This window comes from Amia ocellicauda, chromosome 8 (assembly GCF_036373705.1).
Source record: "Amia ocellicauda isolate fAmiCal2 chromosome 8, fAmiCal2.hap1, whole genome shotgun sequence".
NCBI lineage: Eukaryota > Metazoa > Chordata > Actinopteri > Amiiformes > Amiidae > Amia > Amia ocellicauda.
In genome coordinates, this window is record NC_089857.1 from 1,189,092 (window position 1) to 1,251,770 (window position 62,679).

At 40.2% G+C, this 62,679-nt stretch overlaps 1 protein-coding gene and 1 non-coding gene across 2 annotated transcripts; both read right to left on the reverse strand.

Annotated features, from left to right (window-relative positions):
• Window positions 1-1,451: 1,451 nt before the first annotated feature.
• On the reverse strand, window positions 1,452-1,566 carry LOC136757799 (U5 spliceosomal RNA). Its single transcript, XR_010819619.1, has one exon. It is a non-coding gene; the product is annotated as a U5 spliceosomal RNA (small nuclear RNA).
• Window positions 1,567-8,435: 6,869 nt separating this feature from the next.
• On the reverse strand, window positions 8,436-53,056 carry hmgcra (3-hydroxy-3-methylglutaryl-CoA reductase a). Its single transcript, XM_066711773.1, has 20 exons — window positions 52,782-53,056; window positions 50,789-50,978; window positions 44,012-44,123; window positions 43,832-43,919; window positions 40,359-40,443; window positions 40,089-40,194; window positions 36,230-36,336; window positions 33,612-33,731; window positions 33,217-33,377; window positions 32,886-33,127; window positions 29,797-29,933; window positions 29,166-29,360; window positions 26,140-26,298; window positions 24,600-24,757; window positions 16,117-16,222; window positions 15,267-15,437; window positions 13,205-13,345; window positions 12,562-12,720; window positions 11,250-11,404; window positions 8,436-9,522 (listed from the first exon to the last, which is right to left on the reverse strand). Exons 2-20 carry the CDS (start codon window positions 50,951-50,953, stop codon window positions 9,468-9,470), a joined length of 2,622 nt encoding a protein of 873 aa, XP_066567870.1. The 5' UTR covers window positions 50,954-50,978; window positions 52,782-53,056; the 3' UTR covers window positions 8,436-9,467.
• Between the last annotated feature and the right edge of the window lie 9,623 nt (window positions 53,057-62,679).

Here is a 62,679-nt window from a genome sequence, read left to right on the forward strand (position 1 = left end):
TGATGTTGGTTATTTCTGTAGAACTGATTGCTTTGTTAAATTCCTCTGTGCTGTTTGGAGCCCATCTGTATGTTTGATTAAGGTTGTACAGCTTACTGGGCTGTGTCTGTATGTTGCTGGCCTGACGTCTTCTTTTCAGGAACACCGTGATTTGGTTGTGGTCTGACAGGGGGGTTTGCTGCCTAACAGTGAATGCACTAATGAAGGAGGAGTCCATGTCAGTGAGGGCGTAGTCGACTACACTAGTCCCAAGAGCTGAGCAATACGTGAACCTCCCTCAAAAGTCACCTCTGATCCTGCCATTAAGGATGTACAGGCCCAAGGCTCTCCCGTTCTTGTTCACCGCCCCGTCGGGGTTGTTCCTCTGGGTTGTGGTGGGGGTGAGGTACAGAGGGGCCTGGCCGAACACATGGCTGTTTCCCTCTGTGCCGATGCAGTCGGGCTCGGTGCTTGTCCGGGTATTGAAGTCCCCACAGAGCAGCACATTCCCCTGGGCCTGGAAATGGCCGATCTCAGTGTGGAGGGCGTTAAAAAATTCCTCATTGTAATAGGTGGATTCAGAGGGGGGGGTATACGCTGCACACAGGTATATATGGTTCTCACACTGGGCTATTCCCTTCTTAATTTGAAGCCATATGTGCGTTGGGCCCTGTTTGACTGGGCTGATGTGGTTGGCCAGCTCCTCTTTGTACCACACTATGATCCCCCCCAGAGTCCCTGCTGCACCGCACTGTGCTCAGTTTAATTGAGGACACAATAACCTCCCTGTAGCCAAGGGGGCAGTGTGTGGGCACCTCTGCACGGCACCATGTCTCCAACAGAACTATGACATCTAATTCCTTAATGCTTTTAATGAATTCAGGGTCTGTGCTCTTCAGCCCGAAAGCCGAAAAGTTCAGGCCCTGAATGTTCCAGCAGCTAACTGTAAATTAGCTAATTTTAGCTACATTGTACTTAGTGGAATAAAATGCCTATCAACAATACAACTTTTTAATCTAAGGTTTTGTTTAAACTAGAATTTCAAATATAATAATTATTAGTTTTATGTAAAGTATGGTGACATTATATGTACACAGATACTTATTTTTAATTATTTACAAGTGGGGTTGTGTGTCCCTACCCGAGTGCTCTTATATCTCTCTCTCTCTCTCTCTCTCACACACACACACACACACACAGCCAGCAAGACACACAGAGCCAGCCAGCTCAGCGATGACATCACGAACCTCTCTCTGAGCTGACTGCTATGACATCACAGAGCACATACATTCCGTTGCTTGCCGTCTGTCAACCACTCAGTCACTGCCAGCCAGACTGGCTGGCTGGCTGGATGGGGGGGCTGCTTACTGCTGCTGCGTACCTTAGCAAGCTTATTTGCTTGACCGGCCTTCCTCCTCCTCCGCCCACATGCCCACCTATGCCCGATCTGCTGTTCACCTGGATCACAGCTCCGCCCCAACAAGGCTGAGCCTCCCAAGAATGGTACATAGTCGTCCACGTTCCCCTCAATGGAAAGCTTTAGCAAAAGGCAAATGCATTATACGTAATGAAGAGGAACCCGAGTCCAAGACGCTTCCGACCAGCCATACATATTTGTGTGTATTAAAGATCACATTTTATTACATATTGTTTAACTGTAGTATATTACATCTTATTGTGATTTATAATTGTATTGTTTCTTTTCCATAAATATGTATGTATGTATCTATGTATGTATGCATGTCCAATTGCTTTGACAATACACATGCACTGAATTGAGAGAGAGAGAGTGAGAGAGAGAGAGAGAGAGAGAGAGAGAGAGAGAGATACAGAAAAAAAAAAAATGTCGGGAAACAGGGATCGTGACCCCTCCTTGCACATCATGTGACATCACAAGGGTTATAGTTCAGAGCTAACCCATTAAAAAATATATGTTTGTATCTTAACTAACCTATCTAAATTCTCTGTGTGTAACTGAACCAGAGATTAATTTCTCTGTGTTTTGTAAGATATGTATCTTACCAGAAGGGGGTACGTATGATATTCCGATTTTAATAGTTGATTTCGCATATAGCCAGATTGTATTACATTGGTATTCATTGTTATCCAATTGCTTGTGTTTGTTGCCTTCAGCAATAGAAAAACACACAACATGAGTGTCCTGAGAAATACCGTTGGACATATGTGTGAGGGACATAATCTGATCTGATTTGCAACCGGAGTGGCAGGAATTCTTTAAGACTGGAATATCAAGGACAGTATTCACAATTTTTTTTACATTGTAATTAATAATTGGCATCGGTTGAACATCTTATAAAGGACGATGTAGAAAGGAGTGCACAGTAATGGACTCAGGAAGTGAAATGATTGAATTAACACTTGACCGCTGCTGCCCGGGTGGGAATCACTGAGAGTTGACAGCCGCGGGGCTGTCAGCCAGCAGTACACCTGACCTCACCACACTTAATATTGGTTATTGACTATAAGAACAGAAAAGAAAAGCACACAACATACCCGTTTCCTTCAGTATGCATTGCAGCCTGGCTCTTGTGCTCAGATGTTGTTGGTGTGTATTTGCGCACAGCATTTCAGTATGATCCTGAAGTGTAGACCCCCTGACTGCGGCTGCGCGGCATTTGCACCCACAATGCACCACGCCCGGAATGCCATCACTGCCTGCTGTGTAGAGCGCTCTCATTTCACGTCATTCACTGGATCAGGACACTACTAGAAGCTGCAGGCAAGTTGTGAGGCTTTCTGCTGTTTGCAGTCGAGAAATGTATGCTTTCAGAGTCGTACAAATATGTATCAGATGAAGGAATGTGTTGATAACATTTTTTGCTTAAAAGTTGTATGTTAAATCAGCTGTACGGTGTCCACTTTAGGACACCCTCACGCATCAGTCGTCCTCGAGTCAAGCATCACCTACTCAAGTCTCCGGTATCAGGATCGTTACTCACCCCTCCCTCAGTCAATTGTCTCTGCTCCTCCTCACGCCTCCTCCTCCTCAGCCTCATTCCGACATCACGCATCAGGTATCAGGTACTATAACAATAAATAGTTACAGATGTAGACGTGTGTGTATGCACACACACACTACATGATACACACACATACACTTATTGTGAAGATGGTGTTAATATTTGTTTCTTGTTAAAAGATCTGGTTGAAAGCTTCCATCCGAAGCAAGTCAAAAATATAAATCAGATAAAATTTGGATGTTACGTTATATGATAGCTAATTGCTGTTTATTTTTTGCAGGTTATTTTAAAGCAGTAATATATTCGATTAATAGTTTAATGAAGGATAATATAGATAGTGTACGTTGGTGTGTGTATATATATGTGTGTGTGTGTGGGAGTAATCATGCTAGTGATTGTAGCGTGATTACACATGTATACAATTAACTACTTTTGTCTAAAACGGCAGTTTATAATCTTGGTCTTACCCGCTAGCAGTCTAATGATGCAGCAGAGTGCGCCAAAACATTTCCAACAGAAGGTGATTCAAGCAGCCAATAGCAGGGCGGGAAAGAGAGCCAATTGCCATTCAGTTCCTCCTGGCGAGAGTGAGGTGATGTGTGAGTCCTGGCAGGGACACTTCATGGTACCTTTCACATGCGAGCAATCACAGAGTTGCGGTCAGTCCTCCAGTCCAGCAGCGGTCAGGTCAGTTAACTCGCTATCGCCACCAGTGTTAGTCAGTCGAGTGAACATTTTTAAATCGCAATCGAAGATCGATCCAAACGAGCTTTTCATTTCACCATTGGATTGAAAGACGGGTCGCGCTTTATTTATTGGGCTTCGCCAAACCAAAATTAATTCAAGTATCAGAGAAACAAATTGACAGCAGACAAATATCTCTGCGTGTGTGAATTCCTCCTGCTTATCTTTCTTCTGTCACTACATATTGAAATTTCACTTGTGTACTCCTCAAATGTGATAAGTTATATTATAAACAGTTTCTTAGTTCATGTGGTAGGATACTGAATACAATATAGCTGACAATCTGGGCTTTGTAATACAAAATTGTAATTGTGAAAGAGTTATAATCGTATTGATTCCTGAAGCGTGATTTTCTACAAGTCATATATTAATATATTATTTTCATTATGTATTGTATTAGCAGATCTGCAGCTGCTATAGCGCTCGTCTGCCTGCCTGTGATCATCATCTCAGCGAGTGTCTTTCCTGTGCAGTTCAGTCTGGATCTCGTTGCAAACCCAGGTCTCTGGATCAGTGCTTGATCATTACCTGTAGTGTTGAAAAGCACGTTTACTGCATTGATGTACAGCTGTAATACAGACGAGCCATTTCAAAGCGCTTTCACGATGCGTAATACTATAGCTATGTCATATTTCAGTTTCCTGCTCATTTTATAACCGGTTCTTTGTTTTACAATTGTACAGTGCATCCGGAAAGTATTCAGAGCGCTTCACTTTTTCCACATTTTGTTATGTTACAGCCTTATTCCAAAATTGATTAAATTCATAATTTTCCTCAAAATTCTACAAACAATACCCCATAATGACAATGTGAAAGAAGTTTGTTTGAAATCTTTGCAAATGTATTAAAAAAAAAAAAAAAAAAAAAAAAAAGCACATGAGCCTTTGCCATGACACTCAAAATTGAGCTCAGGTGCATCCTGTTTCCACTGATCATCCATGAGATGTTTCTACAACTTGATTGGAGTCCACCTGTGGTAAATTCAGTTGATTGGACATGATTTGGAAAGGCACACACCTGTCTATATAAGGTCCCACAGTTAACAGGAATTGTCTGGAGACCGCCGAGACAGGATTGTATCGAGGCACAGATCTGGGGAAGGGTACAGAAAAATGTCTGCAGCATTGAAGGTCCCAATGAGCACAGTGGCCTCCATCATCCGTAAATGGAAGAAGTTTGGAACTACCGGGACTCTTCCTAGAGCTGGCCGCCCGGCCAAACTGAGCCCTGGGGAGAAGGGCCTTAGTCAGGCAGGTGACCAAGAACCTGATGGTCACTGTGACAGAGCTCCAGCGTGTCTCTGTGGAGAGAGGAGAACCTTCCAGAAGAACAACCATCTCTGCAGCACTCCACCAATCAGGCCTGTATGGTAGTGGCCAGACGGAAGCCACTCCTCAGTAAAAGGCACATGACAGCCCACCTGAAGTTTGCCAAAAGGCACCTGAAGGACTCTCAGACCATGAGAAACAAAGATTGAACTCTTTGGCCTGAATGGCAAGCATCATGTCTGGAGGAAACCAGTCACCGCTCATCACCTGGCCAATACCATCCCTACAGTGAAGCATAGTGGTGGCAGCATCATGCTGTGGGGATGTTTTTCAGTGGCAGGAACTGGGAGACTAGTCAGGATCGAGGGAAAGATGAATGCAGCAATGTAGAGACATCCTTGATGAAAACCTGCTCCAGAGTGCTCTGGACCTCAGACTGGGGCAAAGCTTAATCTTCCAACAGGACAACGACCCTAAGCACACAGCCTGTGAATGTCCTTGAGTGGCCCAGCCAGAGCCCAGACTTGAACCCGATTGAACATCTCTAGAGAGATCTGAAAATGGCTGTGCACTGACACTCCCCATCCAACCTGATGGAGCTTGAGAGGTCCTGCAAAGAAGAATGGGAGAAACTGCCCAAAAATAGGTCTGCCAAGCTTGTAGCATCATACTGAAAAAGACTTGAGGCTGTAATTGGTGCCAAAGGTGCGTCAACAAAGTATTGAGCAAAGGCTGTGAATACTTACGTACATGTGCCTTTTTTTGTTTTTTATTTTTAATAAATTTGCAAAGATTACAAACAAACTTCTTTCACGTTGTCATTATGGGTTATTGTTTGTAGAATTTTGAGGAAAATAATAATTTAATCCATTTTGGAATAAGGCGGTAAGATAACAAAATGTGGAAAAAGTGAAGCGCTGTGAATACTTTCCGGATACACTGTACATGTCTGATAAGATATGTGCATACAGAGTTATACAATGTATTGTGTAAAGTTTATTATTATTGTTCTTGTATATGTGTATGTTTTGATACATAATTGAATAATGGCAGCTGATCCAGCTCCTGTCTGTCTGTCCGGACCGGCTCAGCGAGTTTCTAACGATCCTGGAAGTCAATCATGCAAATCTGGAACTACTTATGTCCACAAAAGTGCGTTTCAAAAGCCCTTACTGTTCATTTCCTGTCTGGCAGTGTTAACATAATTGCTCAATTTTTGTCAAGAAAGGTTATTAATTTGGAGACAAGTGTGTGTGAAGAAAAATAACTACAATCAAAAATTTAACCGAATGGAAAATGTGTGCAATTGTTACACCCCTATTAGTGAACAAACATTTGAAGAGCTTTGTGGCAAAACGTAATGAAGCCAATCCCACACATAATTCAGGTTCATGCTATGGATATACTCCTAGAGGGTCCCCTTTTCACGCAGTACACACAGTTTAATCTAAACCGAGTTATATGTCTTATCATCCCAATGTTAAAAAATGGTGACATTTGACTTTCCTGATTTATATCAAAACGCAATATATCAGTTTTAGCCAATCAGCATCACGCTCATTTTTGAAAATAGCACAGATCTCTGAAACGGCACACGATCATAATGAATACATCATTCAGTAATGTTGACAACATATCAGACAATATCAGAAATTACAAACCCATACTTAATAGAAATTTGCTTTTCGGAAAGAGTTGTTTCTGTAAAATACAGGGGACAGACTAAAACGCATGACAAAACGGAATGCCTAATGACAGAACGACAGTCTATATCTCCAAATCCCACACAGGAATCCTAAAATCCTGAATACACTTTCTTTAAAATAAGTTAATGTAAAAAAAAAGTGTAATGACAAAAGTGGTCTGCAGTGGCCAGTACCTATCAAAAGTGGTCCAAGGAAAAGCGGTGAACCGGCGACAGGGTCATGGGCGGCCAAGGCTCATTGATGCACGTGGGGAGCGAAGGCTGGCCCGTGTGGTGCGATCCAACAGACAAGCTACTGTAGCTCAAATTGCTGAAAAAGTTAATGCTGGTTCTCACAGAAAGGTGCACACAGTGCATCGCAGTTTGTTGTGCATGGGGCTGCGTAGCCGCAGACCAGTCAGGGTGCCCATGCTGACCCGTCCACTGCCGAAAGCGCCTATAACGGGCACGTAAGCATCAGAACTGGACCACGGAGCAATGGAAGAAGGTGGCCTGGTCTGATGAATCACGAGTTCAAAGTGTTGACTTGGCCTCCAAATTCCCCAGATCTCAATCCAATCGAGCATCTGTGGGATGTGCTGGCCAACCAAGTACGATCCATGGAGGCCCCACCTCGCAACTTACAGGACTTAAAGGATCTGCTGCTAACGTCTTGGTGCCAGATACCACAGCACACCTTCAGAGGTCTAGTGGAGTCCATGCCTCGACGGGTCAGAGCTGTTTTGGTGGCAAAAAGGGGACCTATACAATATTAGGCAGGTGGTCATAATGTTATGGCTGATCGGTGTATAAAATTCAAGACATGTTATGTTATGAGTATTTCTGTAATTGTAGAAATGATTACCATTGACTGTAGGTCATATTTATCCTGTTGCTTTGCAAAATGATTGTTATTAAAAGATAACTTAAGATGTCTTGAGACACGTTACATGGGTGTAGTTTGCGTTTGCGTTTACCCAGCGCTGCAATGGGCGCGTGTGCATAAGGCCCAAGGGGAGATTATTCGCGGCGGCCACCATCAGCCCTAACAGTTTTTGGAAGTTGACCAGCTGGAGAGTCGATGCCCTTCTGAATGACGCCAGGCATTTCTCCAACGACTCGATTTGGTCTCTGGCCAGGTAGGCAAGCATTTTTTGAGAGTCCAGCTTCATTCCCAAGAAGCCCACCATCTTTGCAGGTTTGAGGGAGCTTTTCTCTAGGTGAACTGTGAGACCCTGTGCAGTCAAGTGACACATGACCTCTGCTGTGTGTTCCTCCACCTGAAGCCTGGAGTCTGCGCACATCCAGAATCCAGGGGGCCAAGGCTATGTCCATGCACTTCGAGTGCGGGGAGCCAGGGAAAGGCCGAACGGCAGCACACTGAAATTATATGCCTGACCCTGGAAGGTATTTCCTGTGCTCTGGAGGATGGGGACATGGAAGAAGTGTCCCCGAGGTCATAGCTAGCTATGCATGTAGCCAACATAATATTAGGGTTTGTTATAGTCCCCTTTCCTTTTCTGTCATTGCTAAAGTTGCAGAAGGGAGTTCGGCTTTTAGGTGGGTTAACACACAATTTGTGGTAGTTTAATTGCACTGCACATTTTACAATTAACAGTGTTTTCATTCACTTTGTCAAAGTATTTCTATGCAGAACTTTTCAATGAGGAAGCCATCGTAAGCCGAGGCATGTTCTAGTTGAATGTTCGACTATTAGGTCTCACCCCTAGACTACAATCTGTGAAAAAGTTCCATTCAATTAAATACATTACAGACATGTAATTTAATTTATATTTATTGCAAATGTTGGATTTACAAAATATACACGATAATGTGATTAAAAACTATTAAATATCAAGACAATATTGATTCACAATGTTTTCCCACACTATCAGCATAGGTCCAACAGCAGCCATCATGCCATGCCATTTATAAATAAATACTATTTCTCAAAAATCTGCAACATGAACATTCAAGCCACAAACATTTCGTTAAACAATTCGTACCATTTGCAATAACCAGTCATTTGCATTACTAAAAAGTTGCATTCAAGTGACTAGACAGTTGCAGCCAAAAACTACAAAAGCAATTTAAAGATGAAAACAAAACATAACCAATGACCCTGTTATATGCACTAGTTGTAAAACATTATATAAGTTTCTGTACTGCCTAAACTATAATACAAGTATCAACAGGATACAAACTCAAACTAATAATTTTTCATACTGTTTGAAAGGTTACCAAAAACCAACTTCTTAAAATAAATTAATAATAAATGTACTAAAAATGACATGGACATATGTTCACTTAAAAACTTTTGTTATATAGCAATTAAAGTATGGGTCATATTTGGCAGACAGAAATATACCTTGATGATGACTAATTAAATCTCAAAAGCATATTACTGCACATTCTGTGTCTTTATAGAAAACAATTATGTATTAAAGGGAAAAAAAAAAACATTAGTGGTTTAAAGAAAACATTTTAAAGAAAACAGACAGCATTTAAAACAATGATGAATGATTCAAGTTTTATTTTACACAATTGCAACAATCAATCATTACTGTGTGGAAGGTTTGCCACTGTAGCTATACTTCCGATAACTATTAAATGATTGGGAAAGCCAAGAAGTTTTGATTTTAATTTTATTATTTCGAATAAATGTAATTTGTCAGCTGAACAGAATTGTAGGCTTTAGATTGAAATAATAAGCAGGACAGGATACCCAGTTTGTGCCTCTATGACTTCACCTCTCTGGATTCTGTGGATACATGTCCCTGTATAATTGGTTAAAATAGGTTTCCATCTTCTTCAGGCTGCCTTCTTGGTACATGTTCCTGGAGTTTCTTGCAAGTTAATTTTTGACCTTTAAAAACAGAAGAATTTAAATGCATACAACTATACAGTTTTTAGTTCGTTTCTTTCTAATTATGTTTCAGAATTTGGAAAAATAAGGTATTTATCTCAACAAAATTTCATACTAGTACATTACCAATGAAGGTTGCTACAAAAAACCTAGAAATTTAAATTTTAAAACTTCTTGCTGTAGACTTTTTAACTGCAAAAAAAAAAAAAAAAAAAAGATTAATTACACTGAAATACTAATGGGAACATAGAAAACTTACACATTTGCTATATCAATGCAAATCAATTAGCTTTCACCATATGCAAAGTAATGTAAATTAATTGAGTAAAAGTACTGTAAAAATATATAAAAATATAAACAGGAGTGTGACGTCCAATACATTTCCATCTAGGAGTATTTTACCGCTACTGCCATAACTTTAAAAATATACTGCTATTTTACATAATACATTAAACATAATGGGATGTACCCAGCTAACACACAATGTTGCTATAATGTTGTAGATAGTAATTTACTTTCATTGTATAACGCTGTGGCAATGTTATGTGTTAGCGGAGGTATTCCACAAGTTTGTTTTTATAGCAATTACTTATTTCTGATACTTATTTTCTCACGTTTCCTTGTTTGGAGGAGAATGATGCCAAAATGCCATATCCCAGAGCATAAAGGGTTAAGCTAGGTTCTTAGACATACAATTAGTTGTATGACTGTCACTGCTCAACTGTAAACTCTATTCTATGAATCATCTCATTCCTGTTGCTCAAATCTTCTAAGAGACCCTGTGATTCAAGCAAGCACTTCTTTACTAGTTCATCACTGAATGGCTGTTTTGCTAGTAGCCATGATGTGGCTAGCGTTACAGCCTGGGACACATGTAGACTTGTACACATGTACATGTAGACATATAGTTTACATGTTTTTTTTTGCTCAAGGTTACTTATCTTGAGAGACCGGTCACTTGGTTTTGCGAGATGAATTGAAATATCTTTTGACGTTGTACGTTTTGCAGACACTAATGATTTTACTTCAGAATAAACACAAAGGCTGCACATCACATTCGATAACTACAAACAGGCCGCTTCATTTCTACTGTACTTTCCTACTCTCGTTAGTGATGAAACAGCGCTTTTCTTTTGTCCACATGTTGTCCCTGTCCGTGTTTATTTTGTTATTTTCATCCTCTGCACCTGGTCCTTTTTCTTCTGAATACAAATTTGTCCATGTTATTTGAAGCAATTCAATGGTAAGCAGCATAGGACAATGTTTTTTCCCTTGGCACACGGATGATTGGCGGGATCACGAATCTTGTAAATTACACCCTTACTGTCCCAAAAATATTTGTGAACAAATACAAAAAAAATGTATAAAAAAAAATAAAAAATTAAGACCAATCACATAGATTCCAATCCCCGTTCTCATTGGACATGGCTTCGGTATCAAACTGCCTTGCCTATGCTAATTTTTGCGGGTAACCTTAAATAATTACGTAAGAGACAACCCCGTGGGCCGAGGCAGGTCGAGTGTCCAATATTTTAAAATATAGGACACTGTAATATAATGTTAACACCATGATACATGTAGAACACTTTTACACATGTGTGAGATCTTTAAATAAAACTAAATAAAATCACACTATCATCTGTTGAGCATTTTCTTTTATCTCCTCTTAGTTAATTTCATGGACATTAGCTCAAAGATATCAACAAGTTGAACTTTAATATTCTTACCTGTTATGAGTCATATGACTCTTGACCAAATGTCCTGCTGCCAAAGCTGCCATGAGAGACAGTTCTCCTGCCAGGACAGTGGCACACACCACCCTGGCCAGCTGCCGTGCATTTTCACCTGGTGTGTCTGGACTAGCTCCTTGAACTCCCAACATCTATAATAATAATAATAATAGTAATAATTTCACATTTCTTAGAAAATAAAATAAAAAAAAATATATTTTTTTTAATCATTCAAATCAGATCACTGGAATCATTACAACTGCTAATAGTACTCAGTACAAACATGTATTGGAGGACCTAGATTCATCAAAACCTGCAACAACTGGATTCCTGTTCAAAGGTTCTAGTTTGTTGTGTAGTAGCATTAGAAAATAAAATGACAGTATAATAGAAAGGATAATGGGTACAGTCAGTGTAGTCTACCAACATACTTAAAGGCATAATACATTTCGGTCCCTGCTTTAGTGAATATCTGTAGCTATACAAGATACCAATATATGCAATATCCAATACGTCAAAAAAAAAAAAAAAATACTTGTCAGTATGCATTCCAGCTACTGGTTGAATCATTTTGCACTTGTCTACTAATCATATTATGATGACTTGGCTGATCATGATGTGTCAACTTTTGAACCAGAGAACATGTAAATCAGATACTGCTAGTTTGAGAATATGTAGGGTTCTGGCAATTATTATGCCCTGAAGTTCTGTTATCTACAAGCAGGGAAACAACTTTTTAGGGAGGGTAAAAATACACATTTTCTATAACCAGTGTAAAATGATATCACCTTAAATATGTAGTTAATTTTAACACATTCGTGCATTACTTAAATGTATAAAATATACAAATGCGTAGTTACCATACTTATTCTGTCATTCTCCTTAAAAAAACAAAATTAGAACAGAGGTCATTAAAGGCAATTTTGTAAATCCGTTAATGTGGTTTAATTATAATTTTCCCCCTCTCTTGCTTTCAGGGCACACTGCAGGAAAGTTATGCTTGTAAGAACTAAATTAAATTTTTGGAACGCATCACGAAATTGTTATCACAAGACCCTTGGACCTTTGATAGATTTAAATTAACCTGTGTTTTGTTTTCAGATTTACAACAGTAAAAACTATTTACTCAACAGTTAAATTCCTTAAAAATGCAGCTCATAGAACTACTACAAATTTCAGGATTCTTCAGGACTGAAAACTCAAATCCAAGTACTGCTTAAACATAGTTCCATTACCTATTTAAGGATCAGACTGTGTTGAATTCACAGAAATAGATTCATTTGACAAATAATAAAAACAGTGTTCTAACCTGTAGACACGCCTGTTGTGGTGCTAAGTTAGTGCCTCCCCCGACAGTGCCAATCTCTATGGATGGCATTGTACAGCTGATATAGAGATCTTCATTGGTGACACCTGTTGCCTCCATGAGGGTGATGCAGTTTGAACTGCCAACATTCTGTGCAGGATCCTTTAAGGAAGCAAGAACATATTTTGGCATTATCCACAAAATATGTATTAATACGGGCAAGATAAAACAAAAATAAATGTATTATTGCCATATATTTATATTTACAAAGTAAACATCATTAGACGCCTTCCATAAATGTAGTATTTACTACATACATATTTATGAGACTAACAAAGAATACATTCTTATTCAAGTCAGGCAACATCTTGGATATGTTGTGGTTAAACTGTGTGGTTCCAGAGAAGACAGACATTAGACAGATGTTTAATTTTATACTACAGGAAGTGTCTTTTCAAAGTGTAGTGTAAAGAAAAATAATTGCAATTACATTTCCACTATCAAGTTTTTGTTTCAATTTTATTTAAATAAATGTGGTGGTGACTGTACATTCAGTATGTTATTACTCTATTCAGTGTATAATAATGTGTTTCCATTAACAAAAGCAATGTCTAATGCACACACAAATATAAATCACAGCACTAACCTGTCCACAGGCAATGTAAATGGCTGTTACGATATTAGCTGCATGGGCATTGTAGCCACCAATACTACCAGCCATCGCGGAGCCAACCAGATTCTTGTTAATGTTAACATCAACAAGGACTTCTGTGGAGGTCTTCAAAACCTTAAAAAGAATCAGAAGCAATGTCTGTTGAATGCACATTTTCTACGTGTCAATGATTGCTTAAGATAACCATTGATGATCAATAGCGGATGACTCTCTCTCCTCACTTTCCTATTCAACAAATATTGATATCATGACATTCCAATAAAACAAAGACCATGACAACATTTACTGTATTACAGCATTGACAATAATGATACTAAAATAGGTGGCTCAGCAGATCTTGGCAGCACAGGCTATTCAGAGGGACTTAGATAATATTCAGTTGTGGGCCGACACCTGGCAAATGAAATTCAATGTGGACAAGTGCAAGGTATTACATGCAGATAACAAAAATGTCTACTATAATTACACTATAGGAGGTAAAGATCTAGATGAAGTAATGCATGAGAAAGACCTAGGAGTCTATGTGGACTCCTCACTTTCTCCATCCAAGCAATGTGGGGAAGCAATGAAAAAGGCTAACAGAATGCTAGGGTATATTGTCAAAAGTGTAGAATTTAAAACAAGGGAAGTAATGTTAAGACTGTACAATGCGCTAGTTAGACCTCATCTGGAATACTGTGTGCAGTTCTGGGCACCACACTTCAAGAAGGGAAAGTCCTACTCAGAGAGACTGAGGGAACTGAACCTTTTCACCCTGGAACAGAGGAGACTACGTGGGGACTTGATCCAAGTCTTCAAAATCATGAAAGGCATCGACCACATCAAACCAGAGGAGCTTTTCCAGATCAGCAGGGACACGCACCCGGGGACACAAATGGAAATTGGGCTTCAAGGCATTCAAAACGGAAAACAGGAGACACTTCTTTACACAGAGATCACTTAGATATTAATGGACACCAAACGAGCACGATGGGTCGAATGGTCTCCTCTCGTTTGTAAACTTTCTTATGTTCTTAATGCCCCATTTCCACTGATGGACGTGTCCATAAATGCCATGATTGAAATGTGCACACTTTAATTAAATTATAACCTGCTATATTGTAGCTGCTGTTACTTTGATTAATCGTGAAACGTGTATTTTTGTTTCAACTGGCACAACAGCAAATTTACAGTGAAGTGCCATAACCATGATGACTATTACAGCACAGACAAAAACAGTACATGCATATTAGTGTCAACTATAATTAATGTGCAAGCAGCACCTGTCTCATCCAAGTTACAATAACTATTAAAACCCGATAACTATTTACTCTATTAAATAATACGAATACATTCCATTAATACATTTTTGTCATGTTAGATGCAGTTTGTTTTGTTTAATGTAGTTGCTTCTGACCTGCTTATCAAACTCTATAGCAGAGGGACATAGCTAGGAAAAAAATCACTGTCAAAAACTAGGATGGCTCAGTCAGAGCCAGTACAATAATATTACAAAAAAAGAGTAGTCCTAGTATGCGAGTAAACCTTAGGCCTAGTTATCTTTTTTTGGGAATCTTTTACATTCAGGGTTTCAATAAAGGACACTTCTGGCAAAATGATAGTTTATTGCTTTTTTTTTTTTATAAAAGACTATTAAATTTAATCATTAAGAGTTTTAAAGTAGCAAAGAACAAACAATTTGCCTGAAGTGCATTTTATTGAAACAAAGAATGGAAAAGATGCCTTTCCCAATAAGAGAAAATTAGGATTGTGTGAAATATGTAAAGTACATTTTTAAATACGTCTGCTATCCTAGTTTATTTATAATTATTATTAAATACATAGCAAATGCATGTTGGGTCTGTAAGTGGCATTCACAGTTATTGTCCACGCTGTAGAAGGATGTTGAAGACTTTATATTGTTGTAATGTCATGTATCCAAGACGTATAGAAGAGTCTTTGTCAAGAAAGTACAACTCCATAAGCTTGTGTCTGTTGAGATTTCTGACTTCATATCAATACAGAAAATAAGGAAGCAATCCGATAAGTGACCTACTTCTCTGACAACTTTGGCTGGTATAATTGCTTCACAAACAACAGATTTTCCTCTTCCCTCAATCCAGTTGATAGCTGAAGGCTTTTTGTCTGTGCAGTAGTTTCCACTGAGAGCCAGGACTTGCAGCTCTGGGAACTTCAGTTGTAACCTTCCAAGTGCCTGCTCCGTACCCTGTGAAACACAATACATCAGAACCAAGTGTATATGGTGTTTATCATAATCATATTTTACTTCTAAGTATATCATGAAGTAGTGTTGGGTGATACCAACATTTTGCTCCACAATACCAATACTAATTTTAGTATCACGATACTCGATACTACCACGATACCACCAAAACACAAACCTTAAGCAGAACAGTAATAAATCAAATTGAGTTCCTGATCATTTTGGAATACATTTACTTATGGATATTTTGCACCATAATCAATTAACACAGAAAATCCTTACAATGTTTTATTACTGTGTACATGTATGAACTGTATGTTTATGTTAATGTTTCCCCTCAAATAAATAAATAAAATATATTGTAAGAAATACAAGCATGTCCATATTGTTGTTTGCTTTGTTTAAGCTGGCTGCATCTGGGAATGTGACAATCTTAAATTGTAAAGGCATTTCTACTTTTTTCTTTATTTTACCTTTGCATTCCAACTGCATAATATTCAGGTATAATTAACACAAACATTTACATTTAGGTACCACCCAACACTATCATAGGTCAATGCTTAAAACAGAGTTGGGATTTTTAACCTCACATTTTATATGTCAAATTTTAATCACTTTTTAATCAAGGAGTGAATTTTTAAGATGCCTGTTCTGATATAGGAACAGAAACCACTCCGTCTACCTTTGATATCATGTTCATCCCCATGGCATCCCCAGTTTTGGACTGAAAACGGATGTAGAGGTTTCGACCAGCAAGGCCAACCATTAGCTTCTCCAGACGTGCAAATCTGTAAAAAATTATAAAACATGACCTGACAATTAATAGTTTGAAAAAGGGAAAACCCACAATAAGATTAATTTATGACAAGTCACTATAATCTTAGCACACGCATACCTAATTTCAAGTACTTAATGAACCAAATCTTTTTACCAAATTTTGAAGAAAAGTAAGCTATGCGTTTGACAACTATGTTCAAATATATATTACTTTACTGTTATACAAAATGCAAAGCTATGGGAGTCGCTGAAATATTCAGCACATATGGTTGTTGCAGCTATAGATAGGCTAATAGTTTATATCTGCTTCACCTTTTTCTGTGGATTCAGGTTTATATTTTTGTTCATTAAATTATATTTTACATAATTTAGGGTATGATTATCGCAATATGACAGAGCTGACAGATTGGGATTAAATCAGAACCAGAATTTGTCTGTTAACATCTATTGTAATACTACAGAACTCCTAAAGGAGTTGTAACATGGTTAACTCATATGCACTATACCATTACTTAAACTATACTATTGTACAAAAAGTGCACAGGAGTTAATTTTATTTCACTTTCCACATTTGTACAATTCAAAACATGTTGCCTCTGGCAAGTACTAGCCCAGAGGTTGCATTCATGCATTCAATGAATCATTGCTGAATCTGCACGATATTCCGAAATGGGGAGATATCAGAGGGCCAGTTTTAATACTATAAATTATTTTGACTTTTGATTCTTTTCAAATCTTTTGAGTGTTTGAAAGCTGAAAAATGTAATCCATCAATAATACCATACAATAAAATTATTATTCTGATACATTCGGTGGAAGACATTGCATCACACAAAGTTTCAGACATATCTGAATATTGCCCCAGGATATTGACCAAAGTGCTCAGGTCCATAGTAGGGATGTGCATTGTAGTAATTTTCAGCGCTTGAGAACCAGGCAGGAAAAAAAAGAAAATAGATTACTCGAGTAATCTATAGACAGTCCTATCTTGTGCGAGATTAAATTTTTCTAACAGTGTTGTGCCTTTTCTTCACCTCTAATGACCATGTTCTGAAACATTTTGTAAAATAACAGTTATTCTGACATCTCTAAAAAAAAAAAAAAAAAAAAAATGTATTTAAATTTCGTATCAATGAACCTCAAATGTTCACATTACATCGCTTTGTGATAACAGTAGAAACATCAGTTTGTTTCTTTGAACTTCATTCATTTTGTTGATTAGGCGATTGAACATTCAATCATGTTGTTACCCAAGTAACAGGTAAAACTAGCCTATATCCTATATTTCTGCAAAATTGTTAAAAAAAGACAAACCATGGTGTCTAGCCTAAGCCAACACGTTCTTATTCAAAAAGATCAACCTGTCAACATGCTTGGGTGAGAGGCGAGTGCACATTTGATTTACAATGAGTCCCATGGCTGAGAAAAGTCACTCAGCTGGAATGGAGGTTGCAGGGACGCATAGAAAGTGCATTGCGAGGACAGCTGTTTGTAGTGATCTTGATTCACCTTCCACCAGAGCAGACGGTCTTGTCTAGGGGCGATGGATGACTCAAAGTAGTTTTCCAGCTCGCTTTGTTGTCAATCATGCGTAGTGCCGTAATCTTGCCTGGAGAGAATGTTCAATGCTGCTGATCTGATCTGGACATATCCGAGTCCAGTGAATGAGGAAGCATCTTCATCATCGATACAGTCTGGAACTGTGTCACAGAGCTCCTTCAATTTCTCCCTCACACTCTGTCATAACTCCGGCTCAAGAAACTTCAGATGCTTGTGTCTTGGGTCTAATGCTGTGGCATCCGGTGACACCTTTCCAGCATCTTGCACTAATGTGTCATTTCGAAGACCCTGCCACTGCATCTTTGAACTCAAGACACTCGCTTGGACTCTCCGTTCTGTACATTTAAGAGTCTGCTGAGTAGGTTATTTGTGATGGGATGCACCATCGAAATGTACACATGCATCTCAATGCACATTGCTGTTGTGGCACACTTCAGAGTTTGAAGTACTGTGTAGAGTTATGATGGGTTATTTCGATAAGAGCATTTTAGCTCTGAGCTGAAGCACTGATCCAAAGAAGACCTCTCCCCCCAATATTATCAGATTTCCTTAAAGCGTGGGACTGGTTGACATCAAAGTGACAGTCTGGGAGGATGGCACCGAGAAATAGTTTGGAATCCTGCTGTGGAATGTCTGGGGAAGGGGGCCTGTAGGTAATAAAAACTCTTTGAAATGGACGAGAGCCCAAATCCAGACACAGAGCTACGAACCCGGGCCAACCGGCATTTCCAAAAGATGGCATGGATTGACATCAGTCATAAATCAAGCCCCCCTCCAATAGGACACTGGGGGCTGAAATCGAAATCCAATCTCAAAAACTCAAGAACCAATCACCTATTGATCTGACAGGTGTATAAAGGACAGCGCACGGCCTCTCTCTCTCTCTCTCTCTCTCTCACCTGAAGCAGTAACTTTTTGCCACAGCTCAACCTGTAGCTCTGTTGCCCGAACCGAAAACAGAAACCAACCAAGTCTTTGCCGGCAACAGAAGAGTTAAACTGGGAGAAGGAGATTGAGCCGTACAAAGAATTCTTTTAAAGAACTTTACAGACTGCGCATGCCCGCCTGTGCCCACCTGATCAGTGGAGTTTTACAGCTGGACAAATGACTAAGTCGACTGAATATGAAAGTGTCAGTCATTTAAATAGCTATTTGAGTCTTATGAAACTTGACCCTTGGAACGAACAGGGCCCTGCTTTCCTCAAAGACTTTGTCTTCAAGTAACTATGGTGGAAACCCTGCTTACAAAGAAGATTTTGTGCACAACCTTGGAGCCTTCAAACCAGTGGAAAATCTGTTTGGAAAAGACTCTACATTCGCGAAACCCCAACTTCCAGGTGCATAGACTGAGTGGAAGTTCTTGAACAAAGCCGAACCGGACTGCCTTTGTTGCAAACCACACCTCGTGGCGTGTGCTGTTATCTGAGCCCGAAGCCTGAGAGGCCTCTCTGCGACGAAGTTCAGATAAGTTTAACAGTTTGGAGTTCGTGATTCATGACATTTGAGAAATCAATTTGAAATGTTAATCTGTGACTCATAACTCTAGAATGTGTAATATCATTTAGTTTTCTTAAATATAAATGTGTGTTGCATTAAACTGTTTTGTTGATAATTTTAGAAATAAAATCTGTCAACGCCGAGAAATATCATCTTCTCATTCCGGTTTAACCGTTTAGTCTGAAATTGACACAAGTTAATAGACACCAGATTATAGGTGGCACTGCCTATCCGTAATCATTGGATAATAATCAGTTAAGGGAAATTGTGGTAACAAGTAATGATAGGATCTTTCTCTGCACCTAAACGTAAATGAGACTGATATATATATAACGAGTTACCCGACATAAATACTAACCTGCGTAGTTATTTAATGTCTGACTAACAATACTAATGAGAGACTCACCTTCGTCTTACTAACCGGTATTGTAGTCAATGTGTTTATAACCTTTTTTGTTTAACGATTTGTGTGTTATCATATGCGATCCCATGGTTTTTGATATGGTCACGGAAGTGATTTGTCTTTGATTTGTTGAGTTGAATTTTAATTAGTTTTTCCCTTTTGTATAATTAGTGTAGTGCTACATTTAGTCTTTGTTTTTGAATACATTTGACAATTTATATCTTTGGAATTGGTGTCTGCGTCCAATTATTACAGAAATTGAGTTCTACAAGATTCCAGGATTCATGATAAGGTGATACTATAAATTCACTTCTTTAATTGAAATTTATAAGTGTACATTAAGCTACAACTGTAATTAAATCTTCAACAGTTTGCCAGTGTTCATCTGTCAATTCCAGAGTTCTCGTGTCTGCCAGTTTAGTAACATTCCGATGTGAAAACGTAGCTGACATTTCAAACGCAGAGTTCCAGTGCATACGACAATATCAATATTCAAATGAGTTTGTGCTTGGGTAGGTTTTGTTGCTCTTATTTTTGTTTAAGGGAGACTGTTGCTGTTCTGTGGTGAAAGTGTGATACCAGCCTGCTGCTTGCTACTATCATACAGTTTATGCTGGCAAATTAGAAGCCATCAGTAATGTCAAGCTGTCATTTCCCAAACCATGTTACTCACTTTATGACCACAAGCTACCACCTTCTCAGATGTCTACAACCACTTTTCTGTTGCCCCTCTCAGGTAATTAGTGATGTTCAGTGCTTTATGTCTTTCATCAAAGCTACGTGTTGCGAATGGCCCATTCATTGATATAGTGACATGTTAGGGTGACATATGAGTCAGTGGTGATAGCAACACTTTCTGCCTTTGAAAGGCTAGCTTTAATGGAGGAAGCATTCTTTTCATAAAGTGCATCTAATCTAGCAGTCATGGTTTTGAAGTACAGTACACTCTATTGGGGTTCAATATAGTGCATCAATTCTCTAAAACCTTCAACCTCTACAAAGCTAAGTGGTAACATGGTCTTTAGCAATAATTTCTTCACACAGAACATAACCATTTCAGCTATTTGCTGCATAGTTCTTTCCACTTTACTAGTGTCACAACCTAGGTGTAAGCACTTCCTCAGTTCCCCACCAGAGGGCGCCATTACCTCTCCCATTCCAGTCTCCCCTGTCAAACCCCTGTAGAATAAATCACACAGATCACTTACTACACACCTGCTTCTTATCTTCTGGTTACCTGTCTCTCTATTTAAACCCCTCCCTGCCTCACACTGGCCTGGTACTTCGACTACGCCTTCTGTGATTGACAATAATGCAAGTAACAAAATCACTGTAAACAGATTTTACACTGGTCAGATATATAATGTAATGTAGGTAAGAGTGTTGTGTCATGGTTAGGGCTCTGGACTCTGGAGTGGAGGGGTGTGGGTTCAATCCCAGGTGGGGGACATTGCTGTTGTATCTTTCTTAATGGTACTTCACCTAGATTGCTGTACAAATGGGTAAAAAGTAAAATGTGATGTATTGTAATAAATTGTAAGTCACCCTGGATAAGGGTGTCTAAGAAATCGAATAACACAATAATAAGGGGAAAAAAAAACACTTGAATAGATTTTAAATGTTGATTTAGTTTCATATAAAGACCACTACATCATATAGGATAATTAACATTATATAGTTCTCTACGTAAAAGTAATGACTCAGGCATTTACAAATGGCAGGGACTCCAGCGAGGAAAAGACTGCGAGGAGATGCTGCACAGCAAAAGCAGTCAACCATGATGATCTCTCCAATGCCTGTCCTGCTCTCTCCTTCCTCTCGCTGTGCACCTGCACGCCATTGCCTCCCTAATCCCTCTAACCTCATCTCCCTGCCTCTCCCCTCCTCCTCCCTCCCCTCTACTCCAGTCTCTGGGGGCCCGTGGAACTGCCACTCAGCTTCCAACAAGGCTGACTTCAGCTCCGCCTTTGCCTCCCACCACTCTGGATTTCCTTGCTCTTTCCGAGACTCAAAAACCCCTGCTGCCTTATCCTCTCCATTTGTCCTGTCCCACTCCCCCCCATCTTAACAGGCAGGGACAAGGAACAGGGCTCCTGCTCTCCTCTTCTCTGTCCCACCCTTTCTCTCCTCTTATCACAACTAACAGCTTTGAATCCCACACAGTGGAACTCACCTCTTCCTTCTAGTTCTCTACCATCCTCCCGGTCCACTCACCTCCTTCCTTGATGAACTCGGCTTTCTTCTCTCCTCCCTCCCTTCACTGTCCTCACCTACCATCCTCCTGGGAGACTTCAACATCCACCTTTCCAACCCCTCCCACTATGCTGGATTTCATCTTCTTCACTCCTTTAACGCCTCTCTCTCCCAGTCTCCCCCACTCACAGGGCAGGCCGCCAGCTAGACCTCATCTTCTCTAGAGGCTGCTCCCCTTCAACACTCTGTGACACCCATGGACATCTGAAACCAACACTTCATCTCCTTCTCCCTTTCTCTTCCCTCCCTCGCCACCCCACCCACTCCCTCCATCACCTTCCACCATAATCTCCGCTCCGTCTCCCCTCCACTGCCCTCACGCTCTTACCTTCCATTGACTTTTTCCCATCTATGTCAACTGTGCTACCTACTCTTTGTTCTCCTCCCTCACTTCCTCCCTTGATTCTCTGTCCTCTCACGTCTAATCCTATCCATCCCACCCCTCCTCAGCCTTCGATCTTCCGTTCTCCGCTCAAACCGATCCAGTCTGCATGCCGCTGAACAGAAGTGGAAAAGGACCAAACTCCCAGCTGCCCTCAAACTCTACAGCTCTCTACTGTCTACATTCTCCTCTTCACTCACCTCAGCCAAGAAGTCTTACTTCCAATCACTCTTTGAATACACTGTCAACAACCCCCACAAACTCTACTCCACCTTCTCCTCCCCCTAGTCTCTCACTGCAAATGATTTTGCCTCCTTCTTCTCCTCCAAGATCTTAGACATCCGCAAGCTCTTCAACAGTTGCCCCTCCTCTCTCATAATGCCCCAAGTCTTCTACCAACCAAGATTCCTTTCTTAATTCTCACCTCTCTTGGACTCTGGACTTTCCTCTCTCCTCCTAGGTCACAAATCTACAACGTGTGCCCTGGACCCTCTCCCGACTCGTTTCCTTCAAGCGACTGCTCCTGATCTACTCCCCTTCATCTCCTCCCTCCTCTCTGGCTGTTTCCCCTCTGCATTTAAACAAGCTGCTGTCATCCCATTCCTCAAAGAAACCAACCCTTGACCCCACCTCCCCTCAGAACTACCGCCCTGTCTCCCTACTCCCCTTCCTCTCAAAGACCCCTGAGCATGCGGTCCACTGTCAGCATTTCTTCCCCATCACTCACACCTGGATCCTCTGCAATCCGGCTTCCACACAGCTCACTCCACTGAGCTGTGCTCGGGCGGCCTCCCTTTCCTCAGTCCTCATCCTCCTTGATCTCTCCGCAGCATTCGACACTGTCGATCACTCCATCCTCCTCTCCTGCTTCACTGACCTTGGAATCTCTGGGACTGCTCTCACCTGGTTCTCCTCCTACCTCAGCGATCGGACCTACCAAGTGACATTGCGAGGTTCCTCATCCACCCCCCAGCCTCTCCTCACTTCCTGCTTGTCTGCTATCTCCGCCTGGATGCACTCACACCACCTCAAGCTCAACCTCTCCAAATCGGATCTCCTCTTTTTTTAACCCCCTCTCACCTTCTGCTGCTCTCTCCATCTCAATCCCCTTGGAATCTACGACACTATCCTTCTGCTAAGAATCTAGGAGTCACCCTCGATCCTGCGCTCTCCTACACTCAGCACATCACTACGCTGACACGCACCTGCAGATTCTTCCTGAGCAACATACGCCGAATCCGTCCCTTCCTCACCGACTACTCGACTCAGCTGCTCGTCCAGTCACTGGTCATCTCCCGCCTGGACTACTGCAACTCCCTCCTGGCCGCCCTTGCCTGCATCTACTACCCGCCCGCTCCAGCTCATCCAGAACTCTGCGGCTCGTCTGGTATTTGCTCTGCCACGATTCGCACACGCTACTCCACTGCTCCGCTCCCTCCACTGGCTCCCGATACTGGCACGCATTCAGTTCAAGACACTGACCCTCACCTACCGCTGTCTCGACCACACTGCACCAAGCTACCTTCAGACATTCGTCTCTCCATACATCCCCTCCAGACCACTGTGGTTTTCCAGTGCCAGAAGACTAACTCTGCTTCCTCTCCACTTCCCTTAATCCAGAGCCGCTCCTTCTCATCCCTGGCCACTAAGTGGCGGAACGACCTTCCCACTGAAGTCAAAGTCCTTGACCTCCTTCCGGCGCTTACTCAAAACACATCTTTTCAGACAGTAATTTAGTCATTTACTCTCCTGTAAAATAGCACTTTACAATGTTTTATCATACTACTTGCCTTGTGTTACTAGTACTCGTATTGTTATTTTGATTTCCCTAATACTTCCTTTCCCTTTGCACTTGACTGTGACCTATCATCTTGTCTGCTCTCAGCTCTTACAATCCAGGATGTGACCAATATGTGACCTGGAATTTGTAAAATGTATTATGCTTTGAATTGCACTGTTATGTAAATTGAAATTTATAATGTTTTGTGCCTTGAACTGCACTGTATTTTTGCACTTGTTGTACTTTGTATTGTGCTTTTATTTTGTAAGTCTGCTAAGAAATAAATAATGAATCCATGAAGACTAGATTCACTAACCATGTCAATGGAAAAAAATGTTTTGGGACCGGCTTTTGCTATACAAATGCACACCTTACTGGATTTCCAAAGAATCAAAATATTGACCATGTATTATTAACCCTTTGGGTACAAAGTATTGGAGACTAATATACTTTTAACGATGCATCGTTCAAGTGTCAGAGCAATACTTTTTTTTTTTAACTTTTGTCACTGACCTGCTGGTGCTGTCGAAAGCTTCCTTAATATACTTGAAGCCATCAGGGCTCTCCAACCAGGCCCTGACCTCGGCTGCCTGGCAGGCGGATGGCAACCGCACCACAGGACCTCGGCTCATCCTATCAGCCAGGATCCGACTACGGGCTCCTTCTCCCAGCTGTGGGGAGAGGAGGGGGAAAAAAGGAAACTCAAACAACACAGCTATACAAACACTACTCTGCTGTCTGTCCAAGATTAAAAACAAGACATTTCTTTGCTAAACTCTTAAAAGTCTTAATTCTAGGGGACAAAAATCTAAATATCTGGTCTGAATAAATGACAATTTTATACTCTGTGACCCACTGAATTGCACTTTCATGCTGTGTCAAGATCCTCCTTCCTCCAGTTTAGAATTGGAAATTAATCAAAAACAGTGCAGGTATTGATAAAGAGAGATGTGTTTTTGCGTGGGAGGTAGAATAAAACCTGTGCTTGACGTTTAAGAAAGACAGGAAACAAACAAAGCAGTTTCAGGTGTCCTGGTATGGGGTACATAAATGGCAGACCAGTAGCTGGTAGCATGTTTGCTTCTGTCAACAAAAAAAATCAGTTTGGACTGATTTGGACAGTTTTGAAATCTTTCACGAAGTGCCAATCTGCACAGCTCATCACAGGAGCACATAACTAAGGAATGAGATTACCCTGAATAATGTTATCAGATGTTTTAATACTTCAGCAGGGTGGTGAAGTATTCACAGGCTGGTTGTTGTGGGCTGGTCTGTTTTAAAGCCCCAGACCATCCCTGGTGTACCATAGATCAGGTGGATATTGCATGTATTCATTCAATTAAATGCTTTTTGCTCTGAGCTTTCTTTAAACTCAAATTACATTAGTGTCTGTATTTAAAAATTAAATCACAGCATCTTTGTAGATTTCATAATCGTTACAGAAATGGCTGTCTATTACAGATAACTCTCGTATAGAGTGGGATTACTGAAATGGTCAAGCATCCGGTTTGGTTAAATGCTGGATAAATTCAACTTTTACTGTATGCAGCAGACTAAATATATGTATTCCACAATAAATTTTCTTGATAAAATAAATGAAATGTCACAAATGCTTTCCCTGGTATATAGAAGTGTATGAAGAGTAGAAAAAATAATTCAATACAAAGAATTTTAAGGTGACTGTGTTTGGAAAACAAGTAAAATGCAGCAAAAGTAGGATAACTATAAAAAGGGTCGTCGGTGACCCACACATACACTCAGGCAATTCAAAGTAGCCGATAAACCAAAGCAGCATGTATTGGGATGCGAGAGGAAACTGGAGAGCCTGGATGTCAGCAGCTGTCAGGCACTAGCTCTAACCATTTGCACCCTTTAAAAAAGTGGATATTTAACCTAATCAGGAAATTTAATTGTCTGATTTATTTTACAATCCTCAAAATATCAATCTTCTATATTTACTAAAGAGAATTATATTTTGAGGATTGTAAAATGAATGCGACACTATTGTAATTACATTTCCCGATGCCTCAGCCCAGCCTCAGATGATACTTACAGCAATCGCTCTGCATCCACGATTTGTACTGGCCACCAGGCAACCCTCTGTTGTTGCCATAGGAACCTGAAACCGTTTTCCATCCAAAAGTAGTGGCCCTACTACTCCAACTGGCACAGGAATGTATCCAATCACATTTTCACAACAGGCTCCCATAACCTGAAATACAAGACATCAACAACAAATGTAACAGATCTCAGAAAACATCAAAGCAACTAGGCTTTAACAGTGCATGATTCCCAGGCCTATCAACCAGAAACTGTATAATTCACACCACTACAGTAATATTTATTTTACTGAATGACTGATGTATATATTTGAAGATAAGGAAACATAACATAGCATTTATTCCAGGACACAGATATTACATGGGGGGTCATAGCAAGCTTGTATTTTAATAATTTTTGTTATGCTTCTTGTCATAAAAGCAGGGTGGCAAGTGAACTTGGGGGGTGCGGGCTGACCAACAGTATAATGGTAGGGGAAACACTGAAAAAACATAATTATTTTAATCTTCGGAGAAAACATGTAAGCATATCCTCTCCACCAGGAAGGTATTCAAGTAAGCATTCAATAATTGATACTGTAAAATTTGTTCTCAGATAACTGGTCACCACCCAGGTATACCCACAGAGGAACAGGTCTGGCACAATAAGACCACTCAGGGCTGACCTAATTTATATAATGCAATGCAATCAAATCATGGCCATTTATGGTCACTAAACTGTCCTCACCTTCGAGTACATGACACTTCAGCTCCATAAAACAATGATCACTGTTTGTCTGCATTGGAAACTCAGACAATAAAATATTAATCTTTTACTTAATTTGAGCATTAAGAGCTTGAAAAAAAATGATACCAACAATATTGTTATTAAATGCACTGTAATTGACCAACAATTGCCCAAAAGTATCACAGTATTTTAACCAAGGTTCCACTGAAAACAGATAAAGACAAAAGATTAAGATAATAAAACATTTAACAATTATTGGTGTAATTCTAATAATTGTTATTTAGGGTTTCTCCAGTGCTATTCAGGCACCCTCCCCCAAACAATTCAGTATCAGATCTTTCTTCAACTCAGTTACATGATAGATTAGCACAGCAAGAGGAGGTATTGTTTAACTAAATACTGAATATACTGCTGTAGCAGGGCTAAGTCCCCTTTTTTCCCCAAAAAAACTGTGGGAAAAAGCAAGTAAGCATCTTGCTTGGATTTGTAAAAAAACAAAAAAAAAGGCTGTTTTAAAAATAAAGAAACAAAGTTTACAAATGAGAGGAATTCATTCAACCCATTGTCCTTGTTTGGTGTCCATTAATCAAGTGATCCAAGTATCCTATCCAGTCCATTTTTTAATGTTCCCAAATTTTCCGTTTCAACCACATCACTGGGGAGTTTGTTCAGATTGTGTAAAGAAGTGTCTCCTGTTTTCTGACTTCACTGCCTTGAAGCCCAACTTCCATTTGTGTCCCCGGGTGTGTGTGTCCCTGCTGATCTGGAAAAGCTCCTCTAGTTTGATGTGGTCGATGCCTTTCATGATTTTGAAAACTTGAATGAAGTCCCCACGTAGTCTCCTCTGTTCCAGGGTGAAAAGGTTCGGTTCCCTCAGTAGGACATTCCCTTCAAGCTGGGAGTAAGTCTGGTTTCTCGCCTCTGAACTGCCTAGAGCAGCGATATCTTTCTTGAAGTGTGGTGCCCAGAACTGTACACAGTATTCCAGATGAGGTCTAACTAGTGCATTGTACAATCTGAACATTACTGCCCTTGTTTGCCTTTCTTATTGCTTCCCCACATTGTGGGGAAAGTGATGAGTCCACAGACTCCTAGGTCTTTCTCATGCGTTACTTCTCCTAGTTCTATTCCTCCCATAGTGTAATTATAGACATTTTTGTTACCTGCACGTATTACCTTGCACTTGTCCACATTGAATTTCATCTGCCAGGTGTCGGCCCACAACTGAATATTATCCAAGTCCCTTTGAATAGCCTGTGCTGCCGACATTGCATTTGCTGAACCACTTATTTTAGTATCATCTGCAAATTTGACTAAATTTGCTAACTATCCCAGAGTCCAGATCATTAATATAGATTAGAAAAAGCAGAAGCACTAGTACTGATCCCTGTGGAACTCCACTAACAACCTCACTCCAGTTAGAAGCAACTCCTCAAATCGATACCCTGTTTCCTAAACATCAACCAGTTCATAATCCATCTTCTTACATTACCCTGAATACCTACAGGTTCAAAATTTTTACCTACCGCAGTCTCGACCACACTGCACCGAGTTACCAGCAGACCCTTGTCTCCCCATACATCCTATCCAGACTGCTGCGGTCTTCCAATGCCAGGAGACTAACCCTGCCTCTCCACTCCCCCTTCCTCCAGAGCCATTCCTTCTCATCCCTGGCCCCTAAGTGGTGGAATGACCTTCCCTGCAGAGTCCCTGACCTACTTCCAGCGATTACTCAAGACACATCTTTTCAGACACTACTTGTAATTTAATCATTCATTCTCCTGTAAGATTGTACTTTACAACGTTTTATCATACTGCTTGCGTTTCTCGTACTCTTATTGCTAATTTTGATTTCCCCTATGCTCCCTTTCTCTTGGCCCTTGACTGACATCATGTCTACACTCGGCTTTTAAAATCCAGGATGCAAGACCTCATATTGTATACGCCTGTGTAATTTGGAATTTTTAAAATGTATTATGGTTTGAATTGCATTGTAATATGTAAATGTGAATTTGTAATGTTTTATGCCTCAAACTGCACTGAATTTCTGCACTTTGTATTGCGCTTATATTTTGTAAGTCGCCCTGGATAAGGGCATCTGTAAATAAATAAATACAAATAATAATAGTGACTGTGTGCAAAATTGTGCAAGGTAAATGACAAGACAGGAAGAGAGCAGGTACAGGTAGAACTGTTAGAATGTTGCAGGAAGCAGTCTTCCAAAGCATTTGGACAGTGAATTAACAAATAACTAAAACTTTGATAATGATGCATACACCTACATAGACTTACCTTAGAATAATCATAGTCCTTGTAAGGCAGATCATGTAAAGCAGATGGGTTTAATAGTTTTTCTGTCAGCATCTGCCTGCGGACTGCTACCCCACGTTCTGGAGTCTCCATCATTTTCTCCAGCTGGTATGAAGGGATGTGTTTAGCGTTAACCAGGGAAATCACCTCTACGTTGCTTAAGATTTTGGGACCTTTCTGTGAAAAAAAAAAGTAATTTGAGACAAGATATAACTATCCATCAACCATCAGGAGCATCAATACTTATCAGGGTGTTAGTTCCATTTCTTATTTACACTAATCAAATGTCTGAACAGTTATATTACCAGATTTATTAGAATTGATAGTTAGATGTTGTACATTTTAGCAATTATTTGTGTCAGTTTTGTATTAAAACAAATAGGAAACTGCATTCTATAGATTATACAAACTTTTTGGAAGCAAATACATTTTAAATGTAATAAAGGATTCCAGTAGCAATACGTAGATTTATGTATATTTCAGTCATATAAATATATCTAAAACTAGTTTTTTTTTTAGATCTATTGAAAAGGCACAATTTGTTGACATTATAGATTTACTTTATGTAAAAAGATGAGACCTGGCAGTATGCTGAAACAGTGTGGAAACTGACCTCTGGGTTCTTAAGTATCGACAGGCACTCTTCAATGGGACGGAGGCCCAACGGCAGATCAGACTCTGAAACACTGTCTCCCACGATGAACATATTCTTTGGTACAGTTGACATAGGCAATGGTCGAATTACTTCAGCTGTTAAAAACAAAAAAATGTAAGGCTACCAGCCATGATTAAACCATTTGGCATTTACGTTTTAATATCAAGCTGCTGGGCCTGCTGGGCCATACTTTTGTCATGTGTGCTGACAATCACACTTTATTCTAGAATTGTATAACTTTTTCTTATTCAAATTTTCATGGCCGATCAAAGAATGAACCATTTTAGACAGACATATAGTACAAGGACTGATGCACTAGGGCAGGGATGGCGAACCCGTGGCACGCATGCCAAAAGTGGCATGCAGAGCCGTATTGGTTGGTACGCAAAGCGAGCGGCTGTGCGGTTTTTTTTTTGTTTTAAAAACCTAAATTGATTGGCACTTTAGAAAACCAGTCAGTATATTTGGCAATGATGACATCGGCCCCAAGTAATTGAGCAAAGCTTGTGTTATTGTGTGAATGTTCATGTTTTAGGTCGGGTTCTTGTGAGCAGATTTTCGCAGTTAGGTGCAGAATTGCAGAATCCTCCTCTCCCATTGGTGGAGCTGCACAGATCCGCACAGAACTGCGAAAAGCAGCACTTCAAGAACGAGATGTTAATGTCATCACGCCAGTTTATGCTGCGTTACGGCACTCTGCGACCGGGAGGAAGATAACAAAAACTGTAAATCTGTCCTGTTGGGATTAATTGTGGTCAGCAATGGACGTATTTTGCATTTTGCAGGGCAATTGGAGAATCTGTGGGATTTTGTTTTGAGGGTAGATTGTGATTTTAATGTGGTTTTTAAATGTATTTTAGCATTATAATCCTCAAACTTAATGCATGATTAAATGTGATTCATGCATTTTACTGCACTATAGCAATACTGCAACATTTAAATGATGTATTCATTGTATGATGCACTTATTCTTTAATGTGACATGCTTTGGAATGGTTTTCCACTATATACAATTAAGATTGATTGATTTCATTTGAATGAGGATTAAAGATTCTCATTGTCCAAAATAAAAAGGGACATATTCCAAAGATGACTGAGCTAATGAAGTGCTATTACTATTGTTTTTATATATTTGTAAATTGACAATAATCTGTGAAAAATAGAACCTGCATATGTATAAACCTATTTTTGGGAAGAATATGTGCCTTGCTTCATTCAGCTTCATACTCTGCAGCAGACTAGAGCTACACTTGCTCTCCAGACTACAGAGAGATAAGGGAAGGTGATGAAGGTGGGGGGAGGTTGGCAGTGGATGCAGGTGGCGGGTGGGTGGGATAGTTCCCTCTGTCCATACTTTTTAGATTTTTCTGTATTGCGGTTTGTTAGCACGTTTGCATAATAACTTCATTACAACAAAAAAATACATAAATATTGGTTAAACAAATGCTGTTTAGCTCCTGTATAAACTTCTATATCGCTAATTTATTATTGGCACCCTTTGGCACTTAGCAAAGTATACAAACCAGACTTTGGGCACTCCAGCCAAAAAAGGTTCACCATCCCTGCACTAGGGAATTACTGACAGATTGAACAACGTAGACTGGAACATACACCGATCAGCCATAACATTATGACCACTGACAGGTGAAGTGAATAACACTGATAATCTCGTTATCATGGCACCTGTCAGTGGGTGGGATATATTAGGCAGCAAGTGAACATTTTGTCCTCAAAGTTGATGTGCTAGAAGCAGGAAAAATGGGCAAGCGTACGGATCTGAGCGACTTTGATAAGAGCCAAATTGTGATGGCTAGACAACTGCGTAAGAACATCTCCAAAACTGCAGCTCTTGTGGGGTGATCCCGGTCTGCAGTGGTCAGTACCTATCAAAAGTGGTCCAAAGAAGGAAAAGCGGTGAACCGGCAACAGGGTCATGGGCGGCCAAAGGCTCATTGATGCACGCGGGGAGCGAAGGCTGGCCCGTGTGGTCCGATCCAACAGACGAGCTACTGTAGCTCAAATTGCTGAAAAAGTGAATGCTGGTACTGATAGAAAGGTGTCAGAACACACAGTGCATCGCAGTTTGTTGTGCATGGGGCTGCGTAGCCGCAGACCAGTCAGGGTGCCCATGCTGACCCGTCCACTGCTGAAAAGCGCCTATAACGGGCACGTGAGCATCAAAACTGGACCACGGAGCAATGGAAGAAGGTGGCCTGGTCTGATGAATCACGAGTTCAAGGTGTTGATTTGGCCTCCAAATTCCCCAGATCTCAATCCAAACGAACATCTGTGGGATGTGCTGGCCAACCAAGTACGATCCATGGAGGCCCCACCTCGCAACTTACAGGACTTAAAGGATCTGCTGCTAACGTCTTGGTGCCAGATACCACAGCACACCTTCAGAGGTCTAGTGGAGTCCATGCCTTGACCGGTCAGGGTTGTTTTGGCGGCAAAAGGGGGACCTACACAATATTAGGCAGGTGGTCATAATGTTATGGCTGATCGGTGTACACAGCTAATGAAACGAGAGAGAACAGTGAAAAGGTAAAGATTTCTACTCTGTTGACGTCAACTTAGTGGATTTGTAGAATTATACAATTGTTTGTAATTCTGTATTGCTCAATTTACTTATGCCATTGATAATGTAGTGGTTTGTGTTTTTTAAACACTTTGTGCATTTTGTCAAATTAAAAAGACAAAGGGGGAGATTAACAGTTATAGTGTAAATTAAATGTTGAGAAGTAGCACTTTGGGAACCACACTTCAAGAAAGATATCGCTGCTCTAGAGACAGTTCAGAAGAGAGCAATCAGACTTGGTCTGAAGGTAGTCTGAGGGAACTGAACCTTTTCACCCTGGAACAGAGGAGACTGTGGGGACTTGATTCAAGTCTGCAAAATCATGAAAGGCATCGACCACTTCAAACCAAGGAGCTTTTCTTTATGTTCTTATGTACCCTGTGGGGACCAATTAACAATGGACGCACTGGTGCAGTGGTACGCGTCAAAGGATTAAGGGGATGGGAGAATACTTAAAAACATAGTCAACCTGACTCCTCCTTGGTCACATGTATGGGCTGTGCTACAGTTGTTTGAGGAGTCTTTGGCAGCCTGGGATCTTTTCTACAGCACTCATCATTGACCCGCTTCTGTGCCACTGAGGGTGCAGTGATAGGGTTCTTCAGGGAAAGCGTGGACTCATTCTCAGTCTTCTCAAAGAAGATGTACTTGATGGCCAGCAACAGAGCCAGGCCCAATGTGATCACTTGCTCAATGTCCATGCTGATCATCCTGCAAAACAGCATTAAAAAGTCCAATAGTAAGATAACATGGGATAATGGTGAATAAAGACTAAAGACAGACATTTAGGAAATTGTTACCTGGATAGATAGAACTGCCACAGCGGCCTCTCTGGTTCAATCCTCTTTGGCATATTCTCAGTAGGCCCCAGGCCCACCCTCTCGATGTCAACTGTGTTGTTCTGGGAGGATGGTTCCGCAATCCAGCGGCTATGAGCATGGACCAGCACCAGGCCCAGGGACTGGTGTTGGCAGGGATGAGAAAATTAACATCTTGCAGGCTCCAATTGGAATCCTCAATCACAGGATTCCATTTCCTAAATATTTATTTCCCCCAAAACCCAACACTTCTGTTTAAACCATTTAAAATGATTTTGGAATTGACTATTTTACTTAACAAAAAATGTTTAAACTAAAAAGTTGTTGAAATGTTAAGAAACTTAAAGGCAGGGACTTGTAGCCGAGGACACACTAACCATTATCATCTTGACTCTCTGTGTAACAGGGTTGGGTTTGTTATCTTCCTCCTCCTCCAGAACTCGAGCGAAGTGGCTGAGTTGCCAGATGGGGCGTCCTTCCCGGCTCTCTCTGGACAGCTGCAGGGCGACAGAGTAAATTAGCAGAAAATAGGCAAGAGCTGTAGCAAATGTGCTTCTGCCAAATGCTATGTTCACTACTGTTTAAGCAAGATGAGTTGATTAAATTATAAGGTTTCTAAACAAATCATTAACTTAAAAGGGGAACTCACACAGTCACCAAATTGAATGGTTTATATGTTCTCATGTGTTAGTAGTAGTGTATTAGTAAAGTATCCGATTCCTCTGTTCCATTGCATAATTTTAGTAACTTCTAAAATGTAAAAAATACTTAATCACAATTATGGCTGCTGTAAATATCCTAAAGGAGAGCTTTAGTTGTTTTCTCTGGATATTATGTTTTAGCACTTCGCACAGTAGGAAAGACTACATCCTTCTGTCATAAAAACGAACAAAATCACCTGTGCCAGATGGTACATTTCCAACAGTACGTAAAGAAATTAGGGAAATTATAGGCCGCTAACTCAAATATTCCAAATTAGACTTAGAACAGGATGTGCCAACTGATTGGAAGACAGCAAATGTCATACCAATCCACAAGAAAGTGAACTGAGCCAGGAAACATATTAACCAGAAAATAGAGGAGCATATTAAATGAAAACCATATTCTTGGAGATAGTGAACACGGGTTTAGACAAGGCTAGGTTAGAGACATTGAATAGCATAGTTTGTTGAGCAAGACTATGTATGCAATCACATACTCCTATCATAACAATACTAAATAATGAAACAAAAATATCCCACAATGATAAAAGATAGATTACTATACTAGGGAAAAATACCCTAATGTATTTTCTGGTGTTATAGACTATGAGGAATCTAACTTAGAATGGAACAGCAGCAGTTGCTCGTGGAGCAGCCACAGCGGGATTCAAACCCGGAAATCCCGCCACCCAGTGCAGCGACCTTACCACATCACTACATTAACAAAAAATAATAATAATAATAATAATAATAATAATAATATTTAAAAAGCTGGTATTGACAAATTATTTTTCACCGTGGTGAGGGCGTGACACCGTGGTGAGGCAGTATACTGTTTACATTAGCCTTAATATCAACAGCTTCCAATTTTAGGATCAATCTTTGGTGTGAAACCATTTCAAAAGTTTTCTGAAAATCTAAGTATATCATATATCATATCATATGCTACAGCTGCAGTTGGATGTTCAAACAAATCTAAAAAATTAGTAAGACATGATCTGCCTCCTCTAAACCCATGTTGACTATCTCCAAGAACATGGTTTTCATTAAAATGCTCCTCTATTTTCTGTCTAATCATTTTTTCCAAAATACAGGTGAGACTGATTGGTCTGGAATTTCCTGGCTCAGTTTTGTTCTCTTTTCTTGTGGATAGGCAAGACATTTGCAGTTTTCCAATCAGTTGGCACATCCCCTGTTCTAAGTGTCATTTTGAATATTTTAGTTCTAAAAATAATTCCCTAATTTCTTTAAGTACGGTCGGAAAGCTACCATCTGGTCAAGGTGATTTGTTTTTAATTCTGCTAGTCCGTTCAGGACCTCCTCATTTATCCTGATCTCTCTCAGGGTTTAACTGGACTGATCTTTAACCTGTGGCATGTTATCGGTCTTTTCTTTTGTAAAAACCTCTGTGAAATACTCATTTAGAACATTTGCCACATCTTGTTCATTTTCCAAGATACTTCCAATTTTGCCCTTTATCTGTTTCACTTCCTCCTTTATTGTCCTCTTGATGTTGTAGTATTGAAAAAAGCTTTTTGCATTGGTTTTAGCTCCAAGAGCTATGTTTCTTTCTATATCCCTCTTTGCTTTCCTGATCCCTTTCTTAAGATCTCTTTGCAGCTCAACATATTCTATGTATTTCGTCCCTATCCCATTTGTATGCACTATACAACATTTTCGCTTGATATTTTTTGCATTCTTCTATTAAACCATTTTGGCCAATGTTTTTTGGTCCTCAATTTGCTAAGTTTTGGTACAAATTTCTCCTGAGCCTCAAGTAGTATATTCTTAAAATATAACCATCCATTTTCAACTGACTCTGTATCCAATGTGCTGCAGTCTAACTCTTCTAAGTGCCGCCTCATACCTTCAAGGTTTGCTTTTCTAAAATTGAGGACCATCATTTTAGACTTGGTCCTTGTTTTTTGAAAGTATGCCTCAAAGCTAACCATATTGTGATCACAATTTGCCATTGGTTCTCTAACTAATGACTCTATCTTGGTCATTTGAAAAGATCAAGTCAATGTATTGCACTCTCCCTGGTTGCTTCCCTGTCAAATTAAGTTAGAAAGCAGTCATTTACCATATCAACCAGGACACTAATTTTGTTTTTATTTATAATTAAATGTACTACACATTTCTATTATTTTCACTTGGAAGTTGTGGGGTAGGATGTGTAGATACATGACACAAAATCCAGACTATAAGGTACCAAAAGGTGTTTTTTTTCCATATAGGCACTATATATGTTTCAGCTAATTTTGTAAGAAAAATACCAAAATGAAATGCCTTACCTCCAGAACCAAGGACACACATGCTGGGAAGAAGGTCATGAATACAAAGTAATTTGCCATCACAGACATACAGCCAAAGCAGCACATAATTTCCAACTGCCGCACACCTGGTGAAAAAATAAACAGCATATGTTGTGAAAGCTTGCAGGAAGTTAAAGGTTACATTGTAGGAAGGCATACCACTTCACATACAACCATTGTACGTCTTTCCTGGAAGACAGTCAAAAGTATTCACACCCCTCATTTGAAAATGCTCATAGAAGCTCATAAAATCCTGGTTCCAATATTTACTTATTAAAATTGATTGGGTCCATCTCACATTTCATCAATAAATTAAACTCATCACTTTCGTCATCCAAACAACGTTGGGAAGCAATAAAAATGGCAAACAAAATGTTAGGGTATATTGTCAAAAGTGTAGAACTGAGAATGAGGGCCATAATGTTCAGACTGTACAATGCACTAGTTAGACCTCAACTGTGTACAGTTCTGGGCTACACACGTCAAGAAAGATATCGCTGCTCTAGAGGCAGTTCGGAGGAGAGCAACCAGACTTATTCCAGGTCTGAAGGGAATGTCCTATTTGGAGAGACTGAGGGAACTGAAAAAATAACACCTGATTCAAGTCTTCAAAATCATGAAAGGCATTGAGCACATCAAACCAGAGGAGCTTTTCCAGATCAGCAGGGACGCATGAACCCGGGGACACAAATGGAAATTGGGCTTCAAGGCATTCAAGACGGAAAACAGGAGTCTTATTTACACAGAGAGTTGTGACAATCTGAAACAAAATCCCCAATGATTTGACTGAAGCTGACAATTTGGGAACATTTAAAAAGACTGGATAAGATCCTTGGATCACTTAGTTATTAATGGACACCAAACAAGGACAATGGGTTGAATGGCCTCCTCTCATTTTTAAACTTTCTTATGTTCTTATATTGTCAGTCTATATTGTGTTTAGACCAGCAGATAAGCTTTCCAGCAATCCACGTCTTCCCCTCGTGTTTCTTTGGTCAATGTCATTTTTAACACATATAAAATCAGATCAAATTGAACTCGTTTCACAGTCAGCTTGTAAGGTGGGAAAGGGAAGATGCACACTCGTTTTCTCTCAACAAACGTAAACATCGGATGGTTAATCCTATCCAGTGTGCATGTAAATGTAAATATTGTGCTACTCATATTGTCTTTTTACCTCTATAGTGCAGTATTGGACTGCCATTTAAGCTATTTGATGTAGAAAAGCCTGTAAACGCTGAATTTAATGTTTACTTTATCAAAATCAAAAGAGTTTTAGGACCTATCAAACTGAAGCGTAAAACAGCTTTGTGTTTTGAGATCATTGTAAAAACACCTGTTAATATATACACTATATGCAATAAAGCCAGTATTTTTTTTGCACATATGTTTTCTATTGGTTTTATAACTGCCATCTCAAGGTGTTTTAAAGAGAGCATTATGCAAGATGAGGAAAAACTCAAACCTTCAATAAAAAACTTGCATTTAATGCTGGAATTATTTTATCCGATTAATCGAAGTAGTAAATCGACAGATTAATCGATTATCAAAATAGTTTTGTTGCAGCCCTACTTCATTTCCAGGGACTGTCAAACAGCCTTTAAGTACGTTGCCCTATGAGGCTACCATGTATATAGTTCGTTCATTGTTGCACATGTTGCTTGCATTGTGTTGTGGGAGTGCAAGCGTATTGCCTGTACCACGCTATGTATATAGTTCTTTGGATAGCAGGTATGCGGCCAGCACAGGCAGGGTGGTCCCAGTGGAGGGCACTTGAGCTGGCTCTTGTTGTCCCGCAGTGTATGTAGTTAGTTTGTTACAGCATAGCTGTTGTCGCCCTGCTCCTAGCTTTGCTAGGAGAACAAGTGGCCACTGCGTCTGTGTTGCGTGGAGAGTACATGAGCCGTTTCCCCACAGTGTATATACTTTGTTTATTTACAATACAGTAGAGCTTGTCTGATCCTTACTGTGTGCAGTCGAGCGAGACCCTGCTCCTGTCATTAGCAGAGGGCCTGTGAGTTGATCTCTACCATCCCACTTTGTATAACTAATTTAAAATCAGCATCAGTAGAGCTTGCCATGTCCTAGCTGTGCTAGTGGAGCAGAGGGTCACCACTTCTGTGCTGTGTGGTAGCTACACAATTGTTTCCTGTTGCTGCCCTGTATATTCTTGTTGCATCCAGCAGACACTATTCCAGTGTCTGGCTAGCCAGCTGTGTGTATGCTTTACTGATGAATATAGCCTGCTCCTAATGGCATTAGTTGAGCTATAGGCTGCTGTCATTATACAGTTGTGGGTACAACTATTGTTCCCCTTCAGTTAATTTGTGTAGTAGGTCTGTGGTCCTGCTCCTAGCTGTGTGTGTTGAGCAGAGGGCACAAGGACCTTGCTCCCTACTTTGTGACTTGTGTATTTCTGTACAGTAGGTCTGTGGGGCAGTCCTGGCTATGCCAGTGGAGCAGGAGTCCACTGCTATAGTGTTCAGCAACCAATGTTATTATTTTGAAGGGAAACTACCTTTTATAGTGTCTTTAAAATAGTTTTGCAATAATATTCATCTCAGGCTCTGGCCTGTATTTGATTAGTTCAAAATTCATAAATACATTGCCTTTGGGCTCAAGACTGACCATCAGGATCAAGAGTGACCCAGGACAACACTGACATGCTTATGTTTGTCTCAAGGGTCCTGGTGATTGCGAAAAGATTAATCATAACACTATCATAAGCATGTGTTCCCACTTGATAACAGATTCCAAGGCACCATTTTCTGAAGAAAATGTCTGAATGGTTCTTGAATTCAAGACAGTTTTCTTCATACTATGATCATTGTTTACTGCTCCACCACTGCTCTGTTTGTCCTGGAGTGAAGATTAAAGGAATGATCATTTATTTTGTATGTTCAGTTTGTTTTTTCGTGGTATTGAATTGGTATTGAGTATCATGAAACTGAACAGGTATCGTATCGAAGTTCAAAATTCTAGTATCATGAAAACACTAATGTGGGGTGTGCCAGTTTACATGGGGTGCTTTCACGTTGTGCAGACTTTTGTGATTCTGCACGGAATCTGACCATTTAGTCAATGTTCAGACTTTCATCTGATTTCGTGTGACTTCAGAGCTATGTATACAAACACACTTCCTAGCATAAAAATACCAAATACTAAAACCAAAATAGCCCACAATGATAAAAAATAGATTAAAATTCTGAAAAAAATGCCCTAATGTATATTCCAATTTAATAGGCTATTAGGATTCTAATTTATAATGACACTTATTCTCACAGTACTTGCTCATGAAATGGCCACAGCAGGATTTGAACCCGGATCTCCCAGTGTAGTGTAGAGACCTTACCGCATCACTAAATGGGGAGGCTTCAGAACTGCTACATTGAATACATTTTAAAAAAATACAAAAAAGCCGGTATTGACAATAAATACAATTTTCATCTGATAAAATAAGGAATTTGTTGCAAGTTACAATTCAGCTGTAATGCAACACTGCTACTAGACATCAGGGGGCCCCACACAACTGCGTCTCACCCAACACAAACCCTGCGAGTCATTTACAGAGAGCAGAATAACTATCAGCCAATATTTGTTTGAGTTCGGAGGTATTCGTTAGCCCTTGAAGAACAAACAAAATTTACAAAACAATGACAATGACATGTAGCCTCATCAGTAAATACAGGTACACTGTCAGACCCCAAGTAGGGAGTCATCATTCAACCCCTAATACACTGTACATGTACTTTTTTTTTTTTTTTTCCACTTTTGCATTTCATTTTATTTACTTATACTTTAAAGTATTATAACCGTAATTAAAGAAAAATCACCTCACCTGACATAGTGCCAACTCCAATCACTAGACACTCCACAAGGGCGTCCAGTGTGAATGTAGGTCCTAGAATTGCCATTCCACGGGCAATGTTGTCTCTGACTTCATCCTGTATAAACAATAGTTAAAACATCAGCATCATTAAAAGCATTATTTGTTAATTTGTCAAATGTCATACTTTTCATAGCCTACATTATAAACGTAAATAAAATAAAAATAATAATGAATGAAATACAAGCAAACCTTATGCTTGACCTACAACACATGTCATACCTGTGAGTTGGAGCTCAATGCGAATTTAGCCAAAGCACAGGCTTTTGAAAGGTCAATCAGCAGCAGAAAGAAAGGCAATGCTTCACTGGAGAGAGAGAAAAATATATTTAATTGTACTCTTAACTGAAGCAGTGGTTCTCAGCTCGTGTTTCATGGACACCTAGTGATTCATGAGGCCATATTAAGGGATCTGCAAGATGCCAAACTAACAACAGCACCTGTATAAAGAAGTCCCCAATTACACAACACAAATTAATACATATTTTCATCAGTTTTAATACTTGTAATGCTATTCCATATAAATGTTAGAAAATTAAATTGTTTAATTTTAGTAAAAAAGGCTGTTTATGCACATATTTCTTCAACCACAATTACTACCCATTTGCTTTGGTGGATCTTTTTAATCGCCTTACTCAATGGATGGAGGTGTGAATGCCCCTGAACTCCTAGTGAATTAAAGACAAATTACAATATGGATTATAGATTTTCAAGCGATGTTTCTGGAATGTAGAATCAATACCAGCTGCATTATTACATTTACAAACTAATCACAAACTGCTATTATTCTGGTTTCTGGACAACCGTTGTCACGGTTGAGTGCTGGAAAATAAATTATACATAATATATAAATACCTAAGCGTGCTGGGTACATCTACTCTAAACATTCTGAAGATTATTCATGTGGACCAACACCATTTCGCTATAGATCCAGACCCTTTTTATTATAACAATGTGTTAAAATAATACAGAGGCTGCTAAAAAGTATTTTACAAAAACTTGAAATAAATGTTTTACAATAGAAATTTCACTGAACTGTATACATTTATAAACTGAAATTGATAAAAAGCAGCACATAGAATTGGGCAAACAAATGTTTAGAGTTTTAATTTGGTCGGTTTTTAATACACAGATATTTTGACTTTGAGGAACTTTACATTTTCAGATGCATTCAATACAGATTTCTAGCAGCAAATGTAAAAATAGAAAAAAAATCTAAAAAGGGAATACATTCAATAAAAAACACATGATGCCACTCATCTGGCTACCATTATAGTACATAGACTATCTGCATTGGCATCTGCGTTTACTACATTTCTTTTAATATGATCAAGTCTTTGTGTGACTGATGACGTGTACCTTCTGTGGTTCAGTACATTAATAGGGTCTGTGATGAAAAGTGTACTTGGGTTACAGTCAGAATCTAAGTTTTGAACATTTATGGTGTCTTTTTCCATGCCTACATTTCAGAGTTTGGTTGTTGTATGGTTTTCATTTAGATTCAAGTGAACTAGCGATCATTGTTCAGTAGGGTACGGGTGGTTTATATTTAAATATGACATCACTTCATGGATATCGCGTTGCTAAACTTTTGTGGTATTAAATCCAACATGATTTATCCACAAAACGACCTTCTCACAGCTCTTTTCTTGTACAATAAAAACAACCTTCACACAGCCGCTACTAGAAAACTGTAGTCCGTCATGGTTTCATTTTTATTTAGATGCTACTTTCTTCTAATTTTTAATGTAAATGCCATGATGTACAGTTTTGTAGTTTGCGATTAGTGGCTGGTTAAAGTTCTATTTAATCCCACCCACCAATACAGTGGGAGTAGTCCAATTTTCGCTTCATTAAAATCAAGAAAATAACAGAAAACAACCTAAAAATTCTGTCACAGCTCTTCCAGTTTTGTCTAAAGCCTCTCACGGTTATGGCAAAATTAAAAGCAAGCCTGTTCTAGGAGGCGCCGTTAGGGACATAAATCAACCCCGTGGTACATACACTCTACTGAGATGCATACACTGCATTCTGAGACATATACACTAAATACTGAAATCATACAGTGAGATACTTCCATATACAGTGAGATTTCACATCCTTTTACAATGAGATTTGAACCCGTGTCTCCCGCAACGGGTTTATGGGTAATTACAATAATGTTGCGTTATATTCATGTATTGGTGTAGTCCAATACAATATCATGTCATTTATATTGATTTCCCCGATGTCTCCTTCACCTGAACTCTTAACTTCTGACTAAATACAGTTGTCACACCCACAACATGTGCAGCTCCTTCATAAAATACATTTGAAACGAAAATGAATAACAGTTGGATAAAAATAATGTAACACTTCGGGAGTTTTCAATGTATTATTTTATTGGTAGCATTAAACGTCTCCTGTAAACATACAGACTGTTTATGTTAATGCACATTTACCAACATTACACGGTTATGTGATGCAGTATGGTCACTGCAGTGTGGCGTGAATGATCTGGGTTCGAGTCCTTGCCATAGCCTGAAAGTTTCTTTACATTATTTGTCATTTAGCAGACGCTCTTATCCAGATAAAAAGTGTTTGTACACATTTATACAGCTAGGTATTTTACTGGAGCAATCTAAGTGAAGTACCATGCTCAAGGGTACAACAACTCTGCCCCACCCAGGATTTGAACCCACAACCTTCAAGTTATGAGTCCAGAGCCCTACCCACTAATTTGCTACTAGTGTTTTGTTTTTGTTAGGAAAAATAAAAAATGTACCTTCTTACTATCAAGTAAATTTTAAACCTCACTCACTACAATGGTATGTATATTCAGCCTATATAATTTATAAGTTGTCAGTCATTTTTAATTCCTCTTTACCCAATTCCTTCTAAATTGTTAGAGCTGGATGTTAATGAGAAATACCCCTGAAGATCAACCCATATCCAGCACTGATGCCGACTTGCCTGAAGGGCACTATACCACAGTTCACTGTACACACGTGCACCAGACACTGCATGAAAAAATATTTGTAATTGCATCAGGGGTTTGTGAACATTAATAAAAAATGTCTTTATGGAGTTAGATACAAATTAAAATCTATAACGTTGTATTATTTTATCAGCTATTAAAGGGCTGAGTGATATACTGTTTTTGTGATATATTCGTGCAAAATACAAAACTCATTTTTTATATAGCCAATCACCTCCAAATAGTAGGGCGCAAATTTGTCTTGGTGTGTAACGATCGAATAATATGTGCTGTAGTTTTGTGGTCTTTAATCAGGAAATGCAACTGCTTATGATTTGTTTTACAGTCATGGGTTCATGAGATTACAATCTTGAATGTTACACTCGCTATATTAATCTTTTTATTATTACCTAGTTATTAATGGACACCAAACAAGCATGATGGGTCGAATGGCCTCCTCTCGTTTGTAAACTTTCTTAAATGAATATTTAATGATTAAAGAGATTATTATTGAATTATTTAAACAAGATATATGAAGATATATCATGTATCACCCAAACTTCTAAAAATAGAGATTATTAGGTTATATCGCCCAGCCCTAAGCTATTATGATATTACTAGGCTTTGTACAAATAACTCGGGAATATACAGAAGATATGACATGCAATTTTTTAGATGGAATTCAGGAACCTCTGTAACATTGACCATACACAAATCATACAACATAACCCATACTTACTTAAGGCCTGTAAGTTCTTTATCCAAGAAATGAATCACTACAGTGCTGAATACAAAGCTGGAGAAAATTGTGAACAGGCCTGCAATACCTGTGGAGAGAAAAGCATTGTCAAGTTATACTGTAGCATAATAAAACCCTGAATAAAAATATAACTTTGAAGATCAAAACAAATATTCATACCTAATATGTATTTTGACCCAAGCTGACGCAGGTTTTGGAACTGGAAATAAATATAAACAATTGCTATGCAGCGTGTAATTGTCAAGATGATGATGTCACTGCTCAGAATTTCCTGAAAAAAAAAAAAAAAGAAAAATCATAACAAAGCATATTTTAACAGACATTTTGAACTTTTCTCTGAAAGCTGGTATTTGCCAACACTGCTTTTTAAGTAATCAAAACAATTCCCCTCAATAATTCAACTACAAATGTGAGACATCGATTTAGGATTGAGACCAAATACTCTAAATTCCAAATATTCTAATATATTCAAATATTCCATTTGTATTGGAATGTTTCAACGGCAAAGGCAAAAGAAACAGCATGCTTTTCTACTGCATTTTATAGTTTACTCATACTATTGAAAAAGTATTTGATGATTGCAAATTGTACTGTCGATTTGGTCTCTGTGAAAAGTTGTTGTATATATTAGGAACATATATTGCCAGTTCATCATATGCCTTGTTTTAGGATAGTACTATAAAAACATAGGGTAAACGCATACAAGTTGCCTAAATCCCCCTTTTGCCATCCTTCTTTTATACATGTTAAAATGTGATACTGGGGGGTACTTAGCATATGAGAATTTTGACCCCTGTTATTACAGCCCAGGTGCAGGTGAGCACTAAATAATTGTCTCTCTCTATGCAACATATGAATAAAAGATATACTGCAACAAATTTGGTGTTTTTATTCTTGCTATTAAAAAAAAAATAGAAAATGCTTTATTTTCATTATAAATTTTGAACATTAAAGTGTGACATTCCCAATTATGATTATTTTATAAATATTTAGTGTTAACACATACAGAAGACTGAATCCATGTGTGTCATCTGTATAAACTAATCTAATTATATTGTTGGAGAATGGGCAATTCATTAATTGGAATCGGAGAAATTTGATTACAAAATACTCGTAACATTCGTTAACTGTCGAGACATAATCCAAACAAGTCTTTCTTTAATCATTTAATATGCAAAACTAACAAATGCCACTTGCCAGGCTGCCATGGTAAATATGATTTTTGTTTTACCTGACTTGAAATTAATACATTAAATAAAAATAACAATGCTCAAAATAACAAATGCTTGCTGTGAAATTACATTGACGAAAAAGCACGGAATACAGGCAAGCCTGCAGAATAGACTTCATGAAGCCGCAGAATGCAACTCATTTCAGCGCATGTGTTGCGTGATTATTATTAGTTATGTGATATGCATACATACGGTATTATCACATAACAACAACAACAACAAGTAACAGTAATCGCTATGCGCTGTAAAATAGTAGATTTACCACATCCGGGTTTATAGTGGTGCATTTAATCTGTTCCTAATAGATTTCTTCACTTTGACGGTTGAATTTCGATTCAAAATTCTACTTAGCGGATAATGTGATTTCCAAATGTTGCTTTCCAATTCAAGGGGGGGGGCGCGGGCGCTTGCAGATCGGGGTTGTCCAGGGTGACCGAGAGCCGGGCGGAGCATGTACGCTTGCGCTTTTGCCTATTGTTTCTATTAGGATTTATATTATTATTATTTATTTTTTTCCCTTCCACCAAAACCCCTAATGTCCCTAAAACGCTCATACATGCATTAAAACTCACGAAACTCGCAAGTGTTGTAGACACAACTTATACCTACAAATGCAGTGAAAACTACATGTGTCGGTCACATGGTGCCGCTGCCATGTTGCGATTAGAGGCGAAATTGTGAAATGCTACAAAAATCTTCTTCTCCAAAACCAACGGACACATGCATATGCCACTTCATACACATGCATACCTTATGCCCTACTATTACGCTTGTTCATCAGAAGTTGCTCGGTCTCACGCTTTGTCCGCCAGGCTGCGTTTACTGATTCAAGCTTTGGTGCCTTCTACTCCATGCCACTTATACCCACTGTGACACAAATTGGCATGCATGACACTAGTACAGAGACCTACCAAGGGTGTTAAAGGCTAGTTGCTCCAGTGAAAAACATGGGTGCTGTTGGCCAATGAAAAGAAACGTGTGCGTCGCTTCAGACAAGTATCACATTACCTCTACACTGGAATGCAGTGCGCACATGAAACTCAGCACCTATGTCTATGTCTGTGCATTGAACATAAAACCTGATAATTACGTTTTTGAGGTACACGGTTAAGCCGCAATGTTGGATTTAACATGTGTCCGCATAGGGGCGTTGCAAACTCAAAGCGAAACTCCAATTGTTGTTTCATTTATGATATATATTTATATTTTGAATTCAATGTGTATGGCACTAGTATGATCATATAGTATAATGTGCCACGGCTGTGCAACGCACTCCCAGAGGCTCCGAGGCACGCCCTACACATTTACATGATTGCCAGGTGATATGGGCTCAAATTAGAGCCATAAGTATCGCATAAAAAAAAAAAAAAAACGCATTCATTTTTCTTTATTATAAACAAAAAAAAAAACTTGAGAAAAAAAAACTATAGCAAAACTCGCCTGCAGTGCTCGTCTTTGCTTGCGATGCTGCAATTTTTGCTTTCACCGACAGTTTCTTTGCTTTCAATTTTTGTTTTTTCGTTTACGAGTTTTGGCGCGGTTTTGGCGTGAGGGCAGGATTTACAGTGAGGCGTGGATCCTGGGTCTCCATTGGTCCAGCAGGTTTGAGTGACGGTTCTTCCTGACCCAATCAGTGAGCAGGTGGGCTGGTCTGGGTGATCTGTGTGGGATGGTATCGACTGGTCTGAGTATTTCACAATCTGCTCAGTTACTGGGATTTTCACATACAACCATTTCTAGGGTTTACAAAGAATGGTGTGAAAAGGGAAAAACATCCAGTATGCGGCAGTCCTGTGGGCGAAAATGCCTTGTTGATGCTAGAGGTCAGAGGAGAATGGGCCGACTGATTCAAGCTGATAGAAGAGCAACTTTGACTGAAATAACCACTCGTTACAACCAAGGTATGCAGCAAAGCATTTGTGAAGCCACAACACGTACAACCTTGAGGCGGATGGGCTACAACAGCAGAACACCCCACCGGGTACCACTCATCTCCACTACAAATAGGAAAAAGAGGCTACAATTTGCACAAGCTCACCAAAATTGGACAGTTGATAACTGGAAAAATGTTGCCTGGTCTGATGAGTCTCAATTTCTGTTGAGACATTCAGATGGTAGAGTCAGAATTTGGCGTAAACAGAATGAGAACATGGATCCATCATGCCTTGTTACCACTGTGCAGGCTGGTGGTGGTCGTGTAATGGTGTGGGGGATGTTTTCTTGGCACACTTTAGGCCCCTTAGTGCCAATTGGGCATCGTTTAAATGCCACGGCCTACCTGAGCATTGTTTCTGACCATGTCCATCCCTTTATGACCACCATGTACCCATCCTCTGATGGCTACTTCCAGCAGGATAATGCACCATGTCACAAAGGTCGAATCATTTCAAATTGGTTTCTTGAACATGACAATGAGTTCACTGTACTAAACTGGCCCCCACAGTCACCAGATCTCAACCCAATAGAGCATCTTTGGGATGTGGTGGAACGGGAGCTTCGTGCCCTGGATGTGCATCCCACAAATCAACTGCAAGATGCTATCCTATCAATATGGGCCAACATTTCTAAAGAATGCTTTCAGCACCTTGTTGAATCAATGCCACATAGAATTAAGGCAGTTCTGAAGGCGAAAGGGGGTCAAACACAGTATTAGTATGGTGTTCCTAATAATCCTTTAGGTGAGTGTATATACACACACAGTGAGGGGAAAAAAGTATTTGATATTGCTGATATTGTATGTTTGCCCACTGACAAAGAAATTATCAGTCTATAATTTTAATGGTAGGTGTATTTTAACAGTGAGAGACAGAATAACAGCAAAAAAAATCCAGAAAAACACATTTCAAAAAAAGTAATAAATTGATTTGCATGTTAATGAGGGAAATAAGTATTTGATCCCCTATCAATCAGCAAGATTTCTGGCTCCCAGGTGTCTTTTATACAGGTAACGAGCTGAGATTAGGAGCACTCTCTTAAAGGGAGTGCTCCTAATCTCAGCTCGTTACCTGTATAAAAGACACCTGTCCACAGAAGCAATCAATCAGATTCCAAACTCTCCACCATGGCCAAGACCAAAGAGCTGTCCAAGGTTGTCAGGGACAAGATTGTAGACCTACACAAGGCTGGAATGGGCTACAAGACCATCACCAAGCAGCTTGGTGAGAAGGTGACAACAGTTGGTGCGATTATTCGCAAATGGAAGAAACACAAAATAACTGTCAGTCTCCCTCAGTCTGGGGCTCCATGCAACAAGATCTCACCTCGTGGAGTTTCAATGATCATGAGAACGGTGAGGAATCAGCCCAGAACTACATGGGAGGATCTTGTTAATTTATCTCAAGGCAGCTGGGACCATAGTCACCAAGAAAACAATTGGTAACACACTACGCCGTGAAGGACTGAAATCCTGCAGCACCCGCAAAGTCCCCCTGCTCAAGAAAGCACATGTACAGGCCAGTCTGAAGTTTGCCAACATCTGAATGATTCAGAGGAGAACTGGGTGAAAGTGTTGTGGTCAGATGAGACCAAAATCAAGCTCTTTGGCATCATCTCAACTCGCCGTGTTTGGAGGAGGAGGAATGACCCCAAGAACACCATCCCCACCGTCAAACATGGAGGTGGAAACATTATGCTTTGGGGGTGTTTTTCTGCTAAGGGGACAGAACAACTGCACCGCATCAAAGGGACGATGGACGGGGACATGTACCGTCAAATCTTGGGTGAGAACCAATTGGCCCATTGAAAATGGGTCGTGGATGGGTATTCCAGCATGACAATGACCCAAAACACACAGCCAAGGCAACAAAGGAGTGGCTCAAGAAGAAGCACATTAAGGTCCTGGAGTGGCCTAGCCAGTCTCCAGACCTTAATCCCTGCGAGCGGGCAGTTTGCACACAGTGCAGGGCTCAGCAATAGCGTGCCGGCGACTGAGCGATTTGTGAGTTGAGCGAGTGGGCAGTGTGAATGTAGGGTGACTGTGTTTAATGACAAGGCGCTAACTCCAGCTAGCAGCTGATTGGATGTCATGCCAAATGTGCCGCTGCAGCGCTGGGGCATGAACATCATCACGGGACTTCTCGGTTAATTGCGACAATCCACAAGAGAACTACATTTCACACATTTGCTACCGTAATAACGATTAGTGTAAAATATCGTTATCATAATCATGTCAATGTAGTATTTCCTTATAGAGTTCCTTATTGAGTCCGTTTTCCCAAGCTTTCAGTCTGTTCAGTGATCCCAGTGCAGAGACGTCGCATGAGCCCAGGGAACTCACAGCACAAACCCGCCTCAGCCATTCAGTGCTTGCGTTTTAATCCCATTTACAAACGTTTTGCGATTAAAATGGCGATGGTCCAGATTAAGTTATTTTGTATAAATATAAACTTACTAAATGCACATTTGTAAAGTTGCTTTATGTTGCAAATCGTTATTTTGACTTATTTTCTGCAACACCGTCCTATTTCTTTGTAAACCCGACTTGTACTTCTTCATTGGGCAATTGTACACATGCAAAGCGTGTACTTTGACCTACACAAATTACATGGTTTAACCTACCCCCGTACAGTATTGCCGAGTCAAAATTTGTAAGAGAAGCCAACGTCTTGCGAGTGAAAAGAAATACACTTTATGATCCGATCTGCAAATGCTGTATCAGTTCGTTGGCCAGTTTGTGATGATTGGATCGATATTTGACCGGTTCGCTAATAAATATGGACCAGATTTGGGGAACTGGTTTGAATCGTTACACCCCTACTACAAAGTTTTAAATTTTCCTTTGGAATTAAATCCTGATCACTTTGCAAACCCAGGTCTCTGGATCAATGCCTTGATCAGTCACCGTTTGATCATGATGCTAATTATTTTCTATAAGGGCACTGTAGTTCTGAAAAGCAGGTTTTCTGCATTGATGTACGCTGCTGTAATAGACGGTCCCATTTCAAAGCGGTTTCATGTGGAGTAATATATCATTTCAGTTTTAGGCTATTTTAATAACTGGTTATTTATGTTATATAATGCTGCAAGTCTGTTTAGATATGTGCATACATTTTATTGTGTAAAGTTTACTTTATTCGTTTTTCCTCACGTTTATGTATATGCATTCAAGACGTCCCAGTCGCTTTACCGAGTCTCACTTTTGCTACTTCTCGTTGAAAATAAATCTTAATTTATGTCTTCACTAACATCGGTTTCTTTTGGATTAAATATATTCTGATCACTGAAAACACATTGAATTTACTTTTTTTTTTTTTTTTTAATACAGGTCTATTTTATTTCATTAAAAATAACAGACCCTATGGGCAAACTCCAGAACAGGTAATCAGAAAGCAAACAAAATGGATTATATTAACCTATTCTTACAAAATGATCTGATATGAGCTAACAGTGCCGTCAACACATGTCCTGCTGCTTGTGAAAATAGGTGTTGATAATAAAATGTTAGCTAGCTTGTTATGTTTTATTAGGGTGATTCAATAGGAATTGGCAAAGTTTGTCCTTTGAAGAATATAGCCTAATATTATTTGAGGTTTTCTATAGCACTTCAGTAACTTATCGTGATTAAATTGTAATTGTAATGTATCTGATGTATTGAATTGTAATATGCATTGTGATCTATATCATATTGCAAGCTACTTGCCAATACCCACCCCTCTTCTCAAGTTGAAAAATTATTTAAAAAAATGCAGTACAGACAAGTTCTCACCTCTTCAAATTTGGGACACTCAAAATTCCAGCCACAGATCTGATCATTCCCTGTGAACATGTTCATGGACATCATACAGATTGTTAACGTCACAGTCCCCACTATAACTTCCCAGGGATGGGAAGCCACAAAGAGGCCATGGATGCGAAACAACCTTGTCAGCATTGTGGTGCAGTGTTCAGTATTTGCCCTGCAATTGAAGAGGAGGAATTAAGTTACAATTAACTTAACAGCATAACAAAAAAAATAAAACAAACTCAAGAAACTTTAACTATGTGGCCTAAAACTCCACATATAATTTGTTCTAGCAAATTCTGTGATGTTAGGGCAACAGCTCTGGTTGAGTTAGCATGGAATTGTTATTTTTCAAACCTGTACAACAGCTCTGGTAGTAAGTTCAATGCAAAATAAATAAAATATAAATTGTATATTATGTAAACACTTAAGATTCACCCCACATCCATATTCAGCTCTGTACTGTACATTAACAAACAAAACAATCTTATAGAACATATATAAATGTAGGTTTTCAATATAATCAAACAAGAAAATAATTTGATATTGTTGAGATCAGAGTGTGAAATGGAGCCTCAGTGCATTTTATTGCTTCTAATGTGTCAAAGTGACCTATACCCACATGTGGAAAATTAAGCATCAAACACAGCATGTTTCCTTAGAGAGATTAAAGTCAGACTGACAATATATAAAAATATATATCAGCTGACTTAGCTAACAATACAAAACCAAACAAATGCCTATGTTTTTGTAGCACAGAATTCTTGTTGTGTATCTAGATTCTCAACCTTCAAAAATCAGCACAGCCTAGAACAGCTCTTAAAAGTTGCTGCAGGAGGCTGGCTGTGGCCCAAAGAAACTACATACATAGACCACAATTCACCTGCAGAAGCATAAAGCAAACATGACTACCGTTCCCTGTCAGCATAGGCCAATGACATATACCTGCTCTTAACCATGACCTATTAAAGCTGTCAAAAGACATCTGAATGTTATAACCAACAAAATGAATTACATTTACACAATAATTGAACTGAAATCATGCCAATAGATAGAAAGATGGTTTCACAGATCAAGATAAGTAATGGTCCTAGAAGAGTTAAACAACTGCAACTGTGCTGCTGGGTAATATGGAATTAATTACTTCATTATTATTATTAATAATAACAACAACAACAACAATAATAATAAAAACAACAACAGATTGCCATGACTGCATGGACTTTTAGCATGTGAGGACAGACTGTGAGCAGACACACGCAGCAAACCCAGCTCGTTTTGGGATACTAACACACAATGTTCTGGTATTTATACATGCATGTATATATTTGACAGATATGCTATTAATAGTTGTACAAGTAATGACTTCTGTTCGTAAGTACTAAATTCTGAGTATTGAATATTAGTGTTGAAATTGGTATGAATACATTTGGAGGCTATTGGAAACATAAAAATACATGCATAAAAGATGTTTCCAAAGGTGTCTATGAAGAGGAAATAGGTTTTATTCTTTCCATTGCCAGTACTGTAAAAAGTGCATGGATTTCAACACAGTTAAGACGGTTCAATTTATATAATGTATTCATTAATTGCATTATAGTGGCGACATTGATGGGGAAACGCATTTTGTTACAGATCTCCGTCCATCGAGTCGAGACTCCTGTCGTGGATTCTAGTCCCTCACGGTCCGCATCGGGGGAAACTATACTGCCGTCTTACGACCGCCAATGGAGGCGAATTCAGGCGTTAACCGAGCTGCAAACTGCGGCCAACCATAGGTTAATAATACAAATCAGGCATTCTGGTGACCTTATGTATACTGATAATAATATAGCTCAAACATGTTAACTGGGTGAACTTATTGTGCATGAATCAATTAAATCGATCGTATGCGAGTTATTTTACGTTATTTGAACACACGCATAGGTACATACACTCAATCATCTGTCCATACGTACACACAACATATTATAGTTACCTGCTCGATTCCGTAGCAAGCGATGGAGTATCAGGACCTGGAGAGACTTCTCTATCCGTCCTGTGCTTCTTGCGCCCGGCGACAAGGTTACATACAGTGTGCCCTAAATCGATCACGAGTTAAGGAAGTTAGCCACATAAAGGAAATAATATTTATTTACCATATAGTTTCATATAATTATATAAGTCCCACATATATTTCGGTTTTCTCTCAAGTGTTTGCGACAGACGCCCTGCCCTTTGTAGAAATGCAAGCCGTACAAAAATATGGCGAGGAGACCATCACCCGATGGCTGAGCCAATCACAGCCCGAGTCCGCCTTGACGTGTCGTGACGTCAGCAAGAGGCTGCGAGGCGGCGCGTGCGGAGGCGTGGCCAGCACGGAACGCGTGATCTCACCACCGCGGGCTGAGCCACTTGCAGAGCAGCCACAGGGGTGATCATTATTTCATATTAAAATGATTCAAATTTGTTGTAGATTCTATTTTAATTTAGTACATATAACGTACGCGTACTACCCCACAAATACAGTGTCAGTGAGTAGCACCTCAGATACTTTCATCTGAAGGTTGAGGAAATCTCAGCTCATGATGGATATGGAAGTGTGGCCTGAATGGAGATGCTGATTTCTCACCACTGCAGTTTGGGCCACATTTAGAGACAGCACTGAGATGTTATATTATTCCATTTTACATTGATGTACTCCTGGCAAAGTATCAAATTAAATAGTATAGAGCTAATAAAGCAAGAATAGTTTATATATCTTTCCAAATTTCATTAATTCATTTAATTTTAAAAATCGAATAAGTTAAAAAATATATTTTTTAGCAACTATGTATTTTAAAAATAGTATGATTTCCTTGATACAAATATAGTATTACCCTTATAGAGTAGCTCACAACCTTTTACTACTAACAGATTACTCAAAATAATGTGTCTATTAAGCATGGCTTATAGATGTGTAAGAAAATATAGTAAATATATGTTAACAATAAATTATAATGGTACTATTTATGTTAAATGTATGTATCATCTCTGGGTTTAGACAAGGCAGATCATGTATTTTTTTAACATGCAGCTGTAGATCATGTGAAAGCATATGATATGATATACTTCGATTTCCAAAAACTTTTGATAAGGTTCCACACCAGAGATTAATCCTCAAATTGGAAGCTGTAGGCATTCAGGGTAATGTAAGTAGATGGATTATGAACTGGAAACAGAGGGTGTCGATTAGAGGAGTTGCTTCTAACTGGAGGTATTACATGCAGGTAATAACAATGTCCAATATAATTACACTATAGGAGTAATAAAACTGGAAAAATGAATGCATGTAGTAATGAAAGTAATGACCCAGGAGTCGTGGACTCCTCACTTTCTCCATCCAAGCAATGTGGGGAAGCAATATAAAGGCAAACAGAATGATAGGGTATATTGTCAAAAGTGTAGAATTTAGGGAAGTAATGATAAGACTGTACAATGCACTAGTTAGACCTCATGTGGAATACTGTGTACAACCCATGACCCTTCATTCCAGAGTTCAAAGCCCTAACCACTGCTCCACACTGCTGCCCAACCAGTGTAGAGAGAGAACAGGAGGGGACCCAGGACGGAGCCCCTGGGAAAGCCTGTGAGAAAAGGTTGAGGTATGGACGAAGATGTACTATTTATTGATGTATTATTGCTGTATTTAATTTTGTGTAGCTCCTTGGGGGGCGGGGGGTTATATAATGCTTTGGTTGTGGGGGCATACGTTTGTGGATTTTATTTTCTTCTGGTGGTGGGGAAAATAGACTTAATTTATTTCCTACACTGTTATATTTGAGCCCTTGTTGAGCCCTGCAGGTGTGATTGTTGCTAGGTACTAATCCCTGATTGTAGCCCCACACCTGAGGCTGGTTGAAGGAGTGCAGGCTTAAAGGGGAGCTAAAGCCTGAGATCGAGTCGGAAGGCGTACAACAAAGAGCTGAAGAGGCTATGTATGGCCAAACCTGGGGAAGTACCAACTGGAGTGCAAGGGGCTGCTGACTCAAAGCCCCTGGAGTACTGGTGGTGGAGGACAGGACTAGTTATTGAGGATAGCTTAAGCTAAGTATTGTGTTCTAGCCTTTACCCTAGGTTTGGGTTGTCTATGAGGGAAAATTGGCTCTGATTGAGAGGATATACAGAAACCCCATAAATAAATGGCCAGAGAGGAAAAATCCTGATGTTGCACACAGACACTGAGTGAAAAGCTGTGAGGAATGCCAGCTGTAGGTGAAGTATATTCTGTGTGCTGATGTATTGTTAAGAAAGTAGAGACTGGAAATGGGTTAAAGACTTTGTTTATTGTGCCCCTCCTGGACACTGTCCTTGCATTGTGTGAGGGATGCACACCTGCAGAGAGGAAGGAAAGTGAGGCTAATGAGGAAGATGTCTTGGGCCTGCAATGAATCAATTGCAGCTCTGATTGTGTGGGGTCCCTCCGGGCAGGGCGGTCTGAAGAGATCCGGGTCCAGAGCTGCACTTACGGGAAGATGAACATTGGAATGGGCGGTGAGAGGTAAGTGGCCATATAATTGTCACTTTGCTTAGCTGGTTGATTACTCTTCAGACCATGCTGTCCTCTTTCTCTCTACAAGGTTCAGGTGCTGGAGGAAAAAACCCTGGGGGAGTGTGTCGGGAAGGACTGCTGCCTGGAGGCACCTGCATGGCCGCCTGACCTGGGGATTGGCATTGTGAGTTTTGCACGGGAAATCCATATTTTTGTTTAAACATATTCTGTGGAGTGAGTTTTTCCATGTCAAGCTCAATTTATGTACCAGTAATCAGAGTTGTAATTGTATCAAAACTATGCCATGTGTAACTGCCTCTCAGCTTTAGTTAAGTTTGTGACTATTTTTTTGGTTCCTACCTAAAATTAATAGGATATCGTAGAGGCGGAACTAATTAGCGCCATCCTTGTGTTCCGCACGTAATTAAAGGGGGCACAACATCTAAAGTGTAGAGCTAAAACATAGCATCGCAAGAGCTCTCCGAGCTAAGTAAATATTAAGAATATAAAGATATCTAAATGTATATTATCCGAGTAAAGAAGACAAGGAAGAAGGCTTTTGAGATTTAGCCCCTCCTAAGTAGGAAGCAGCCTACGAGGTATGTTTCTTTTGTATCCAGTTGTCTGTGATATATTTCATGTGCATAGCTTGTGTTAACTAGTGTGTAACTATAACGGCACAAACTGTATTCAAGACATACATACATGCATTGTATTTATAATTTCCTTTTATTTTTTTTCTCTCTTTCAACCCAGTTCTCACGGGTTGACATATGTTGTTGAAATAAAACCCCGTTTTTTAACCAAGACCTCGTGCTTCGTGTTGACTACTGGAGGGAGCTACAGTGAGAACTCGACTGCTCCGCATGAGTAGGCGAGGAAGACGGCATAGGAGAGCGCGAATCGTGGTTGGGCTGAGACATCTCCATCGCAGCGCGCGCCTTCACAGACGGCATCGGAAAGTGCGAATCGTGGTCGGGCCAAGACATCTGCACGTGACAGCGCGTGCGCGCCTTCATTCCAGCGCGAGAAGAGGCAGTGCCCACGGAAGAATCAGGTTTCATAACGCAAATTAAGCTGTAATTCAGAGACATTAAGCGTTCTGGGCAAGAGAATGAGACATTTCTTTGCATTTCCCATTAGTTAATGTTTTGTTTACTTACCTTTTCTCAAATTGAAGTGGATTGATATTGCTACTGTGTTGATATTGTGTCTACTGATGAGTAGGATGTGAATATTAAGAACTATTAGTACCGAGAGTAAGGCAGAATTGGTCATATTTAGACTTAAAAGTGAATGGTTATTACTTAATGTGGTATATGTACAAGTTTAACTAAGAGTTAATATTTTTGGTTTGTTTAATTTCATTTGTGGTAATTTAAGATTTAAATAAGGCCATATATAACTATAACAAGTTATCAGGCAAGAAGACCATAGCTCCATAGATCACAAAGTGAGTGTTACTAGTCTTTGAGTACAGTTAGTACAGTTTTTATTTTGGAAAAAGCAAGTTAATTTAGCTGCAGAGAGTAATTTTTCTCCAAAGTAGTGTCAGTAGCTGCAAGTAATTAAAGGCTGACTATTCACATATCAGAGATTAAAAACAACTACTCAATTGAGCTTAAGCTAAGTTAAACATAACTTAGATTATTGTGAACAAGGTAATTTACTCAACTAAAAAACAAGTTTAGATTTAAACCAAACTAAAGCAAAATGTCAGAGTTTGAGCTTTTCTTTGAGAGTGACAAAGAGGGTGCAGGTGAAGACGCGCAGCAGCACTGCGCAGACATGCAACCACAAGCTGCTGAAGGCACAGGAGATAACCACACTTCCTCACAAGAGCCACATAGAAGCCAAAGGGTCCGCAGGTTTACGGAAAAGGGCCAAGAACTGCACGATCAGCAAGTAAGAAGATTTGCACACCGTTTCAGTGTGAGCTACGAGAAGTGGAAAGCTATCGCTAAGGATGCCAAACAAGCGCTGAGTGGACAATGCTCAAACAACCTGCTGCGTGACCACATCACTAAGATAAGCAATGCCTCAGATAATCTGAACGTTGTTTATGAAGATTTAAGGCACATTGACATTCCCGACCAAGACACACGTCGCAGAGCAGACACCTGCGAAGCAGTAACAAGAACAATCATCCAGACTGCAAAGGCTCTTCTAGACACAAGAGGGGGTGAAGAACAAAGAGTGAAATCAATAGAGTCTGTAATTGAAGCTGCAGCCTCAGACAAAGTAAGCGTCAACTCTCACCGCACCAAGTCGTCTGCTCATTCTCAAACTAACTCAAGAATAACATCCCGTTCAAGCCAGTCTTCTGCAAGACGAGATGCTGCTGCTGAAGTTGCTGCCAATGAAGCCACTTTAAAAGTACTGCTAGAGCAAGAACGTCATATCAAAGAACTTGAAAGACTCGAAACTGAAGCAGCCAATTTACGAGCTAATCAAGAGGCTGAAAATGCAGAAAGACAAAGGGTGCTGGAAGCCAAGCGCAGAGAACTAGAAAGATTGGAGACAATCAAGAAGCTAGAGGCTGCTAAGGCGAGACAGCAAGTATATGAACAAAGTGAATGCTCAGATGAAGAAATATTTGGGCTGCTCCATCAATGTGTCCCTCCGAAGGAGAAAGAGGAAGTCAAGCATGAAAGTAGCCTATTGCAGCATCGCTCCCCACCTCACTCTCTGACACAACCAAAACAAGAAGACAATACTGCAGCTCTTGTTAGAGCATTCGCAGAGTCCATCAGTGCGAGTCGTCTTCCCGTACCTGAACCAACAACGTTCAACGGCGACCCACTCAGATTTAATGACTGGAAAGTCTCCTTTCAGACACTTATTGACAGGAAAAACATACCAGCTGAAGAGAAAATATACTATCTGCGAAAGTATGTGGGTGGACCAGCCAAAAAGGCCATTGAAAGCTACTTCTTGCTAGGCACAGAGTCAGCTTATTGTGCAGCGTGGACCATCCTAGAAGAGAGATACGGCAATCCATTCCTTATCGCCAAGGCCTTCAGAGATAAGCTTGATACGTGGCCCAAAATAAACTCTAAGGGGAGTGTGGAACTTCAAGAACTCGCTGACTTCCTTCGCAGCTGTGAGGCGGCCATGTCTCAGATCAGAGGTCTTGAAGTACTCAACGACTGCAACGAAAATCAGAAAATACTCTCTAAACTTCCAGACTGGCTGACCTCAAGATGGAATAGGAAGGTGATAGAAGTGGAAGAACAAAGTCACACGTTCCCAAGCTTTAGCCAGTTCGTCAAGTTTCTCACACGTGAAGCCAAAATCGCCTGTAACCCAATAACGTCCCTCCACGCTCTAAAACCAAGTGAAAATGAGAAGATCAAGGTTTCAAAGACAAGAGGTCATGGAGCAAAGGTATTGGCAACCAACTCAGACGAGAAAGCTGTTACCACAAGCTGTGTCTTCTGTGAGAAGGCAGGTCACAGTCTACACAAGTGTCGCAAATTTATGGATGAGACTATTTCAGAGCGAGTCAAGTTTGTTCAAGAGAAGAAATTGTGTTTCGGCTGTCTGAAGTTTGGCCATCGCTCGAAGGACTGTGAAAACAGAGAGATCTGCGATATGTGTGAAAAAAGACATCCAGCTTGCCTCCATGATAATCGCACCAAAGAAGAAAGGATGTCAACACGGCTTAGTGGAGCAGGGAACAGTGGCAAGTCAAGGGAAAGGAAAATAGAGCGGCCACAAGATAGGGCAGCAAGATCATCACGTGAGTCAACATCCAACAGAGTTTTACAGAATGTTAAAGACACTCATACATCCACAGTCATTCCAGTGTGGTTGTCAGTCACAAGTGAGCCAGATCGTGAAGTTCTTGTGTATGCACTCCTCGATACACAGAGCGACACGACATTCATCCTGGAAGAAACGGCAAAGACTCTTCACACAAAGAAGGAACCAGTTCAGCTAAAGCTCTCCACAATGGCTTCAAGAAACACAGTTGTGTCCTGTCGGAAACTGACTGGACTACAAGTGAGAGGATTCTACTCAGACAAGATAATTCCTCTGCCAGTGACCTACTCAAGAGAATTCATCCCTGCAAACAGAGATCATATTCCCACACCAGAGACTGCAAAGGCATGGCCTCATCTGGAACACATCGCAGACGAGATTGCTCCTCAACAAAGCTGCGACGTGGGCCTGCTAATCGGCTACAACTGTCCTCAAGCTCTTGTCCCAAGGCAAGTGGTGCCTGGTAAAGAAAATCAGCCCTTTGCTCAGAGAACAGACCTGGGCTGGAGCGTAGTTGGCTATGGCAACCCATGTCTTGACTATGGAGATGAAATTGGAATAAGTCACCAGGTCATCGTGAGGCAAGTGATGCCTGGTCTTCAGTCCTCTTCAAACCTCACAAGCGAAGTTCACTATGTCTGTAGAACTCAAGTCAAAGAGGTAGTCTCACCTGCAGATGTCATCAAGGTGCTGGAATCGGACTTTGTCGAAAGGTCTTTGGAGGACAGTCACATCTCTCAAGAGGATCTCCGATTCCTGTCAAAGATGGAAAGAGGCATCAGGCTCAAGGACAATGGTCATTATGAGATGCCACTGCCATTCAAGAATGAAAGACCCAACTTACCAGATAACATGGTGTGCGCCATCCACCGTCTCAGATGCCTAGAACGGAAGCTGAAAAGAAACAAACAGTACTACAAAGACTACAAGACCTTCATGGATGAGATCATAACACGTGGAGATGCAGAAAGGGTCCCAGAAGAAGACCTCAATAAAGCTCCAGCATGGTACATCCCACACCATGGGGTGTATCATCCCCAAAAGCCTGGGAAGATACGTGTTGTCTTCGATTGTTCGGCGAGATTTCAAGAGACATCCTTAAACGACCATCTCCTGACCGGTCCAGAGCTGACAAACACCTTGGTGGGAGTTCTGTGTCGTTTCCGGAAAGGTCCAGTGGCAATCATGTGTGACATTGAACGCATGTTCCACCAGTTCCACGTTAAAGCAGAAGACCAAGATTACCTAAGATTCCTGTGGTGGGAGAATGGAAATCTTGAAGCCAAACCATCCATCTACCGGATGAAGGTCCACTTGTTTGGCGCTGCTTCATCACCTGGCTGCGCTAACTATGGACTCAAGCACCTCGCAGCCGAAGGACACGGACACTTCAGTGAAGCCACCATCAAGTTCATTCAGAAGAACTTTTACGTTGATGACGGCTTGTCAAGCTTAGCGTCTGAAAGCCAAGCTATTCAGTTAGTGAAGGAGGCAAGAGAGCTCTGCAACAAAGGCAAACTCAGGCTGCACAAGTTCATTTCCAACAGCAAGAAAGTCCTAGCCTCAATCCCCAAAGAAGAATGTGCAAAAGCCGCCCAAGACCTGGACATGGCCCTGGGAGAGCTACACGTGGAAAGAGCACTTGGCATACAGTGGTGCGTGGCTTCTGACGAGTTCCAGTTCAGAGTGATTGTGAAAGAAAATCCACTTACCCGAAGAGGAGTTTTATCCACTGTCGCTTCAGTATACGATCCACTCGGATTTGTGGCACCGTTCATCCTGGTGGGAAAACAGATTCTGCAGCAGATGTGTCATAACAAGCTCAGTTGGGATGACATCTTACCTGATGATCTTCGACCCCTGTGGGAGTTTTGGCTCCAAGACCTGCAAAACCTGGCTGGTGTAAAGATTCAGAGATGCTACATTCCATTAAACTTTAAGGTTCAGAGCTACGAGCTCCATCATTTCTCTGATGCCAGCGTGTCAGGTTATGGCGAGTGTTCGTACCTCAGAGCAGTCAGTGCATCAGGTGAAGTCCACTGCTCTTTGGTAATGGGGAAGTCAAGAGTAGCCCCTGCTAAGGTTACCACCATACCAAGACTTGAGCTGTCAGCAGCAGTCGTAGCCGTCCGCACCAGTGACATGCTCAAAAGGGAACTGGAGATAGATTGCCTACAGGAATTCTTCTGGACCGATTCAAAGGTTGTCCTTGGATACATCAGTAACGAGGCCAGGAGATTTCATGTGTTCGTGGCAAACCGTGTGGAACGCATCAAGCAAAGTACGGAGTCTGCGCAATGGAGGTATGTGGCTTCCGAAGAGAATCCAGCAGATCATGCCTCAAGAGGTCTTGCAGCAAAACAACTTGTAGCTTCCAACTGGTTCACGGGTCCAAGCTTTCTTTGGCAGAAAGAGCTGACCAGCGAAGTAGTCAAGGTGGGAGAGATTGCAAGTAGTGATCCAGAGATCAAGAAGGCCCAGGCTCATGACACCCTGGCAAAGGAAATAAGGTCACTGTTAGATTGTCTACGAAAGTTCTCTGACTGGTCAAGAATGGTGAAAGCTATAGCCAGACTAAAGCGGCGTGCAAGGGAAGCGAAAGGCCTCAGGCCAAGGTCCTGGGAAAGCACCAGTTTAGAGGAAAGGAGAGATGCAGAGCTCAGCATAATCAAGATGGTCCAACAAGCAACCCTCTCTCAAGAAATACAGGGCATCCAGTGTCATAAGAACTCACAAATCAAAGACAAGGCCAACAAGTTACACAAGTTGGGTCCATTCCTGGATGACCAAGGTATCCTCAGAGTCGGAGGCCGCTTAACTCATGCTGCTCTTCATCCACATGTGAAGCATCCAGCTGTTCTCCCTAGAGACAGTCACGTGTCGGCATTACTCGTCAAGCACTATCACGAGAGAGTGCACCATCAGGGACGGGGAATGACCATAAATGAGATCCGATCCAATGGTATATGGATCCTGGGATGCAGCAGGGCAGTGTCATCCCATATTTACAAATGCACAACATGCAGGAAGTTCAGAAGATGCACAGAACAACAAAGGATGGCAAATCTCCCGGAAGATCGAATGGAAACAACCCCTCCATTTACTTACTGCGGGATGGACTGCTTCGGGCCATTCCACATCAAGGAAGGAAGAAAAGAGTTAAAGCGTTATGGACTCTTACTTACCTGCATGTGTTCCAGAGCAGTGCATATTGAAATGCTCGACGACTTGACCACAGATGCCTTCATTAACGCTCTGCGTTCATGCATCGCTATTCGTGGAACAGTACGGCAAATAAGGTGTGATCAAGGGACAAACTTTGTTGGTGCCAGGCGTGAGTTCATTCAAGCATTAAAGGAGATGGATCAAGAGGAACTCAAAGAACTGAGATGTGAGTTCATCATGAACACCCCAGCTTCAAGTCATATGGGTGGCGTCTGGGAAAGACAAATTCGCACTATCAGAAGTGTCTTGACGTCCATTCTAGAACAGTCAGCCAGACAACTTGACTGCTCCTCACTACGAACGTTCCTATATGAAGTTATGGCGGTTGTAAATAGCAGACCTCTGACCACTGATCATCTGAACGATCCATCCTGTC

Excerpts from the sequence above, each read along its gene's own strand:
- hmgcra (XM_066711773.1), bottom strand. The coding sequence starts at position 50,953 with ATGCTGACAAGGTTGTTTCGCATCCATGGCCTCTTTGTGGCTTCCCAT. Across the intron at positions 24,758-26,139 it reads GTGGATGCAGAGCGATTGCT|CTGGGAGAAGGAGCCCGTAG; the intron begins GTAAGTATCATC and ends CTCTCCCCACAG. Across the intron at positions 11,405-12,561 it reads CACAACAGGCGTGTCTACAG|ATGTTGGGAGTTCAAGGAGC; the intron begins GTTAGAACACTG and ends TTATTATTATAG.